General features: G+C 44.1%; 2 protein-coding genes across 2 annotated transcripts; both read left to right on the plus strand.

The window, feature by feature from the left end:
- Positions 1-23,888: 23,888 nt before the first annotated feature.
- Positions 23,889-25,698, plus strand: ANKRD34C (ankyrin repeat domain 34C; the record flags this gene model as incomplete). The annotated part of the gene is made up of 1 exon (XM_081227306.1): positions 23,889-25,698. The coding sequence occupies one exon, from the start codon at positions 23,889-23,891 to the stop codon at positions 25,494-25,496; it is 1,608 nt and encodes a 535-aa protein (XP_081083432.1). The 3' UTR covers positions 25,497-25,698.
- A 12,733-nt stretch (positions 25,699-38,431) lies between these two features.
- On the plus strand, positions 38,432-50,521 carry TMED3 (transmembrane p24 trafficking protein 3). Its single transcript, XM_081227321.1, has 3 exons — positions 38,432-38,756; positions 41,096-41,344; positions 49,661-50,521. The coding sequence occupies exons 1-3, from the start codon at positions 38,586-38,588 to the stop codon at positions 49,895-49,897; spliced, it is 657 nt and encodes a 218-aa protein (XP_081083447.1). The 5' UTR covers positions 38,432-38,585; the 3' UTR covers positions 49,898-50,521.
- Positions 50,522-72,089: the final 21,568 nt, after the last annotated feature.

The raw sequence follows: 72,089 nt of genomic DNA on the forward strand, positions 1-72,089 counted from the left end.
TGAGAGATGATCCCTGGTCCCTGTGCTCCTGCTGCTGAGATAGTTCTCCTAGCCCAGCTTCAGCCACTTTGCCCCCATCCTTACTGAGCCTGCTTCCAGAAAATGGGCCTCACTGACCAAGCCCAGTACCTCCCACTGCCACTGAATTTCTGTTTGATATGTGGTAGAGTTTCCCAAAGTGGTTTTCCAGAACCCCTGCATCAGAGTAACCTTGGATACTGCTGGTTAAAAAGTTAATTCCTAGGGCTTCCCTGGTGGCGCAGTCGTTGAGAGTCCGCCTGCCGATGCAGGGGATGCGGGTTCGTGCCCCGGTCCGGGAGGATCCCACATGCCGCGGAGCAGCTGGGCCCGTGAGCCATGGCTGCTGAGCCTGTGTGTCCGGAGCCTGTGCTCTGCAACGGGATAGGCCACAACAGGGAGAGGCCCACGCAAAAAAAAAAAAAAAAAAAAAAAGTTAATTCCCGAGCCCTGCACAGGATATATAGAGTCAGAATATTTGGGCGCAGAGATGGACATTTTCAATCAGCTCTCCAGGTTGTCCCTGTGTACACCAAAGTCTGAATGTCACTTTTCTAGGGTAGTGGTTCTCATCCAGGGAACTTGTTAGAAATGCAAGTTCTCTGCCCTTGTCCATGCCACCTGCATCGGGAACTCTGAGAGTGGGCTGGGCAGGCTGTGTTTTGACAAGCCTCGGGGTGATTCTGATGCATGCTCAAGCGTGAGAACCACTGGATTAAGGCAAGGGTCCTCCACAAAGGCTGCATGTTAGAATCACATTAGAGAAGTCCCAAGGAGCATCTAAAATTCCTGCTGCTCAGGCCCCAGCTCCCAGGGATCCTGGTTTAGGTGACCTGAGGTGGAGTCTGAGCATTTGTAAGCTCCTCAGGTGAGTTGAATGTGCAGCCAGCAATGAGAACTACTGGTCCAGGACAGTGGTTCTCTGGGCACAGTTTTGCATATCACGGTATGCTTGGCAAAATCTGGAGACATTATTGGTTGTCACAGCATGGGCATGCCACAGGCATCTAGCGGGAAGAGATCAGGGATGCTGCTAAACATCCTACAATGCACAGGATAGCTCCCACAACACCTGGACTAAAACGTCAGTAAGGCCAAAGTTGAGGCATCCTGTTCTAGGAAAACAGTCATACCCAAGAATCTTAGCTCCTAGACTTAGTCCCACCCCTCCCCGCAATAAGATATATATTTGCAGAGTATTTTTTAATTCTCAGAAACAAAAGACACTCCGTAGAGCTTAATTCTCACCTACATGACAACTAATACAGATATGCTTATACACACTAACATTCGTAAAAAGGCATCCCCGATACGCATGTAGATGCATGCAGAAAGATACATGTACGTGTCTGTCTGCATAGATGCCCACACTCATATTTACTGAACCACACACATGGAGCCATACCCCCTACGGTAAGTCACAGTCCTTAAAGTACACACACACATATACACACTGACAACCCCATTCGTTAAGTGCAAGGGCCCTAGTGTCACCCAGAGTTCTCGTGTTCTCCCCATCCCCATTCTTGCTCTGCTTTGCCTAAATGGCCTAGGTATTGACACGGTGGAGACTCCACATGCCAAGGTCATGGTTGCATGTCCTTGGGGTGGCAGATAATCAGGCGGGGTGGAAGGAGAGCCTGTAGCGAGCATGGTGCTTGGGTGTAGCATGAGGGGACAGTGAGACGGGACTTGGGGTCCCAGCCGCTCCAGGAACCTGAGAGAGATGAGGGCAGGGAGAGGAAAGGAGTCAAGACTGATGCTCAGGGAACTCCAGGGGGAGAAAGGGAGGAAGGGAGGACGAGGGGGAGGGTGGACCTGAGCCAAGGTGCCCGATGGAGCACACTGCCATCGCTGTCTGCTTCTGCTGTCTCCTCAGCGCCTACTCAGATTCAGGCAGAAATATTTGCTAAGGGTCCACTCAATGTTTCTTTAGACACTCATGCATACCTTAAAGGATGGTAGTGGAAAGCACGTGGGTCTTTGAAGACAGGTAAAGCAGATCTGAATCCCAGGCCTGCCACTTGCATGGGTAAGTTTCCCAAACTCTCTAATCCTTTTTATGTATTTATTTATTTATTTTTGGCTGCGTTGGGTCTTCGTTGTGGGCTTTCTCTAGTTGCGGAGAGCGGGGGCTACTCTTCGTTGCGGTGCGTGGGCTTCTCTTGTTGCGGAGCACGGGCTCTAGGCACGTGGGCTCAGTAGTTGTTGCTCGCGGGCTCTAGAGCGCATGCTCAGTAGTTGTGGCGCACGGGCTTAGTTGCTCTGCCGCACGTGGGATCTTCCTGGACCAGGGATCGAACCCATGTCCCCTGCATTGGCAGGCGGATTCTTAACCATTGCGCCACCAGAGAAGCCCTAAATTTTTTTTTTATTGAAGTATATTTGATTTACAATGTTGTGTCAAACTCTCTGATCCTTGGGTTTCTTAGGCGAAAAGTGGGGATGACAATACCTACTCCAAATGGCTTTGTAAAGATTAAATTGCATGATACGTATACATTTCTTACAAAGTGCCTAGCATAGGGTAAGCCCTTAAGAGTACTAGATCCTTTCTCTTACCCTCCATCTCCTCCAGGTATTTTTTGTTTTTTATTGAAGTATAGTTGATTTACAATGTTGTGTTAATTTCTGCTGTACAGCAAAGTGACTCAGTTATACACATATATACATTTAAAAATATTCTTTTCCATTATGATTTATCCAGGATAGTGGATATAGTTCCCTGTGCTACACAGTAGGACCTTGTTGTTTATTCATGCTATATGTAATAATTTGCATCTACTAACCCCAAACTTCCAGTCCATCCCTCCCTATACCCCACCGCTTTGGCAACCACAAGTCTGTTCTCTATGTCTGTGAGCCTGTTTCTGTTCCTCCAGCTACTTTGGACTCATTCATATATGTCTGTTTCCTAGAATAAAAGCCTCATCATGCCTTATTGAACTGGAAAGCATTTCCAGAAACATGATAAGTGAGTTAAAGGATATGATCATTTTGATGACCTTTCAGATTACTGTCAATTGCTTTTCAAATACTATTTCTGGATTTTTTTTTCCAACGGACGTCTCTCAAAGAGATGAAAAACTTATGTATGAAGGTGTTCATTTCGGTGCTATTTATAAGAACATCATTATACAACAGAAGGATAATAACTGACTTAATCCTGTTAGGAATAAGGCAGAATGTAGTCAAATAAGCAATTAATGGTTAAACCACTTGTGAATGGTACTACTTCTTGATAGATTATTGATCAGCTGTTGAAATAATAAAAACAATCACTAAATAGTAAAATTAAAAACTCTACCTGACAAAATGAAAAGAGAAAGCTTGAAATAGATTATCAATAGATTCTCAACAATTGTTACACTGTTTTAATACACACACATTCAAATACAACTTTAGATAATACTTTAAAATGAAGCTTGGCAAACTTTTTCTGTAAAGGGCCAGATAGGAAATATTTTAGGCTTTACAGGCCAGATGGTCTCTATCACAATTACTCAGTACTGCCCCTGTAGTGTGAAAGCAGCCATAGACAGACAGTATGTGAATGAATGAGCATGGCTGCGTTCTAATAAAACTTTATTTACAAAAACAGGTTGCAGGCTGGATTTGGCCCACGGGTCAGTTTGCAAACCCCTGTGTTAAAGGGAAAAGAGGGACTTACTTGGCGGTACAGTGGTTAAGACTTTGCCTTCCAGTGAAGGGGGTGCATGTTCTATCCCTGGTCGGGGAGCTAAGATCCCACATGCCTTGTGGCCAAAAAACCAAAAACATAAAACAGAAGCAGTATTGTAACCAATTCAATAAAGACTTAAAAAAAATGGTTCACATGGAAAAAAATCTTAAAAAAAAATAAAGGGAAAAGAACTGTGTTGTGAATATATGAGAATATTTTTCTTTCTAAATTTCCCTTTATAACCTTACTATATGACCATCTTTTAAAAGTTTAAGAAAAAGGTGGACATATAATATAAAAATGGGCAAAAGTCCTGACCTGATGATTCACAGAAGGAATACCAGAGTACCATAAACACAGGAAAAATTAAGTATTCACCACTTTTGAAATATGAAATGGAACTTTTAAGAACCCCAAAATACTTAGTGCTCACAGAAGTGTAGAGAGCTAGCCATGCTATTACAGTACCAGTTGGAAAGTCAAATGGCAACCCTTCTCTAGTCAGAAAGGCAGTAATATGCCAAGAGTCTGCCACCGTTCAAAGCCAAAACTTCAGAAAATATAAGTAATGAGGGGCAATTCATCCAACCAACTATGAAAACAAAACGTAAAGTTTGAATAATGAAATTAATGTGGAACATAGGAGAGAGAGAGAACAATGGAAAAGGAGAAAATGTTCAGAAATAAACACCAAAGTATGTGGGAATTTATTATATCTTATAGGTGGCATTTCTGATCAGAGAGAAAAATATTAGGACAACTGGACAGCCATTTGGAAAGAAAAACTGGATCCCTACCTCACACCTTCCCCCCAATTAATTCTATATGAAAGATTTAAAGGAAAAAAAAACTATAAATGTACCTTTAAAAATTGGGCAGTTTTTTTAAAAGAGCAAACTCAGAGAGAGGAAGGCCTTTTAAAGTATGCTGCAGAAACCATAAACAATATGACTGTGGGATAATATTTTTCTTAAAATTTTTTTTCAGACTTAGGGCTTCACTGGTGGCGCAGTGGTTGACAGTCCGCCTGCCGATGCAGGGCACACGGGTTCGTGCCCCGGTCCGGGAAGATCCCACATGCCGCGGAGCGGCTGGGCCTGTGAGCCATGGCCGCTGAGCTTGCACGTCCGGAGCCTGTGTTCCGCAATGGGAGAGGCCACAACAGTGAGAGGCCCGCATATCACAAAAAAAAAAAAAAAAAAAAAAAAAGAAATTTTTTTCAGACTTACTGAATCAGAAAATTATAAAAAATTTGATAACACACTGTGTTGGGGAGGGTGTGGGAAAACATGTCCTCTTATGCTCTGCTGTATTGAAATGTAGTGATATCTAGCTAAATAAAAAAAGCACATACCCTCTGACTCAGCAATAATTTCACTCCTAAATATTTACTTTATAAATATAATTACACATTTAAATGAAATATATAAAAGGTCATTATGTCTTTCAATACTTCTTGTAACAGCAAAAGATTGGAAACAAAAGCTTAAATGTCTATCAACAAGGGAGTTAAAAATAATATTGTATACGTTACATGTATTCATACAAGTGAAAACTGTGAAAATTATGTCATGAAGAATGACAATGCTCTTTCCTTACTGATATGGAAATATTGCAAGACATTTGGTTAAGTGAAAAAGGCATGGTGGAAAATTGTGTTCATATCATGCTAAAATTTTATGGGAGAGAAAAGGAAAACGTATACTTATAAAAGTGTAGACGGTTTCTGGAAGGATATATGAATAACTTGTAAAAGAGGATGTATCTGGGGAGAAGAGACAGGTGGCTAGGTGGATGAAAGGGAAATAAACTTAGTTTTCATTGTATACCCTTTTTAAAGTTCTTTAAATTTATAATAAAACATTACCTATTTAAAATTTAGATTTTCTAATAATATTTAAAGACTCAGGGAAATATTTTTCTCAACAGCACCCCCTATTTTTCCACTTGGATGGCTAAGAACCATCTAAAACGCAACATGTCCAAATCTGCACTCCAGATTCCGCCCAGAATCTGCTCCATCCGCCATTCGCCTCACATCAGTTAATGGCAACTCTATTCTTGTAGTCATTCAGGCTGAAAATCACGGAACTATCAACGACTTCGCTCTCTCACATCCTACATCCAAACTCTGGCCACACTCGGTTTCTTGTTATTCCTAGAAAATGCCAAGCACCATCCAGTCTTTGGGCCGTTGTACTGGCTGTGCTGTCCCCGCTGGAGGGCTCCTCCTCGCAACGTGCATGCTTCACGCCCTCTCTTCGCTCAAGGCTGTGTCCATAAATCACCTCACTGAACTGAGAAGGAACCAGCCCTCTACCCAGCACTCCTGACCCACTTTACTTAAAAAAGTTACAGGGTATCCATGACCTTATGGCATAATGTACAACTTCCTTTTATATTTGTTGTCTATCTCTTACTAATTGACTAAGCTTCATGAGCGCATGAATTTTTGCCTATTTTGTTCATTGATGTATCCTTCGTAAGCCCACAAAACTATTCAGTAAGCCCACAAAACTATTCGCTGAATGAACGAATTCATTAATGTAAAATTTACAGAGCACAATATAAAATTGCACCTACAGTATAATGAGTTTTGTAGAAAAATGTATTTAAAATATTTAAAGATTTTTTTAAAAAGATGTTACATTATGGGCCTTTGCATATTTTGCAATATTTTTTCCTCCTGTTGCTCATGAAAGAGTATTCTGTCATTGATTGCTTGGCTTCTTCTCCTCCGATTTCTGGGGGAAGGAATGTATCTGCTTAGCTCAGATTCTTCCAGGTAGAATTGGGGAAATGGGCAGAAAGAAAAGATGAACTGCAAGAAGTGAAACAAGTTTAATTAATTTAATATTGGGAATGGAAGCAGAGTCTCTGAGAGGAAAAAGAGAAATTTGAAAAAGGTGAGGAAGGGAAAAAGGGAAGAGAAACCCCTTGATGTTGGGCTTTATGAGAGATTTTTGCTGGTCGGTGAGAGTGAGGGCTAAGGAGTTTTGGGGAAGCTGCAGGGTGTGGGAGGTGACAAGAGGATGGAAATGGGAAAGAAAATTTTAAGAAGTGTTTCTATTGATTATAAATGAGATTCCCTTTGATTTTCTTTAAGAATCTCTGGTGAAGATCTCAATGGCTTTTTAAAAAAAATAAATTTATTTATTTATTTTTGGCTGTGTTGGGTCTTCGTTGCTGTGTACAAGCTTTCTTTAGTTGTGGTGAGTGGGGGCTACCCTTCGTTGCGGTGCGCGGGCTTCTCATTGTCGTGGCTTCTCGTTGTGGAGCACGGGCTCTAGGCGCGCAGGCTTCAGTAGTTGTGGCTTGCGGGCTCTAGAGCTCAGGCTCAGTAGTTGTGGCGCACGGGCTTAGTTGCTCCGTGGCATGTTGGATCTTCTCAGGCCAGGGCTTGAACCCATGTACCTTGCATTGGTAGGCAGATTTTTTTTTTTTTTTTTTTTTTTTTTGCTGTACGCGGGCCTCTCACTGTTGTGGCCTCTCCCGTTGCGGAGCACAGGCTCTGACGCACAGGCTCAGCGGCCATGGCTCACGGGCCCAGCAGCTCCGCGGCATGTGGGATCTTCCCGGACCGGGGCACGAACCCGTGTGCCCTGCATCGGCAGGCGGACTCTCAACCACTGCGCCACCAGGGAAGCCCCTGGCAGGCAGATTCTTAACCACTGCGCCACCAGGGAAGCCCTCAATGGCTTTTGATTACTTGCTGGCACTGGACCACATAAATTCTTGGCTTTTTTAGGGAGAAAGACATATATGGCAATATCGTAAAAAGGAATGAAATTGTGTCATTTGCAGAAACGTGGATGGACCTAGAGAATATCATACAGAGTGAAGTAAGTCAAAAAGAGAAAAACAAATATCGCATGTTAATGAATATATGTGGAATCTAGAAAAATGGTACAGATGAACTTACTTGCAAAGCAGAAATAGAGACACAGATGTAGAGAACAAACGTATGCATACCAAGGGGGAAGGGAGTGGGGTGGGATGACCTGGGAGATTGGGATTGACATATATACACTACTATGTTTAATAGCTACTGTATAGCACAGGGAACTACTTGGTGCCCTGTGGTGACCTAAATGGGAAGGAAATCCAAAAATGAGTGGATATGTGTATATGTATAGCTGATTCACTTTGCTGTACAGAAGAAACTGACACAGCAGTGTAAAGCAACTATACTCCAATAAAATATATATATATATATATATATACATATATATATATATATATATATATATATATGGCAACGTTATAAATGGTTTGTTCAGGGTGGTGGCTTTCTGTATTATTTTAATTTTCTTCTTTATATTTGTACCTTTCACATTTTCCTCCACTATAAATGTATTCCTTTTATAGTATAGAAGGACATGATTTAACATTTTTCTTTACCCTTCATCCTTCAAAGAGTCTCTGTAGCAGTCAGTAGCTGCCTGAGGCATCTGTCCTTTGCCTGCCTATTTTTAGGCAGGCTCCTGGACCAGGAAAGTGAGCCTGCTGTGCTGCAGCCAGAGTCTTCTCCTGACCATGGCTCTGGCCCTCTTCCCTCTGACTCTCACATGACTCACATCCTGGCTGGCTCTGTTCTGTGCTTGCCTCAGCTCCCCAGTACCCTCCGCAGCTGGCTGCTTTGGGTGGGGTCCTTTGTCTTAGCTCTGGCCCTTTGGACTGGAAACTGAAGCCGATCTACCTTCATCTCTCCCGAATATGGGGGTTTGGTTAATAGCTGTACCCATCTGACTCCTGTACATGAAATCTTTGGTTTTTTAATTTTAAATTTTATAACATTTCATCATGATACTCAGCAGGGGCTACTCTTCCACATCATAAGAGTGGTGGCGTTGGGCTGCCACCTAGGGTCCCAGTTGTTCTGCTTTGCCCAGGACTGAGAGGGTTCTTGGGACAATGGCCTTTTCAGTGCTGAAACTGTGAAAGTCCCAGGCAAATCAGGATGAGTTGGTCACTGCTGTCATCACAGGCACCAATAGGCTTTATTGCCACTGTCTTAGTTGACTTCTGAGGTTAGCCGTGAGGACCCTCTCCTCACTCTGATACAAGTATGTTCTCTCCACAACAGGTGAAGACCATGCCCACTTCTCTCCCCAATCATGGCAGGAATCAGATTAAAATGCAGGAACTTTCCTCCACATCTGTTGCTCTAAAGGGACTGACAAAAGTGTCAAAGCAGGAGAAGGGGCTCCACACCTGCCCATGCCACCAGCGGAGAAACACAACCCAAAGGAAACATAGTTGAGGGGGCTCCAAAGGGTCTTCTACTCAGATACTGTTCCTGGTACAAACAATACAGCTCTTCCTTGGGGTTCTGCAGACAAGAGCTGTACCTCTACAAACAGGTCAGCTCAGTGCTCCCAGTTCCTGGAAATTTGCATATCATGAATCTCCTTTGAGAGATGAGAAGGGTTTTCAGACAAAATTATTTTAAAAACACAAGGCTCTCACAGGACCCAAAAGCACAAACTCACAGCTTCTAACTAGGTTAGCTAAACAAGGACACTCCTTGGAGGCAACCGCCAGCACAGACTCTATTTTAGGCATTTCAGGGGAACACTGGTGATCATGACTTACGCTGGATAGAGTGGCTATTTAGGGACATTTATTTTTGCTGAAATATTTGCTGAGTATTTTTATAAAATACTTCAAATCTGAAAAGATAAAAACAATTTCTGTAGGAGACTTTAGAAGAGGGTGGGAAGGAAGATGCTGATCATAACACTGTAGCATTTATGCTGTGACACTTTCTGATACATGCAATACCATTTCTTTAGAGTGAAGCTAAAGAACCAGAACAGAGGTGGCAGCATAAACTTGGCATGAAACAAATGTTGTGAGCTTGGTGCCTCTGTTGGTTTTTCCACAGCTGTCATCTTTCCAAAGGGAGAGGATAATAACTGAAGTTCCAAGGAGGCAATGACTCCTTCCGTTGGGAGGAAATGGGCGGTTGGGAATTGTGGATGCATTCAGATTTTGGGATCTGGTTTTCAGGCAACTTGCCGGGGATGGGTTCCAGCCACCCAGACCATTGTCATTGTGCCTCCTCCAGGTGCACTTTCACCCCTGCTTCTCAGAAAGAGTTAGGGAGTCTTGGAGGAATGGGTATATCTGAGAGCCTTAGTCCTGCTTCCATATTAACATCATCTGGAGATCTTTTAAAACCATTCACGGGCTTCCCTGGTGGAGCAGTGGTTGGGAGTCCGCCTGCCAATGCAGGGGACACGGGTTCGTGCCCCGGTCCGGGAAGATCCCTACATGCCGCGGAGCGGCTGGGCCCGTGAGCCATGGCCGCTAAGCCTGCGCGTCCGGAGCCTGTGCTCCGCAATGGGAGAGGCCACAGCAGTGAGAGGCCCGTGTATCGCAAAAAAAAAATTCATGCTTGTGTTCTCCTCCATTCAAGTAAACAACTTGTGAGGGTGGGACCCAGGTATGGATACTTTTTTTTTTTTTAATACTCCAGGTAAATTCTAATGGACAGCCTGCATGAGAACCACTGCTGAAATTCAATGCTGTTCAAACTTTAATGAAATAATCACAAGCTGGGTAGGTGGATAGATAGATTGAATGATAAATAGTTGGATAGACGGGAGATGCGAGAGGGAGAGAGAGAAACAAATATATAACCCATATGAATAATAGACGAATAATAGTGATTATCTGTGGATAGGGAAATTATGAACAATTTTATTTACTTTATGTCTATTTTCTAATCAACTGTGAATCACCAACACCAACAGAAAAATGATTAGAAGATATAATGAGTAATTTTACAGAAAGACAATAAGCATTAAAAAAATCAACGTGACTAGTAATAAAAAAATACAAATTAAAACAATGAACTGATACATTTTAAAATGATCCTACTGGCACATTTCTTTAATAATGAGATCCAGAAGGGCACCCAGGATCTCTGTGTGTTCTTTCTTACGACTGCATGTGAATCTACAATTACCTCAAAATTAAAATTTTAATTAAAAAAAATGATACAAAAAAGAACAGATGCATACTAGAAAGACTGATTCAAAATCTTGGAAAGAGAAAATATAGCTGTGGGGAAAAGCCCGATAGGTGTGACAACTTCCACTGGACAGAGTTAAGAGAATAAGTGAACTTGAACCATCAGGGACTAGGAAGATTACCTAGTCCAGGATGTGAAGACTCAGGCGTCTGCAGGAGTAGCCAGTCTCAGAAGGAGTGAAGTGGGATGACCAGGGACTACAGTGAACAGAGAGGACACATCCTTTCTAAAGAAGTATCCATTAGTCACCTCCAAGACGTTTTTGCCAAGCGAGGAAGCAAACCCAGTGTCAGATTTTCCAAATTTTTTTAGAAAAAGTAAAATCTGAAGTTTAATAAGAAATTTTCCCATTTTTAAATGTTGGCAACTAATTGAAAAATTCCAAAATGCTACGCAGGTCAAATAAAATTAACTGTGACTTGTATTCACACTTAAAAAAAACAAAAATGAGATCCAGTGTGGTTGATGATGCATTTAAAAATGAGCAAGGGTAATGAAAATTGGTACAATCTTTCTGGGGGACACATTTGCAATCTGTATGAAAAATATTAAGATTTTGCATACCTTTTTGTGTAAAGTCTAAATATTTTGCTCTAAGGAAATAATTCTAAAATCTGAAAAAGATTAACTAAAAGATCTTCAGTGCAACGTTATTTACAAAAAAGAGAGACTACGTGAAACCTTCACATCTTTAGCAGAATTGAATAAAGAAATTATGGTTCAAGCATACATCAAAATATAATGTAGCCATTAACAATGAAGTAGAAGAACAGCATGAAATCATGTGGAAATAAGTTCTCAGAGTGAAAATATATATAATTTAAATTGATAGCTTTATAGCTGATGTTTTGAGGAAGGAAAGGATGCAGGATAAATAGAGTATACTCTGTTTAATTCTAGCTTTGTAAAATTATACTTATATTACATATTATAAATATTGTATATAGTCTGTTTTAATTGCCCATCTGCATTTTCCAAGTTTTCAGTAACCAACACTGCTATGGTCACATTATCCATTTCCTATTTATTTTCTGGCTAACAGAATTCTATTTTCATTGGGGTGGCATTAGACCATATCAAAGAAAGGCGACATTTCTTGGTCTAAGCCAACCATAGCAATCTTGCTTTCTGTTTCCCCAACATCTCTTGCATATGACTGATTTCTAACAAAGATTCAAGGAGATGTTGGCTGTGAGATGTATTGGGGAAGGTGTGCTCATCTGATAAAAGGGACAGATGTGTCTGGCTCTACTCTTGGCAGTTTTCCTGTCTGGAATGTGGATGTTATGGCTGGAGCCATAGTCGGCGGCCTTCTAGCACACTTAATGGAAAGGCCACCAGCATCACTGCTGGTCCTGAAAGTTTTGAGCCTCTGAACCATCAGTAGCAACTGCCCACCTTCAGGCATTTTGTTATGTAAGAAAACAAGTCCCTCTGTTTAGATGGAGCTTTCTGTTACTTGCAGCAAAAAGCATTTCTAACTGATTTAAATGTGCCATAAAAACACTTGAAAGAAACTATTTTTTTTTTTTAATTAAGAGGTGGAGGGCTTCCCTGGTGGCACAGTGGTTGAGAATCTGCCTGCCAATGCAGGGGACACAGGTTCGAACCCTGGTCTGGGAGGATCCCACATGCCGCGGAGCAGCTAGGCCCGTGAGCCACAACTGCTGAGCCTGCGCGTCTGGAGCCTGTGGTCCGCAACAAGAGAGGCCGCGATAGCGAGAGGCCTGTGCACCGCGATGAAGAGTGGCCCCCGCTTGCCACAACTAGAGAAAGCCCTTGCACAGAAATGAAGACCCAACACAGCCAAAACTAAATAAATTAATTAATAAAAAATTTAAAATAAAAATAATAACTTTCTGATAAAAACGATGATTTAAAAAAAATTAAGAGGTGGAAAAAAAGGACTGGAAGAATAAGTCTGTATCTTATCTGTATTTTCTAGAATATACCTGTAACGCATTCGTAATAACAATCCAGTAAAAGTTATTTCAAATTTTATAGTAGTCTGGAACACATCCAATCCCGGCAATGCTGGTCTCCCAAGACCTGGCAGTCCTGGTATTGATTTGCTGTGTGATCTTGGGAAAGCACCTCATCATTCTAGAACTCAGCCTCCCAAACTGTGTAGTGACAAGGAATCAAATGATTCTTAAGGCTCCTTGTTAGCAGCTCCAGCGAAAGAGCTCAGTGCTCATCTCTGAGTCTGTCATTCTCTTCCCTATGGACAATGACTGATTGAACAGATACTCTATGCAGGGAAACTGCTCAAGAATGGGAAATAAACACTATACTTCCTTGTCTTAAAAACAGGGAGCAGGGACTTCCCTAGTGGCACAGTGGTTAAGAATCCACTTGCCAATGCAGGGCACACGGGTTCGAGCCCTGGTCCGAGAAGATCCCACATGCCACTGAGCAACTAAGCCCATGCGCCACAACTACTGAGTCTGTGCTCTAGAGCCCATGAGCCACAACTACTGAAGCCTGCGCACCTAGAGTCCATGCTGCGCAACAAGAGAAGCCACCGCAATGAGAAGCTTGAGCACTGCAACGAAGAGTAGTCCCTGCTTGCTGCAACTAGAGAAAGCCCGCGCTCACCAATGCAGCCAAAAATAAATAAATAAAATATAAATAAATTTAAGAAAACAAAAACAAAAAGAGAGGGCATACTCATGGATACAGAGACCAGATTGGTGGTTACCAGAAGTGGGGAGGGCATGGGGGTGTGGGTGAAATGGGAGAAGGGGGTTAAAAAATACCAACTCCCAGCTATAAAATAAATAAGTCATGGAGATGTAATGTACAGCATGGGGACTATAGTTAATAACACTATATTGTATAATTGAAAGTTGCTGAGACAGTCGATCTCAAAAGTTTTCACCACATACACAGAAAATCTTGTAACTATGTATGGTGACGATGTTAACCAGACATTTATTTTGCAATATATACAAGTATAGAATCATTATGTTATACACTTGAAACTAACATAATGCTACAACATAATGATATAATTATATCAATAAAAAACAAACAACAACAAACCCAGAGTGCACAGGGAACTAAGGCACCAGAGATCACTTTATAATTTTCTTTGTGGTATCAGAATACCATCTAATGTGATTCTCTTCTGTTAAGAGTGGAGGGAACTCTCCCCAAATCTCCCAACCAAAGCCCAAATTCTATAACACGTTCTTTCTAACACCTTCTTACTGAGATTCTCCATGCTTTTCCATGGTGTGCTTTCCCCCTGGCTGCAACAGGTAATAAATCCAACTTGTTCAACTACAGGTGTGTTCCTGGAGGTCTTTGATTAGAGGGCATTGACAATATTAAGCATACAAAACCATTTACTGCTATTATTAGCAATTGCTATTTTATAAATTTATTTATTTGGCTGCGTTGGGTCTTCGTTGCTGCACACGGGCTTTCTCTAGTTGCAGTGAGCAGGGCTTTTGTTGCGGAGCATGGGCTCTAGGCTTGCAGGCTCAGTAGTTGTGGCGCACAGGCTTAGTTGCTCTGTGGCATGTGGAATCTTCTCGGACCAGGGCTCGAACCCGTGCCCCCTGCATTGGCAGGTGGATTCTTAACCACTGCGCCACCAGGGAAGTCCCAGCAATTATTATTTTAAAAAATAATTATTACAGTAAGTCCCCTACATACGAACCTTCAAGTTGCGAACTTTAAAAGATGTGAACGTGTGTTCTCATGTCCAATCACGTAAGTTAATTCACGAGTCTGGAGTACATTGTCATGTGTGTGCATCCTCTACAAGTGGTTGTGCTTTTGTGTACTTTACTGTACAGTGCTGTATAGAGTACAGTGGATGTCCAGCAGCAAAAATAAAAGCAGCGGTATATAGCTGATTGTATTAGTTGGGTACCTAGGCTAACTTTGTTGTACGTACGAACAAGTTGGACTTACGAATGCGCTCTCAGAATGGAGCTCGTTTGTATGTAGGGGACTTGTTGTATTGTTATTAATCATGTGAGTCTAGCATATAAGGTGCATCTCTGGGGATGTGGCTGAGATACCACCAGAAGGCAGACTTGGAATAGGTTGCAAAAGGCCTTTGTTTCATATTGTCTTGTATGAAATGGATGGCAGAGCCCTGATACACACCACACACACACACACACACAGATGCTGACAAATCTCAATCTTTAGAAGGTTCCTCCACAAAGGGAGAAAACTTGTCTTTCCTGTTCACAGCTGACTCTCCAGCATGCAAAGGAAAGCAGGTCACATCATATAGCCTCAACTCAGTAAATTTTTCCTGAATGAATGAATTCAAGCATCCTGGGAGACTTTCACAGTTTAATTTAAACGTTAATAGATCAGGTAGACAAACATAGCTAAGATATATATAGTGCTTACTCCCTACCAGGAACTTCACTAAACATTGAACATGTATTAACTCAGCTGTCTCTGGTCCCCATCCTATGAAGTAGATACTATTATGAACTCAGTTTTATGGAAGTGAAAACTGAGGCACAGGGCGGTTTAGTGGTTCACCAGGGATCCCATGGCAGGTAGGTGGCTGAGTGAGGATTTAAATCCAGGTAGTCTGACTTCAGAGCCTGCGCTCTTAACCAACATGCTTTACTGCCTTGCAGTACAAAATAAAGATATAGAGAGTAATAATGTGCAATTAACTTTACAGGTGGATTTGTGTTGTTTGTATCCAAAAACACAGAAAGTACATTTTTTCTTCCTTGACTATGGGGGAAAAATGCTCTTTGAGTATTTTTAATTGGTCATTTCATAGGCCACAGAGTGGAAATTACGTAGATCATATAATTTGACCACAGCAAAATAACATTAGCTATAAACACCAAAAATAACAGGGGGAAAGCAGGAATGAAATATCAGGAATGAAAAAGGGGATATAAGAACAGATTCAGAGGAGATGAAAAATTATAAAGGAGTTCTATTTGTAACTTTATGCCAATAAATTTGAAAATGTAAATGAGATGGACTTCTTTTCTAAGCAAAGATAAATGACCCAAAATTGACTCAAGAAGAATCAGAAAATGAATACTCCATTACTTACCAATAACTTTGGAAAGAATAATTAAAGATCTAGCCTTCTAAAATCCATCAAGTCCAGATTGTTTTGTAGATGCATTCTTTAAATCATCAATGAGCAGATAGATATCTTGATAATTTAAAAATACCAGTGTGTAGGAAAAAACCAGGATGCTTTCAAAATCATCCTAGAAAGTTAGCATAACCTTGTATCAAATTTGAATGAGAACCTCACCATCCCCTAAAAAGGAAAAAAATAATTTTATTTGTTAATATAGATGCCCCCTAAAAGCCCTAAGATAAATAAATAATTCCAATCCAACAGTGTATTTTAATAAAAGAACATACATTGACCACATAAAGTTTTTTGGGGGAATATATATGGGGTATAATTAAGGGTGGCATCTTGAATCAGTAAGAGGATGGACTATTCAGATTTGGTGTTGGGACAGCTGACTTCTCGCCTTCATCAAATCCTTGCGCTACCCTATGCATGAATCTAATTTCCAGATGAATTGATAATCTAACCAACAATATCATCATCAACAACAACAATAACAAAAAAGTTCTAAGTTACTAGAACATTTAAGCAATTATTCTTGCGATTCTGGGTCTCCTTAAGCAAGGTAGGAAATCTAGAAGCCATGAAAGATAAAACTTACAGATTTGAGTACACAAAATCTTGTAACTGCTTTACAGAGAAAGACCCCCCCAATATTATTCAGTACTTAACAAATAATGGGTGCCACATGAAAGCACTTCCATAGGTAACACTATGGAAACATTAAGTGGCAAAGGCAAATTACAGAACAATATTTATATTTTTAAGATCGATAAAATCGATAACCCTCTGGCAAATTTGGTAAGAAAAAAAATTGGCATGGGGAGGGAGAAAATACAAATCAACAATATTAAGAATGAAAAGGGGGTATAATTTTAGAGAAAAGCAAACACTATAAGGTAATACTAGTTGTAGCTTTGTGCCTTTGAACTTGAAATTGTGAGATGGACAATTTTCTAGGAAAATGTAAATGACTAAAATTGACTCAAGAAGTAGGACCTTTTTTGTAAAGGAAAAATAGAACTTTGTGTGTGTGTATAGATAGACAGATACAGATATAGATAGATAATATATATCAGTGGGTTTGTGGTTTGAAAATGCAGGTTACCTTGGGGGAATGGGACTAATAATGGAAGGAGGTGACCAGCTAGGCGGAGGGGGGGCAGCTGCTTTCTAAATATAATGCCACGTGCTTTGAATTCTATACAAGCCACGAATTACTTCTGTTAGAAAGGGAGCAAATATTGTTGGTGAATGGCTCCCCGGGAAGTCCTAGGAACAAGCAGGAGGTGGGCTAAAGGATGGAGTTGGAATGGAATCCAAAGATTTGTCTGTGATAATCAGATTCCTCCCAGGTCTTACAGTCTCACTCGCCCCCTTTTCTCTCCCTCTCCTTCCCACACTGCGGACAGACATCCTGAGATCCGAGGGCGTTTTATGAAGGAAGGCAGAGCCGCGGAAAGAGCAAAGGAGACAGAAGTTCAAATCCCTACCCCGGTCTGGGATCTGCAGTGTCAGACTTTGGGAGCGTCCCCTCACTTCGCCTGATCCAAGCGTCGCCATGTCCCATCTGCACCCACCCTCTGGGGCTCCTAGAGGCTCAAGTTAAGTTGTTAAGCGAGTCTAATCCCTCAAGAGCTGGAGATGAGGGGGCGGGGTGGCCGGCGCCTCTGCCCGCAGCTGCAGGTAGGCACATCCCCACCCCCGCTGCCCCCTCCTTCCTCCTTCCGCCCCAGCACACACACCCACACAAACCGCTCGCGTCGCGGCTGGAGAGATGCTCTCAGGCGCCAGCGGGCAGCAGAGCCTCAGCAGCCAGCTGAGCGGAAGAAAGAGCTGGAGGACCGGGGTTGCGCAGATCTGCAAACCACAACGGGGGACAATTCTTATCTTTCTTTCATGCTTCTTTCTTCCTCTTAAAAAAAAACCTCCCTTGTTCCCACTGAAACTTGGAGGAACAAGGAGTGGTTTGAAGGAACTGACGCAGAAGTTTTATTTATAAACCTTAAAGAAGTTCTGGGCAAGTCACTCAACAGGACCTGCGAGGCCCCAGGTAACCCCAGCTCCCGGCGCTGGTTCAGCCTGGCAAGCCAACCCACAGCCTCAAGCAAGGGTGCGGGGCGCCCTCTGACTTTGCTTTTGGAGTAATGACAGGACCCGTGACCTGGACCCAGGTGGCCTCGCTTGGTGAGCGTCCCCACCAGGTAAGCGCCCTCCCGGGGTTTCCACTGGTCACCTGGGTGGGACCTTCAGCTCCTAAGAAGTAAGTCTGCACAGTTTAGCCACATGCATGAGTGGGAGGTTGGTAGGAGAGAGTCTGCTTTTATCACAGGAAATTGTGGGAGATAGGAGTGAAAGATGGTTAAAAAAATTCCTTAAAAAATTTTTTTTGCATTGACGCGCGGGGATGAGATGCATAGGGGGATGAATTTTTGTAGGAAATGGTTGTGGATCGGGGCTGGAGATAGGCGTCTGAATTTCTGCAGGGACTGAAGGGGGAGCAAAGTCCACATTATTGCAGAAACCTATGATGAACGGGAGGTGAGAGGTTATGAGCCGGAAAATGTGCAAGAAATGGTAAAGAGTATGAATCTAAGCATTTTAGAGAAATGATGGGAGAAGCACTTACCGTCCTGGTTTCACCTGACCCCTGTGCTCTGCCTTCTCCACGAAGATGCTCACAGACACTGGCAACAGTGGACTCCCTCACGCACTGCCCGCGCGCCCGGAGCCCGCGGCGTTCAGCACCTCGGACAGAGCCCAAAAGGGCTGCGCGCGGCGCCCGGTGAGCACAGGGCATCCTGTCTCCTTCGCCCCAGGCCACCGCGGCTTGCCTCTGAGGGCGACTACCTAACCCCGCCCCTAGAGCTGGGAGAAAGGATTTTCGAATCGCAAGAGCAAACGTGGAACTCAGTTTCTGATCCGCTTCTAACTGCTTCCCGTGGCTGCAGAAGGAAGAGGCGGAGTATAAAGATAGCCCCCGAGCTTCCGCAAATACTACAGCTGAACGGGGTGGCCTCCTGGATTTGGAAAGGTGTACCCAAACTTCTTCAAATTTTAACATTTATTGAGCGTTTTCCATGTGCCAAGGCCCTGTGCTAGGAGCTCTACCTGAGTTATTTTATTGTTAGAGCACACCACAAATGTGTCTGTGATTATCCCCATTTTACAGATGAGAAAACTGAGGCAAGAGAGGCTGAGTAACTTGGCCCAGTTTATACAACCACCCAATGGTAGAGCTGTGTTCTTAAACTCCACTCCCGGCTGCAGTAGTCAGGAGATGTGTCCGAGCAGACTTCTCACTGTGAAAGAGCTCTGAACTTGGGCTCAAAGGAACAGAGTTTGAATCAAAGCTGTACCACTTACAAACGTGTGCTCTTGGGCAAAATTACTTAACATGTCTGAACTTCAGACTCTGTATCTGTAAAATTAGGATAATAAAGCTTCCCTTGTAGAAGTGTGAGGGGAGGGTGGTCAAAGGGATCATGAATGTGGAAAGACTCAGCAAACTTTGAATTGTGGTTGGGTGGTGGAGGCAAGAAAGGAGGCAGCAGGTGATTGGAAGAGAAAGAGGACTGGTAATGACATTAGTGGCACTCTACAGGGTGCTGGGAGGGCTTAGAGGTAGGATTCTGGATGGGCTTAATTCAACATAATAACCCCTTGGCTCTTCAGAGGCCTTTGTAGATAGTGTTCACGTATAGCCTGCCCTTTGATCCTTATAACAATCTTGTAAGGCAGAATTGGAGTTCTATTCATTTGAAAAGACAATGCTTGCCCTCAATTACTCAGCTACCTAGTAGCAGAGCTGAGGTTAGAATCCAGATCTCCTGCTTCTCTATCCTGTAATCCTTCCATCATGACTGGTGCATCCTCCAGAGCTTGGATTATGGAGCAATTACAGCACTAAAATATATTTGGATAAACACTGTAAATATCAGGTTGGACCATGTGAAACTGATGATGGTTTGACCATTTTTTACCTACAGAAACAGTAACGTCATATGGATCAATCTAATAAGCCATCATTTTCCAATCTAATAAATGTTCATTGATTATATTCTATATTCTATTTTGTTCCACAAAGAATTTAAAACAACTTATAAAGATCCACAACATGCCAGGTTTATATATATTAGAAGCAGTCAAGAAAATAGAGGAGAAACAAGATGAAGGCTGTAGCCTCCATCCTGCTCTCTCCTTAGGGGCCAGGGCAGTGCTGACTGGGGACAAGCCTGGGCTCAGCGGAGGAGGTGGCCACTGATTCCAAGTGAAGGGAGAGAAGCATCTCCCAGATATTCCATCTTCTTCCCTGCTTTCCTTTTCTCTTTTGTTCCTTACCTGCCTCCCCTACTCCCTGCACCCCCTCCCCAGACTTCGAGGTAGTCCAGAGCTATGTGATTTGTGCCACACACAACATAGAGAGATAACCCAATGATCCACCCACGTCTCCTTCCCATCTTCCTTTCCTGTTTCTCTTCCTCCCTTCCTCCATCTTTTCCTTTATCTTACTTTCGAATTATCACACAGCTGATGGGGGAGAAAAGATAGTTTTCGTGCCTCGAGGGGCTCAGAGATTTGGGGAGGAGGTGGACCCAGATGATTAACCAGATCAATACTTCAATTGAGAAAGTTGAACCCAGGGGGTGCAGTATCCATTTTTTTCTTTTGGTATGTTGTGTGTGTGAGTGTGTGTGCGTGTATGTGTGTTTGTGTGTGTGTGAGAGAGAGAGAGAGCACACACACAAGAGAGAGCGAGAGAGAATGTAAAGATGATGTATAATATTCCAGTGTATGAATACGAATATATTACAATTTCTTTATTTTCTTCTTGATGGGTTGTTTCTAGTTTTCACTGCCAGGATCACTTTTTTTTTTTTTTTTTGCGGTACGCAGGCCTCTCACTGCTGTGGCCCGTCCCGTTGCGGAGCACAGGCTCTGGACGCACAGGCTCAGTGGCCATGGCTCAGGGGCCTAGCCGCTCCGCGGCATGTGGGATCTTCCCGGACCGGGGCACGAACCCGTGTCCCCTGCATTGGCAGGCAGACTCTCAACCACTGCGCCACAAGGGAAGCCCCAGGATCATTTTTGCACACCTTTTGCTATGCATATTTATCAGTAATCTATTCCTGAGAACAAAGCATCCCAAAATGAGTGGCTTAAAACAACAATCATTTATTTGCTCATATTTCTGTGATTTGGACCAGCCTCTGGGAACTTCTGCTGGCCTCACCTGGGTTCCCTCACGCAGTTGCAATCATCTGGGGCTTTGGCTGGCCTGAGATGGCCTCGTGCACACTCTGATGTTCGCTGGGGCTGTCAGCTGAAGCGCCCTGTGTCCTTTCTGGTTAGGGATACCCCAGACTTCTGCACATGGCAGTTGGATTCCAGGAGAGCAAATCTTGAAGCTGCAAGGTTCACTGGGGCTGCAAGGTTCACTGGGGCCATGCCTTGAATGTCACATTCATTTTATTGGTCAAAGCAAATCACATGTTGACACCTACTCTCCATGGGAGGAGAGGCAAGACCTCATTGCAAGTGGTGTGCACACTGGGATGGCAGGACTTTGTGGCCATGCTTTTCAGTCTATCACACACCTAAACCCAGGCATGGAATTACTGGGTCAGAGTGTAGGCATTAATTGAGCAGAGCCAATTCATGTTCCCACCAATGTGTTCCTGAATCTTCCCCTCCATCCTTGGTACTGTCGGTCTAATTTTAGCTGTGCTGGAGGGTGTAGTGGTATCTCATTGTGCTGTAATTTGATTTTCCTTGATTACTAACAAGACTGAGCACCTTTTTCGGTGCTTTTTGGCCATTTGTGTATCCTCTTTTGGAGGAAGTGATTTGTAGGAGTTCTTTATATAGTCTGGATATGAGTCAGTTGTCATTTTATTCCTCTTTCTCCCGTCCATCCTGAGTGATTTTTCTCTTGATTAAAAAGGAAGTAACATTTGAGCTGAGATTTGAGGGATGATGAATAATTAAAGAAGAGCAGGGAGGTCTTAGAGTTAGAAACATGAACAGGGTTAGAAGGAAGAAAAATAAAAAGTGGGGCATTTGAGAAATGACCAGATTTCAAGATAGATGGAGTATAAAGAGAACAGGAGTAGCAGGGCAGATGCTGAAGAGGTGTGGCCAGGAGGTGAAGGGCCCCTTGGATGGAATGGAAAACAGCATGTTTTCACTGCACATTGCCTTTTCTTTATTTAGCCCTTGAAAATTCTGCTTTAGATGTCCAGAGTTTGGGGACCAACAAGCTTATAGACACATAGAACTGTAATAAAATGATCATATGACCGCAGAAGGGTTAAAATGACAGAAACAGAAGAGAAAGAATGGCCACATTTGGGGGGCACAGGCGGGTGGAGAGAGAGAGGGAGAGAGGAAGAAGGACTCAGTAGGAGATTGAAGAAAGAAGCACAGAGTTGAAGAGACAGAAACGAACTTCTTGTGAATACATTTAATAATATACAGTGTCTTTGGATGGTAGGGATTTTACAGAAAATCTTATAGGAACACACAAACACAACAGCAACAAGATCAGACTGAGATGGCATTATTAGAATAATGCAATTGGAAGAAGCAGAAAATGATCTGAAGCAGAAAGATACAACCTAGACTGTTAACCACAGTTAATTCTGAAGAGATGAGTGGCTGCAAGGTGGGCTGGGGGCGTGTAAAGGGTACTCTTCTTCTTTATATACTTAAGTGTGATTTGGGCTTTTTTTTAAAAAAAAAAACAAAGTATCTATTCATGGATTAAAAGTTTTAAAAGGCAATATACCCATCTCTCAACTTTAGCCAAGAAAAGCTGTTGACTTCCTATTTAATAGAGGAATAGAAATTGATCAATAACTGCTCAGGGTAGTGGGGTAAGAGGAAGGATGACTGCATCAGAGAAGGAAAACTCAGGCGTTGTGACACCTGCTCAGCGGAACCTGAGGGACAAAAAGCCCACATGGAGGGGCCGTGCTGGCAGAGCATGGCCAGTGAGGAACCCGGGGCTGGCAGGGCATCAATTCTGGGAGACCATTTCTCCTCATCCATGGGAGACCTCGTGACCAACACCCATTTTGGAGGCTCTGAGTCCAGGAATTAGGTAATGGACACGAGGAGAACCAAAGCAGAAAACTCAGGTTTGACAGACCTCAGCGGGGGGAGCTCTGGAACGAGCTTTATTTCCTCACATTCGTGAGCAAAAAGGCAATCCCCTTGTCCATCCTCTGCCTCAGATCTGTTCAACCAGAGAGGAGGATGTAGCATTGCATTATCTGAGCTATTCTGAGAGTCTGAATGAGGAGGATGAGAACTCTGACATCTGCTTGAATAGTGGGGACGACAACCTGGAAATGGACAGCTGGATTGCTTTTGTTTTACAAGATTTCCCCCCTACGACAATGGTGATACATGTTTCGTTTAGGAAGTACAGCAAAAAAGGAAAACTCTTCATAATCCTATCACCATTTTGGTGTATTTCCTACCGGTCTTTCTGATACACACCTAGAACTACACTGCATTAAACCATTATTTATGAGGTAACCTATTAAGTGTGACTCATTGCTAAATGCTGAGGCTACAACAGTGAACAAGATAGACTCAGACCTTTCCTTACGGAAACTTAGACTTTAATGATGCCGACAGAGAAAACAAAGTTTCTGTTATCACAGAACTGCATTTGTGATAAGTCTCATGCAGTGAACGCAGTAAGAGCTTGCACGTTTTATTGCTTGCTTTCTCCCAGGCGTCATGCCAACCGCCTTACGTGTGTTTACGTGTTTTATATACACTGTCTCATTTAATCTTCACAAAGTCAGGTAGTTTGCCACTATCACTACAGTCACCCCTGCCATGTTACAGATGAAGAAATAAACCCAGAGAAGTTAAATAACCAAGCAAGGTGGCATAACTTGGGATCAACCTGGGACACGACTGTATCCAGACTCTGTAACAGCCTTGCTGCTCAGATCAGCTCTATAGAATACATGACCCTTTTCTCTCTTCTTCCCTTGCTAGGTCTGATCGCCACTGTGGCTCAGAGACTCTAAGCTGTAGCCAGTATGATGGATGACGACACCGAATTAAGGACTGATGGAAACTCACTTTTAAAGGCCGTGTGGCTGGGGAGGCTCAGGCTGACCAGAATCCTCCTGGAAGGGGGTGCTTATATCAACGAAAGCAACAACAAAGGTGAAACGGCTCTCATGGTGGCATGTATCACCAAACATGTGGACCAGCAAAGCATCAGCAAGTCCAAGATGGTGAAGTATCTGCTGGATAACAGGGCAGACCCCAATATTCAGGATAAGTCTGGCAAGACCGCCCTCATCCATGCTTGCATCAGAAGAGCTGGGGGAGAAGTGGTCTCCTTGCTACTGGAGAATGGAGCAGATCCCAGCCTCGAGGATCGCACAGGGGCTTCAGCTCTGGTTTACGCAATAAATGCAGATGACCAGGATGCATTGAAACATCTCCTGGATGCCTGCAAAGCCAAAGGCAAGGAGGTGATTATTATAACAACGCATAAATCATCTTCAGGCACCAAAACCACCAAACAGTATCTTCATGTCCCTCCTTCACCCAAAGAGGAAGATAGACAGTCACCTCCACTGTGTGCATCTCCCTCGGATATTGAACTGAAGGTTCCAGGCCTGGGATCTCCACCCAGTGAGAAGGAAGATGACTTCTTTAGCCTCCAATCAGGGCATCCAGGTGGTTGCAACACCTCCAAGGCTCCTAATGAACCGGGGTCACTCACTAGGAAAGTCAGGAACCTCAAAAGGGCCCGTTTGCCTCAACTGAAGAGGCTTCAATCTGAGCCCTGGGGCCTGACCGCGCCCTCTGTGTTGGCTGCCTCTATGCGCCAGGATGAGACCCATGGTGCAGGTGCAGACAGCGAGGTCATCAAGAGCATCAGTGACATGTCCTTCCCCAAAAGAGGCCCCCTTTCCAGAACCAACAGTATTGATGGCAAAGACCCCCGCCTCTTCCTCACGGTCACGGAGCAGGTTCTGAAGATTCCAGCCTCTTCGGAACTGGCCTCGTGGAAGGCAGCCTACGAGAAAAGTCAGCCTCCCCACTCACGTCTGGCCAGAAGAGGAACTCTCCCTATTGACCAAGAGAAGGGTGGCATTGGCCCATCAGGCCCCTCTGCTCTCAAAGATGCAGTGTCCCTCAAACGGCTGGAAAATGACCTCTATGATTTAGATTTACAGCCAGGGGCCGATCCGCCCAACTCCATTTCCCTTGAATCAGGCAAAGGACCCTTAGATCGGAAGAAGCTCAACAACTCCCACTTGTCTCTTTTCCAGGGCTCCAGGGAGGCCCTGGATACTGTGCCCTGCACATGTCCCAGCTCAGTGTGCCACAGGCCACCCCATCTTCTAGAAAGATGGGGTTCCGGAACTCTGCTACTAGACCGAATTTCCCAGACCAGACCTGGCTCCTTTCCACCTTTAAATGTAAATCTGAACCCACCTATCCCGGATATTAGATCGAGCAGCAAACCTTCCTCTCCACTTGCTAGTGGCTTAAAATCCATGGTACCTGTTGCTCCAAGTTCACCAAAGAGAGTTGACTTGAGAAGTAAAAAGAAGCTCCTCAGGAGGCATTCTATGCAAGTTGAACAGATGAAGCAGCTGTCTGACTTTGAAGAAATCATGACCTAGAAGCTTTTTCAGTGAGGTTTTTTTTTTTTTTTAATCTATGTAGTTTATGAAAAGTACCATAATCTAGACCAACATGGTCATGCAGAGTCTCTGCATCTTGATCACTCCTTAATGTTGGTGTGTGGCTGCTTCAGAAGAGATGGAAACGGTGCTGCTTCCCTTCTGAAAGAACATCTGGGTTTTTATAGGCCTACTTGAAAAGAGCCCAGTATAATTGGGTTTTGGACATGAAATTGCCAAAAAAAAAAAATCTCCAAAGGAAGAAAACCTTGGAGTTTGAAAGTCACACAGCAGGTACAATGATCTAAGCTGCTGACACCCATTATTTTCTATCAGACAAACAATTTAAATCACAAGATGGTATTTGGAGGATGTCATGTGTAATAAAGCTATCAAGTGCCTACAAAGAAAACGAGGCTTTTTTGAATGTGCAAAAGTTCAAAACCAATCTTTGGGCTGTTAAATATGGGTATCTGTGTTACATCTGGAGGAACAGAAGTAGAATTCTCCCATCAGAGAGGTTCTGGTATTTGGGTCCTGCCTCTTACCATGTCATGGGGCACTGGCTAGTGTAGCATAGTTGGGATCTTTCAGAACTCCGGTAACAGGCTTTATCCACGTACTAATTCGGGTGTGTTTTGAGTTCCCAAATATTAGATCTAAGTGTCCCCCAAATTCTGTTGTGTCACAGTAGCTGGTGCCTCAGAGATGAATCTTGCCCAGACATGAAACTGGCCTTGGCCTCCTGCCCTGACACAGGTTCTGTGTTGAAATCTTGTGAAAAACAGTCAGGGGCTATTAGCTAATTTGGAGTTTTGTATCATACAACTCATAGAATGGACCCATAAGAAGCGTTTCCTGATTATTCTTAAAAAAAAAAAAAAACTTGGTAAGATCTCCCCAAACTAGAATGATACATGGTGTTGGGAGATGCACATATTACAAGGTAGAGTAGATGGTTCTCAGGCCAGAGGCAGTGGGGACCACTTGTAGCCCGAAAATTTTAAGGGATGCAAATTGTCACTTCCCCTTCACTTTTCTGGGAAATTCAGGAACATCTGGTTTCTTCTTTGCCTGAATTATCTACGTGATGGGAGATTTGTAGAAATAACCTGTACAACCTTTTCCAGCCACTTTGTACGAACCCAAGAATGGAAGCAGACATTTAGCACGTTTGGTGTAATGTAGTCACATTCTAGATGAAGATATTTCTTGTTATTTTCCCATTTATTGTTTTCTTTCATGCTGCTTAGATATGTTTGCTCTACGGTTAAAAAAATTCAGTAGTCCTTGGGGATAGCATCACATAGAGGAAAGAGGAAAGGCTGAGATTTGGGTTTGTATCTCTATTTCATCATCTACCAGCTGCGTGACCTTGAGGAAGTGGCTTAACTTCTCTAAGCCTCCACTCCCTCATCTGTAAAATGGGGTTAGTAATGCTTCACCTGACAAGTTTGTGGTGAGAATTAAATGAGATAATGTATGAAAGTGCCTGTAACTGTGCCTGGCACAGGTAGAAGTAATTGGAAAAGAGGCAGCTGATTTTCATACTCCTTTAGACCTCCGAAGCCTCAAAATCTCAAATAATACCTAATACCCTACACAAAGTGAAGCGAAGTCTAGCTGAAATATTCAAAGGGCCCCTTGAGAGTCTCAGGGGTTCTGGAAATACTGAGCCTCAAACTCATTTGTAGAGTAAAAGAGATTCTGCCACAGAAGCTCTGCATATCAGACCATTGCTACAATGACATTTGCTAGAAATGTATCTGTATATCCCAATCAAAAGTGCTAATGATGGTTATAAATACACCGAGTGTTTGTTTTTTAGTAATTCCTTTAGGGCAGGCACATGCTCAGCCTCTGCACTATGGATCTTTCGGGCTGGATAATTCTTTCCTGTGGGAGACTGTCCTGTACATTGTAAGTTGTTTAGCAGCATTCCTGGTCTCTACCCATTAGATATCAGTAGCATCCTCATCCTAAATTGTGACAACCAAAAACGCTTTCAGACATGGCCAGACATCTCCTGGAGGTGACGTCACCTTAGCTGATCACCACTGCTCTAGGAGAATGATTGTGTACATGGTAGAAATATGTCAAGAGCAACCAAACCGCATGAAGGTGTAGGTCTGGCTGGCTGGCTTGGCTGGCTGGCTGGCTAGGCTGTCCCACTAACTTAAAGGCAATTCAAACTGTAATTTAGTAAGATGACTCATATACAACGTGGCCCTTCAGGATTCTTGACCTGAGTGCTAATGGCCTCTTGTACTTGGCAGGAAGGGGAGAAAATGAGAAGAATAATACATAAGCTGGTGAAAATCTAGGGCTCATGACCTTGGTTGAGTGTCACAACCCATATGCCTTTCAGGACCATTTAGATGGTAATGGTTCTCACCAAGTGGACATGATTACAGGCAAAGCAACAATTCTGATGTATTAAAGAGAGAACCAGACAACCACTGTTCTCAGCAGCTCACTAAAGGAACACACACACACTACACATTTTAAGTACTTTTCCAATGGTCGTTAGTGTCAGTTAAAACTAACCTCTGCCAGTATTTATAGTATCTAACTGTGGCGGTAGCAAGACACTGCATAAGAGAATTTTTCTAAACCTTTAGCTAAGATTTGAAAGCCTAATTTATCCTAAGTAGTGAATGTGGTACATTCATAGCAATTAGCTTAGGTGAAACACTAAACATGATGAGTTGCCCATTTGGAATAGCCTGTCCATCCATCAAACAGATGGGTAACAGCAGGTATGCTCATGCCACTTGCTGCGTGCATCCATCAGTTGTGACCTTTCCATTGGCCTTTCTGTAGATGGTCATCAGGATAGTACCTTGTTTCATCACTATCTGATGATGCATTAGTTGAATTAGACTGTTCCAAACTAGTACAACCACTGCAATACTTAATTACGGTTAATGCATACATGGGCAATTTTCTGAGAAAATTGCCCTCAGAGAAATGCTTCGAGAAATGCTTTTTAAAAGCATATTTAGATTGAATCACGCTTCCTAGATCCGAGATTTGGAGGAGCCTAGGGTCACTACAGAAAATAGCCACAAACTAGTTTCAATAACCCATCTACTTAAGACTCTCTGGAATGTTTATCAAAATATATTATAGAATGTGAGTCTAAAGTTTCAAATCTGGAATTTGGGTTCAATTTCTAGACATTCTAAAGCCTTTGTTTGTTTGCTTAAGTCCATTGTCGAGTCTCTTAGAATTTCATCAAGTAAACGCAGGTTTTGTCTGACCTTCCTCCTTTGTGTGTGTTGGTACTTCAGACGTATCATGTGTTGCTTGAACTGGTTCTCTACAGTGTTCTGTCCTAGTCTCGAGCTGACAATGTGCTCAAGGATGTATCAAAATCCATGTAATGGAACTATTTAGATATTTCTAATATGTCAATAAAAGATATATTACAATCCTTCAATAGTAAGTATTTCCCATTTTTCTTAGTGAAATCTCAATTATAAATATTACCTTTTCCTTAAGATGGGTTTGGCATGACTGCCTGGTAACATCGACCTGAGCAAACATTTACTATTTTATGTACACGTGATTTAAAAAATGAATTTTTAACTACACAGGTATTATCGTTTCTTTTTTGGTTAAAAATAAAAGGCTAAGAATGAGAAGGTGCATTGCCGCAATGGGGGTGAATTCTTTTCCTCTGGCCCTGCTGCTCGGTTCCCTCCAGGGTTGCACCTGCCATCAGCTACTGGTAGGGTCCCTGGATATCCCTCCTTGGGCCCTATTTCTAATGTCGATGAATGTTAATATAAGCTGATTTCTCTTAGCTCTTACTCCAGGGCAGGCTGGTAAGTATCAAATAAACCAGGTGGATGGTCTCTCTTAAACTCTAGAATTCTGTGATTCAGACTTCATCCAGACTTCCTGATTCCCTGGAAAGTTCCAAACCTTACCCCTAGGTTCCTTCCTAGACGGTTGAAATAAATTATATTGTTTTGTGCCCGTCTCAGCTTGTTGATAACCAGTGTTATGGCTGGACCAGCCCTTGTGGTTCTTACTGTGGTTGCAAGAAGCCCTCAGCAATAATCATCAGGAAACTTTGAAAAAAAAAAAAGGTTTGTTACTTACAGGTCCTGGAAATTACGTGGCACACCTGGGGTCACTCAGTGAGGCTGCGGGTAGACAGAGGGCCCAGGCCTGGGGTTCTGCTTTTATTGGGGTCCAAGCTGAGGACCTAGGGTTTCATGGGCTCGCTCTTTATTAATGAATTTAAAACATAAGAGAAGGAATTTAAAGTGTGAGAAGAGAAAAAACAAGGGGCCCAAATGGTCAGTCACTGAAATCAACCAAGATCTCTAAAACAAAGTTGGGGAGCTGGGGGGGCGGGCATGACCTGGCTCTTTATTTAGTCCTTTGTGGCTGGCAATGTGTATTTATTGAGATAGCCATCTCTGAGGTGGAGGCCACCTTTGAAGTGGATGCCTCAGCCATCAAAATTAAGTCAGGCACTTGCATGACAAAAAGAAAAGCCAGCTGTCAGGCTTACACTACAGTTAACAAGGGGGAGAAAAGGGAAGCAAACTAAGTGTCCATCAACAGACAAATGGATAAAGAAGATGTGGTATTTACATATATACAATGGACTATCACTCAGCCATAAAAAGAAACGAAATAGTGCCATTTGCAGAGACCTGGATGGACCTAGAGACTGACATAGAGAGTGAAGTAAGTCAGAAAGAGAAAAACAAATATCGTATAATATCGCTTATATTTGGAATCTAGAAAAATGGTACAGATGAACTTATTTGCAAAAGTGAAACAGAGACACAGATGTAGAGAACAAACTTATGCATACCAAGGGGGAAGCGGGGGTGGGATGAATTGGGAGATTGGGATCGACATATATATACTACTCTGTATAAAATAACTAATGAGAACCTACTGTACAGCACAGGGATTTCTACTCAGTCCTCTGTGGTGACCTGAATGGGAAGGAAATCCAAAAAACAGGGGATATATGTATACGTATAGCTGATTCACTTTGCTGTACAGCAGAAACTAACGCAACGTTGTAAAGCAACTATACTCCATTAAAAATTTTTTTAAAAGCGGGGGAGGGGAAAGGACTAGTTTCAGCTTGTCTTTTCCTCACTTCTTTCTGCAGGAAAGGGAGGTCAATGTTGTTTCCAGCTCCTCTGAGGAGAGATTAGGAGGGACCCCCTGGGAGGAGAAGAAAGTGCTGGGGGAGGGGGAGGTGTGATGAGGGACAAGGCCCCCCCCGTGAGTGAGGGAGTACATTCCCAAGATTATAGGAGGCTCAGAAGTTGGGGTCCCTTGTGTGGAACTTGCTCTTTTCCAGAGCAAAACCTTAGAGGGGAGTGGCTAGATGCGTGTTGACTTAAAAAAATGTACAACGTGAGAGTTGCGAGTTAAGTTTTATTTGGGGCAAAATGAGGACTGCAGCCTGGGAGACAGCATTTCACATAGCTCTGAGAAACTGCTCCAGAGAGGCAGGGGGGAAGGGGGGAAGGTCAGTATATATGTGATTTTGGTGAAGGGGGTGTACATACAATGAAGCACATATATACATTTTTTAACATACTTGGCAGTTTGCACTGGTTTTTTAAAAAATAAACATTTGTTTTCGGCTGAGTTGGGTCTTCATTGTTGCACACGGACTTTCTGTAGTTGCGGTGATCGGGGGCTACTCTTCGTTGCGGTGTGCGGGGGCTACTCTTCGTTGCGGTGTGCGGGTTTCTCATTTCGGTGGCTTCTCTTATTGCGGAGCATGGGCTCTAGCACACAGGCTTCAGTACTTGTGGCATGCGGACTCAGCAGTTGTGGCTCACGGGCTCTAGAGCACAGGCTCAGTAGTTGTGGTGCACAGGCTTAGTTGCTCCGCGGCATGTAGGATCTTCCTGGACCAGGGCTCAAACCCGTGTCCCCTGCATTGGCAGGCAGATTCTTCACTGCACCACCAGGGAAGTCCCTGCAGGCACTTTTATAGAAATTAACAAACTGATTCTAAAATTCATTTGGAGGGGCTGCCCTGGTTAAGACTGTGCTTAAGTGGTTAAGACTCCACGCTTCCACTGCAGGGGGCACGTATTTGATCCCTGGTCGGGGAACTAAGATCCTGCATGTAACTCGGCGCAGCCAAAAAAAAAAAAAAGTCAATGGATTAGTAACTGTAATTCCACTGACAAACTTAATTTATTCTTTGCCACATAACAAAATATAAAAAATAAAATAAAATGACATAAAATTCACTTGGAAATGCAAAGGATCTATAATAGCCAATACAGTGTTTTTTCTTAATATTTATTTATTTATTTATTTGTCTGCTTTGGGTCTTAGTTGCAGCACGCGGGATCTTCATTGAGGCATGCGGGATCTTCCATTGCGGCACGTGGGCTCTTCGTTGTGGTGCGTGGACTTCCCTCTAGTTGTGGCATGCCGGCTTCTCTACAGCTGTGGCATGTGGGTTTTCTCTCTCCAGTTGTGGCACGTGGGATCCAGGGAGCGCAGGCTCTGTAGTTTGTGGTATGCAGTCTCTCTCACTGAGGTGCAAGAGCTCAGTAGTTGTGGCGCACGGGCTTAGCTGCCCTGCAGCATGTGGGATCTTAGTTCCCTGACCAGGGATCGAACATGCGTCCCCCGCATTGGAAGGTTGATTCTTCACCACTGGACCACCAGGGAAGTCCCACCAATACAACTCTGAAAAAGAATAACAGAGTTGGAGGACTGGCATGACATGATTTCAAGATTTTTTCTAAAGTCACAGCTATCAAGAGAGCATGATATTGGCACAAATAAGGACAAACAAATCAATGGAACCAGTTAGAGAGATCAGAAATAAACCCATGCTTATGTGGACTAGAATACTGCTCAGCAATAAAAAGGAATGAACTATTGATATACACTTCAGCATGAATGCATCCTAAAATAATTGTGTTGAGTTTAAGAAGCTATACTACAAAGAGTGCTTTTGTATGATTTCACTTATATAAAATTCTAGAAAATGCTAATGAATGTATTGTGATAGAAAGCAAATCAGTGGTTATGGGGATGAATGGGGAGGTTAGGGAGGTATGAGAGGGATGGATTACAAAGGGCACGAGAAAACTTTTGGGGGAGATGGATATGTTCACTACCATGATTACGGCGATGGTTTCACAGGTGTATACATATGTGACAACTTATCAAACTGTACCCTTTAAATAGATGCAGGCTGTTGCATGTCAGTTATACCTCAATTTTTAGCAAAGTTCCATATGGAGCTCTCCTGATATAGAGGAATAAAAGAATGATTATATAAAGTGAGAAGGTAAGACAACACAGGCTGTAAGAGGAGTGTATTAGTCAGGTTCTCCAGAGATGCAGAACCAATAGGATATTGTACATACACACAAACACACACATATGGAATTATATATTATATATATCAATAGTGTATATACATACACATGGAATGTATAGGATATATGATATACATGAGGCATATATATGAGATATCTATCTATCTAAAGATTTATTATAAGGAATTGAATTATGGAGGCTGGCAAGTCCACAATCTGCAGGGTGGGCTGGCAGGCTGGAGAACCAGCAGAGCATCCAGTTCAGGTCTGAAAGCTGTCTGCTGGAAAATTCCTCTCCTTCAGGGGAAGGTCGACTATTTGGTCTATTCAGGGCTTCAACTGATTGAACGAGGCCCACTCACATCCTGGAGGGCAATTGGCTCTATTTAAACTGCACTGATCCCAATGTTAATTTCATGCAAACGCACGTTACAGGAACACCCAGAATAATGTCTGACCAAATATCTGGGTGCCCCATGGCCCAGCCACATTGACTCTTCTTTTTTTTTTTTTTTTGCGGTACACGGGCCTCTCCCTGCTGTGGCCTCTCCCGTGCGGAGCACAGGCTCCGGACGCGCAGGCTCAGCGGCCATGGCTCACGGGCCCAGCCGCTCCGCGGCATTTGGGATCTTCCCGGACTGGGACACGAACCCATGTCCCCTGCATCGGCAGGCAGACTCTCAACCACTGCGCCACCAGGGAAGCCCCACATTGACTCTTTACAAGTAGGTAGAGGTTTTGTGGATGGTGTGGGGGACAGGGTCTCCAGATGGAGCTGGCAGACCTTTCCAGGCGTACAAACAACACAGGCAAATCACGGAGTTGGAAATGACTGTCACAGGACATGGGCTCCAAACAGAGACTAGCACAGAGGGGAAGGTCTGAACCGACTGGTATAATTAGGATCGGGGGGACTGTGATGTTTCTGTGAAGTCAGTTGCACGTGGTCGGTGTGGGTGATGCGTGGCAGCTTCTGAGAAAGAAAGTGGTATCATGCGCCCCCAACACCCCTCTTCAGGCTCTGTTTTCTGCCCACTCTCCCTGTGTGACTGTAAACATTCAAATTAAATATTTTCAGAATTGGCAAATGCCCTCGTGGGAAAAGTAGCATTTGGGAACGCCTCTGTCTCCAGGTGACTGTTTTCCCTTCAATTTTGGCTTGATAATTCTTTACAATCTTGTCAGCTCTTTGATGCTTTCTAGAAAACATTTAAAGTTGTATTTTTAGTTGTTTTCAGGGGGAACTTAGGTTCAAATGATCTAACCTGCCTTTACCAGACACTGAGTCTTTGTTATGTTTTTTATTATTTTTTACTGTAATGCAATAGATATAGATAGTATTCACTCATATTCAGTCCTCCTCTCCTTCTGGACACATGGGAGACAAATCTTCCCATTCACCTTGTCATTGAGCAAGGCCGTGAGATAACTGAGGAAAATAGGCTGTGAGTGGGATTAGTGTATGTGTCTCTTCTGTGCTACAAACACCAAAAAATTTGAGAAAATCTATTTCAGAGCATCCTCCTGATCCTATGCTTCCACAACACACAATTATACAGCCAGTTTATTGATAATCATAAAAAGATTATTTTATTCTAAGCATTGCCTTCAAAAGCACTTCATGGAATTTCCCTTTCCCATTCCTTCTTGACATTTTAGGCAAATCCTATAGCTTTCTAGCTGCGTTGGGGTAATGAAAAATCCAGGCCCATTCTACTTCAGTTGAAAAAATCTCAAACTTTATAGAGCCAATGAGAAGAATGGAAATTGACTCATAAAAGGGGCAAGACTTAAGAAAAGCTAAGTGGCCAGGCCAAGTTCACTGCCAAAATCATGTCATAGGAAGCTTCCGCTCAGGATGAACTTCTGCTCCTGGGCACTTGCTCTCACACCCTGGAGTCTCCATCCTACCACTGCCATCAATACTCTTTGACGTCTCCATGTCTTTGGATACCCTCTCAAGATTCAGATGCAAGAGCCTCTGGTTGGTGGAGCCTGGCTCACATACCCACGTGTCTTGGGACCTACAAGCAGGGAGAGAGGGAATATCTGGCCCTCTCGGTGCTGTGACGCGAGGTGGTGTGTGTCATCTTTCTCTGGTTTGTTTGGGGAAAGCCTGGTATTGGCTATAGCTCAGTGGCAACATATGTAGTTTACTAACTTTCTATTTGTCTCAGTCAGTCCACAGTGACTACATTGCTTTCTTTCCTCACCATCAATTACATGTAGAAGGCGTGGATAAAAATGGATTTTCGGGCTTCCCCGGTGGCGCAGTGGCTGAGAGTCTGCCTGCCGATGCAGGGGACACGGGTTCGTGCCCCGGTCTGGGAAGATCCCACATGCCGCGGAGCGGCTGGGCCTGTGAGCCATGGCCGCTGAGCCTGCGCGTCCGGAGCCTGTGCTCCGCAACGGGAGAGGCCACGACAGTGAGAGGCCCGCGTACTGCGAAAAAAAAAAAAAAAAAGGATTTTCTTTCAAAATCCTAAAAGCATGCTGGGCAGTGCTCCTGTTGTATGCAACCATGAAAAATCCTGCTTCAGGGGACAGATGGGTCCACCTTACAATGCCTATGTCATTATAAGACACTCTCTTTTTAAACTTTTTAAATTGTGAAAGAAAACACACATACAGAATATAAGTGTGCAATTCAACAAAGAGTCACAATGGGAACATTTCTGAGTCCGTCCCTTGGGTGCCCCTCATATTCTGACTTTCATATTTCCTATTCTTATCCTTGTATTTTTTTTCTTACCTTATTTTACTGCTTAGAATTTCTGGAACAATGTTAAATAGCAGTTGTGATAGCAGGCTTTCATGTCATATTTCCAATTTCAAAGGGAAGGATTTTAATGTTTAGTCATTAACCATGAGGTTGGCTCTTATTTTTTAATAGATATTTTTATAGACACTGAAGGAAGTTATCTATTATTTCTGGTTTGCTAAGAGTTTTTTACTGTGAGTGGATGTCATGCTTTTTTTATGATGCTTTTTCTGAATCTATTAAGATACTCATTTTTAATTTACTGTTTTAAAAGGCCTTTACAAAAGGCAGCCATGGAAGTGGACAGGTAATGGTTTTGCTTTTGTTTTCCAAGTTTCCTTACTTTTGGAAGTTTCTACCATATATCATGGAAAACAAAGCTTGGAAGGAAGCTTAAAGGTCATCAACCATTACACTCCATCGCTCAGTTCACAAATCTTCTCTACAACATCCCAAGAGGTTGGCTGTTTATACAGTCGCTGCTTAAATATTTTAAGGGATAAAAGAAAATCATTATCTCTGCTCATCAATTTTTGGAAAGCTCTGGTTGCCATAAAGTAATTTCTTACCTTAGTTGAAATGTACCTCAGTGTCAGATTCATCCCAAGTCTGGCAGACGGAACATGCAGGACAGATGTACCCCGAGGAATGGGTAGCGCAGTGTGTGTGGTGAAAAGCACGTGGCCTTTAGAATTAGGAAGACCTGGGTTCAATTGCTGGCTTAGCCATTAACAAGCTGAGCAAATTTGGGCACTATGGCAAATTGTGTAATGATCACAGATTCCACCACCCTAGTATGCTCCTCCTTTGAATGTGACTTTGCAGCTCCTCCAATCCAGAGACGGATGGAGTCTATTTCTTCACCTCGAATCCGGACTGGCCTGGGGACGTGCTTTGACCAACAGAATGTGGCAAAAGTGATATTGGGCAAATTCTGGAAAGCAGTGAGCGGGGGGCGCGGGGAGGACACGGGGAGAAGGGCCAGGCTGTTTCAGGCTCTCTTGAGATGCTGCCCTGAGCCTGCCATATAAGGAAATCATCTAGCCTACAGGAGGTGAGAGGATGCATGGAGAATTAAGGTGCCCCAGTCAACAGACTATACCAGCTGCCAGACATGTAGGTGGGACCATCTTGGATTTCCCAGCCCTGAAGCCCAAGCAAAACCAGCTAAAGAACTGAGCAGCCGACCTACAAAATCATGAGAAATTATGTCATTGTTCGTTTAAGCCACTGAGGCGTTACACGGCAAAGGCTTACTGAAACAAATGTTATTCAAACAGCCAGAGCTTCTGTTTCTTCGTTGTTATAAGGGAAAACAATACTAATTCCATGGTTGTGAGTGAGGTTTAATTAGTGTAAAATATGTAAAAGTGTATCAGTAGCAAGCACTGTGCTGGTTCATTGCAACTGCTAAATTAGGGTAGCTGCTACGACTGCTGTTACGCAAACTTTTAAAGCGAACACTCCCTTCCTTCTTAGTCTCTCCTCTTCCCGGTTAAATCCTGTTTCCTTTGACTTTACCTTGTGAGTACTCCACCTGGCCATGGTAATCTCGGTCTTACATCTGTCATTTGTTTCTCCACTTGCTGCATCAAGATTAGATGATTACTACTTACATGTTTTCTACTAGTTACTGAAACATAATGTTTAACAGGACAGAGCCACGGAAAGAGCCTCAAAACACACTATATACCTTGCCAAGTCTGGTTCAGAGCCAGTAAATATGAATAATTACATTATGTGCGCATGTTATTTAACAGCCAACAGACTGCTTTCATATCATTTACCGCCTCAATCCAACGTCAAGTATGCCCAGTGACAGGACACTTCGGTCTTATCCACGTGGAGACCTATATAGGCAGTAAAATTCTTCGCTAAAATCAAGATACACCTCATCTAATGATGTTCTGAAAAAAATTCTTTACTGAGTAGCGAGACTACAGTCGGTTTTTTTTCTCTTTGTCTTTACCTGATCATAGTGAATATAAAACGCTATAGTAATGATTATACAAGATATCTTCTTAGGTCAATGGTAATAGCTAAGACAGTAAATTAATTTATCTGCCTTCAGCGCTTTTGAGAAGTCAAAGGGAAAAAAAAAAAAAGATCGTTTTGTCCCAGAAGAACCTTCAACTTATCCAGACAACCAAGAGATACCTGCAATCCCTGAGAGACCTGTATTCGTATCTTCAGGAAGCTTCAGGAAGCTTTGTGTGTGAGCACGCCTGCCAGTTTTCCCCAGAACAGATGTAGCTGTGGGGTTTTACTTACTCTCACCAATCAACCCCCCTGCCCCGTGGCATACTTTTTCACCTTGGGAAGGGGATGGGAATGAGAAAGGGGGTGTTAATTGGGTCCCCAGAGTTTGCATATCTTTCCTCTAGCCTTCCTTGCTATTGTGGATAGTAGGTTTGGGCACACCCAGTTCTAGACCAGGAGACTGATTTTCCAGAGAAGAGTGAGACAAGTTACAGAGCCAGTCAGAAGCAGAGCCTGTACCTTGTAAAACCCCATGGGCTTCGTGCTGCTGCAGCCAGAGAGGATGGACTGCGTGGACCTGGGCCAATTCCGGGTAATACTCAAGCCTGCGGGTCCCAGAAGATGCAGAAAACGTCTGTCGGGGATGTTGGCAGAAGGCCCTTCCGAGGAGGTGCCCGCTTCGAGTGGGCGTCCCGCCTCACCTTCGGCGAGACGCCCCAGTAGAACAGCGCGGGGCGGGGGAGGGGGCGTGTCCCCTTCGCCAGCCCAGACAGCGCGCAGGCGCAGCGGGCAGAAGGGGCGGGGGGAGGCCGCGGTGCTCTCTGGCCTCGGTCCCGGGACCACCCCCGAGCTCGCGGCTGCGCGCTGAGCCTCCCGCCCTCCCGGAAGCGCAGCGCCCCGCGAGCGCCACGTCTGTCCCTGCGCCTTATCCCTGGTCCCCCAGCCACCGTCCCACCCGCGAGGAGCGCACGCCCGAGCCGCGGCCCACGGGACTGGACCGGGATCATCATGGGCAGCGTGGCCTCGCGCTCCGCCTGCGCGCTGCCCCTTCTGCTGCTGCTCCTGCTGCAGGCGGAGCGGCCGGAGGGCGCGGAGCTCACCTTCGAGTTACCTGACAACGCCAAGCAGTGCTTCCACGAGGACGTGGAGCAGGGCGTGAAGTTCTCCCTGGATTACCAGGTGAGGCCCTGGCGCCCGGCAGCGCCTCTTCTCCCCCTTCCAGGTCTCCACTGGTCACTCGTGCGCCCCAGGCTGGAGTGGCTGGAATTAGCCAAAGAGGCTGAAGGGGGCGGGAATGACCAGAGACCAGCTGACTTCCCCGCGAGGAAGTCAGAGCCCACTCGAGACAGGCCCGACTAACCAGGGAGGGAGGTAGCGCCGCAGGTGCACTCCCTGGATGCGGATGCCCGGGGGTGGGTCCTGCATCCTGGTGAGTTGTCCTCAGTGACCTGCAGGCCCCTTGACTCTAAGGAATGCCATGTCTGATTAGCTGGACACAGGCTCTCTGTCCCAAGTTTTTTGGACCAGTTTGTCCTCGCCTGTACTGAAAAATGGCAGCGAGAGGAAATGGGTTCTTGGGTTTATTTTTCCCTCTCTCCAGTGTTTGAAGTCAAGTTGGGGTGAGAGCGGCAAGTGATGGGAAATGGCGCTTGGGAAAGGAGGTGTCAGCGCAGGCTTTGAGCCCTGGCAGTGTTTCCAAGGAGTGGTGTTGTGGCTGCTGCCATATGGCTCAGAAAAGCTCCTAGCTCCTGCAGTCCTGGCTCCTTTGAGACATCTCATGGCTCACAGTTCAGGGGAGCAGGTCTTTTTTTTAAATTCTATTTTTAATTTATTTTATTTTATTTTATTTATTTATTTATTTATTTTACATCTTTATTGGAGTATAATTGCTTTACAATGGTGTGTTAGTTTCTGCTTTATAACAAAGTGAATCAGTTATACATATACGTATGTTCCCATATCTCTTCCCTCTTGCTAAATGAATGCTCCCCCTTAGAGATTACATTGTTTTTGGCGGGGGGTTACGCGGGCCTCTCACTGTTGTGGCCTCTCCCATTGCGGAGCACAGGCTCCGGACGCGCAGGCTCAGTGGTCATGGCTCACGGGCCCAGCCGCTCCGCGGCATGTGGGATCTTCCCGGACCGGGGCACGAACCCGTGTCCCCTGCATCGGCAGGCGGACTCTCAACCACTGTGCCACCAGGGAAGCCCGGGGAGCAGGTCTTGAGCGAGAGATCTGCCCCTAAGGTTTAGTCAGCAGATCTAAGAGTAGGGAGCTGAGTGGGAATTATACCCAGACCCGTGTCTGCTTGTGGACACCTACTGACAGGCATTACAGAGATGAGTTGGCACGGGAAGCAGGAGTAGGGGCAGGCCACATGGTGGGCCCTCTCTGACCAAAGCCACTAAAGGAGGCATGTGCTTGGGGACAGCACTATGTGTGATGACCTCCGAGTCACTGATGTGGCCACTTTCACATGTCCGTGGACAGTGTGGAAATTGTAGCTGGGTTAACAGGGGTAACCTAGATACCGTCACCAAAACATGATCGTTGTGAGGATGGAGGGGCCTGAGAGGTCATCTGGTCCCTGCCAGGTCAGGAACCCCTGCTAGAGCAGGTTCAGCATAAGTTTACACACCTCCAGCATTAGGAAGCTCACTCATCACAAAGCAAATTCTTCCATCTGGACAAAAGGAAATTTTAACATTTGGAAGCAGATGGAGGCCATTGACTGTGTTCTTTTTTTTTTTTTTTTTTTTTTTTTGCGGTACGTGGGCCTCTCACTGCCGCGGCCTCCCCCACCGCGGAGCACAGGCTCTGGACGCTGAGGCTCAGCGGCCATGGCTCACGGGCCCAGCCGCTCCGCGCATGTGGGATCCTCCCGGACCGGGGCACGAACCCGTGTCCCCCGCACCGGCAGGCGGACTCCCAACCACTGCGCCACCAGGGAAGCCCGACTGTGTTCTTTGATAGACCTTAGCTGTAGTCATTGACCACCTCTGTGATTTCTGCCCTTTGCAGGTCTTATCTTTCCTGTGTTGACAAAGAGAGTTTGAACTAATGATTCCCGAGGACTCTCCCACCTCTGGTAGTCACTGATTCTGTGAAGGCTTCGGTCTATATTTGCTTTCCCCTTGCATTCCATCAGCAGTAATATTAACGTTTACCAGACACGTTCAGCAGTTTACTTAACCTCGGAGCCTCAGTGACCTCTTCTGTAAAATGGGGAGGATTAGGCTATTTGCACTCTTGCAGAGCAAAACTTTGGGAGTCGGGCGACATGGATTTGAGTCTTAGCTCTGTCACTTTCAAGCGGCATGACCATGGCCAGTTAACTTCAACTCTCTCAGCCTCAGTGTCATCCTCTGTAAATTGGGGAGTGTCAGCCTTTAGAAGGCTGTGAAGATTAAATGAAAAAAATGTTTGTGACATGTCATCACAGTGCCTGGTCGGCCTTTGGGAAGTGGTGTTTGCCTCTCTGGTAACAGCAGACTGTGGGTGTCTTTTGTGGTTATCAGGTCATCACTGGAGGCCACTACGACGTTGACTGCTATGTGGAGGACCCCCTGGGGAACACCATCTACAGGGAAACCAAGAAGCAGTATGACAGCTTCACACACCAGGCTGAGGTCAAGGGCGTTTATCAGTTTTGCTTCAGTAATGAGTTTTCCACCTTCTCTCACAAGACCGTCTACTTTGACTTTCAAGTGGGCGACGAGCCCCCCATTCTCCCAGACATGGGGAACAGAGTCACGGCCCTCACCCAGGTGAGTGGACACTAACAGGCTGAGATGAACCCCCTCCCCCCAAGCCTGCTCCTCCTCGTCTGTGCCCGTCTTGGCTGATGAGCGACTAGTCACCGGCTATCCAGCTCCAATCTGAAGTCTCAGTATTGACTCTGCCCCTCTGTTCACATCCAGTCCTACAAGACCCTATGTTCTCCTTTTGGTCTTCCTCTCCATTCTTTAACTGGATCCCTGCAGTGCTTTCCTCTGGTATTCCTGCGTTCCCATTTAGTCTTTGACACAGCACCACTTTCAAAGTACACATAGTAGCATATGCCTCTCTGCTGATATGGTGTATCTACATGAGAAAGACCAGTCCTACTCTGTGTGGTATATATTAGTTAAGGTAACAACGTCTGGCTGTTATAACAAATAAACCCCAAATATCAATGGCTTAGCACAATGAAAGGTTTTTTTTTCCTCACTCAAATAATAATCCAGAGAGTGGGGATATGGGTGGAGGACTTTCCTCCATGGAGTGACTCAGGAAGCCAGGCTCCTTTCTTGTCATCTTTCTGATGTCCCTTAGGGCTTCAGAGTCCTCTGTTTCTAGCCACCAAAAGAAGGAGAGAATGATAAAGTCCCATCTGCTTCTTAAAAGCCCTGGCCCAGAAGTGACGCCATCACACCCACTCATATCTCATTGTTGAGAAATAGTCCTGTGGATGAAACGAAGGCGGCAAATACAGTTCAGTTGGGCAGTCAACTCCTAGCAACAAACTTCACAATCTGGAAGAGAAACGGTGACACTTTTGGAGGACAGATCGTCATCTCTGTCACCCATGGCCGTCACAGTTAACGATAATCCGACCCCAGCCTCCTCCATCAGTCTTCCCTCCTGCTATTTAAGCTTCTCCCTCCCTCCCATATGCAGGCTCTGAGGCTAGGACTCTGTATTACCCCTGAATACCCAGCTCCCCAGTGCCTGGGGTGTGGCATAGAATAAGAGCTCACCAAATAGTTGTCAGATGACTGAGTGGCAGGACCCAGGGAAACCTGTGAGACAGGAATGACCCTCTGTGGCCGCACCTGTTCCAGGCCCAAAGCCAGAGCATCTGAGTCTCCAGCAATGCCAGATTACCTTCTGGGTTGCCCTCCAAGGTGACCACAGGCTCCATTCCTCTGTGGCTTTGACCATGGGCTCATTCTCTGAGCAGTTGGAGGTTAGCACTGCACTGTCCAGTCAGTAACAGCTATCTACATATGGCTGTGACATTTAATTAAAATTAAATAAAAAATTCCCTTCCGGGCTTCCCTGGTGGCACAGTGGTTGAGAGTCCGCCTGCCGACGCAGGGGACACGAGTTCGTGCCCCAGTCCGGGAAGATCCCACGTGCCGCGGAGCGGCTGGGCCCGTGAGCCATGGCCGGTGATCCTGCGCGTCCGGAGCCTGTGCTCCGCAACGGGAGAGGCCACAGCAGTGAGAGGCCCGCGTACCGCAAAAAAAAAAAAAAAAAAAAATTCCCTTCCTTGTTTGCTCTATACCAACATTTCTAGTGCTCAGTAGTCACAAGTGGGCTGGTGCCCACGCATGGAGCGTTCCACTGGACAGCAGTGCGTTTGAGCTTAGCGGCGTGACTGCTGATAGTAGTTCCAGCCCAGGGTGTGTCTTAAGTGTAGGATCTTTCATAACCTATCCTCTCAGGAGGTCTGTTGGTCATTGATGAAATAGCTTCTGTTTTGAAGACTTTGTGAGTCTCCAGAAACTGAGCTGAAGGACTTCTCTCTCTAAACAGTGGAAAAGAAACCAGTAGAGAAAAGGCTTTGTGGATTAGTGCACTAGAGGCGTTCTTTCCTGGAGCCTTAGAATTAGAGTTTGGTTTTGTTGCAGGAAGGAGTGATTGCACTTCCCCCCTTCTACATCTGGGAACCTCATCCTTCCTCCTGCCCAGCCGCAAAAGAGCTGTTTCGTTCTCCTTCTGTGCCTCTGACCCCCCTGCCTGATCTGTGCCTGTCTCAGACAGCTCCCGCTCGCCTGTGGTGGGCCCGTGCTCAGTCTGTACCCTGTACCCGGTGGTGGGAGTATGAGGTCAGAGGGTGCTGTCCCAGCTGTCAGCCCTGCGTGGAATGCGACCCTGTAACCCACGGAGCTCCAGGATGCTCTGATCAGAGCTGAGATTTAAGGGTGAGGGTTGTCAGGGGATGGACCAATTGACTCTTCCAGGAGGGTCAGGGAAGTCTTCACAGGGAGACTTTTAGCTTAAAGCGACACTCTGGGTGCTTGCCTAGGAGTGTGTCTGGCACAGGAGGAGGAAAGGCCTCCTGGGTGGGGAGAACAGCAGGTGCCGGTATTCAGGGCATCACTTTACTTTCCTCACTGGCCCTGATCTTATTTTGCTTGGCATGGATCCCCTTTCTACCTGAAGCTGTCTTCTCCCTTCCCCTGAAGCTTCGTCCGGCTCAGTGCTGGGCCAGAGGCTGTGTGTTCTGGCACCAGTAGCAGTCCTCGGGTGAAAGAATAGGATCCAGAGTGACCGCATCCCAGGACAGGGCTCCAGGCGAGAGGGACTTGTCTTCGGCCTGAGTTCCAGCACGACCAGGCTCCTGGCAGAGGACATGGGCTAGGGATGCTGCTGAGGGAGGCCAACCTTGAGGTGCCCTGGGCATCCTGAGAGTCTGGGAAGATCCTAGCGGAGGCTGAAAGTTCCTGACAGAGGTCCAAGGTCCGGGGCTGCCTCAGTGGTAGTCGAGGGAAGATTAAAGGTTTTCCTAACTCTACTCTGAGGCCAGCTCCTGCGACGCTGCCTTTGAGCTCTTGAAGAATTTAAAGAGCCAAGCGCGGACTTCCCTGGCAGTCCAGTGGTTAAGACTCTGCGCTTCCATTGCAGGGGGTGTGAGTTCGATCCCTGGTTCGGGGAACTAAGATCCCATGTGCTGCGCGGCCAAAAAATAAAATAAAATAAAGAGCCAAGTGCTTCTATCCGTGGAGGTCCTGATGAGGTGAGGCTGCAGGGATTTGCTGCTGGTTACACAGTGAAGACCTGGGCATCAGCAGGTGGTAGAGACGGGATGGGATGTGGGCATGGGATGGAGGGAAGGGATGGTCCTGGGAGGGAGACAGGTCAGGGTGTCTCCAGAGACTACCTGTCATGATGGAGCGGTGCCCACAGTCCCCGTGAGGCGCCCGGACACTGGGAACCAGCCAGGGCTGGAGGTCTCAGCGGGGTGAAGTTCGCACTGCAGGAGAGCTGGGGACCCATGGCCCTGGTAAAACAGGGCTCTTTGCAACAGAAGGGCCTCTGCTGGCTTCCTGCTGGGTAGGAAGCAGGCTGGCTGGGTTGCCTAACTGAAATTTTGTGGGAACAAGCTGAAGCGGTATCTTAGACTAACGCCAACGGCAGATCCCAGTGGACGGGGAAGTAGCGTGTTTTTACGGTAAGGGGATGCTTCCAGGTGTCTGTGAATCTTGGTGATGTGTGGCCCTGGGGTCTCCTGTGAGGCCCGTGCTAGGTTCTAAAGGTGTCTGCTGTTTTTAGACGCCAGGAAAGCCGTAGAATACCACCTCCTGCTCTGTTACCTCCTGAGAACTGGCTTCCTTCCCTGTCACTGATCGGATCTGAGGTTGTTCCTGTAGAGACCTCAGGTTCTCTTCATAGAAGTGCAGTGCTTTATTCTGGCTGGTGACATCTGGTCCACATCTTTGAAGTGATGCCTTACGTGGCATATCTGATGTGTCCTCTGCCCGGGGTGTCGGCACCCGTGGTTTCTGTGTCCTCCTCCGTTTCTCTTCCCCTCCACCTCCCCACTCCCACCCCTTCTCCAGTGATTCTGGACCCTGGGAGGAGGCTGGAGGCACCAGCCTATACTGCTGAACACCTGGGCTAGGGCTCAGGGGTCCCAGGAGCTCCCAGTTGAAGTGAGTGTAATGTACATCTTCAGTTTCTGAATGAGCTTGTGATGGAAATAAACAGAGGGTGGAATTCTAGCCTGGAAAACCAGTGAGCCCGTCCCTAGTGTTTAAAAACAAAGCCTCTGGGCTTCCCTGGTGGCGCAGTGGTTGAGAGTCCGCCTGCCGATGCGGGGGACACGGGTTCGTGCCCCGGTCTGGGAAGATCCCACATGCCGCGGAGCGGCTGGGCCCGTGAACCATGGCCGCTGAGCCTGCGCGTCTGGAGCCTGTGCTCCGCAACGGGAGAGACCACAGCAGTGAGAGGCCCGCGTACCGCAAAAAAAACCCAAACAAAACAAAGCCTCTGTGTATTTATACATTCTAAACGTGTGTATGTATGTCTGTGTGTACACATGCATATGCATGCATATACATAAGGGCATGCATGTGCATGTATACACATGTATATGTGTATCTCTGTTCATCCCACTAATTTCAAGAATGATCTTCTCTACTTTGTTACCGAGTCCCCTAAATCGCTCCCAGATCCGCTCTTCTTCCCCCACTTGGTGACCTTCTTAATTGAGGGCCTCGTCTTTTCTTCCCAGCAGAATTGCAGCCACCAAAGTGGTTTCCCCACCACCAATCCCCCGCTGCATCATGGCTGGCAGGGAAGTTCTCTTAAAGTGGGATCCTTGCCTTGCCATTCTTCTGCTCACAGAGCTTCGTGTTAAAGTCTTGACTCTCAAGGCCTTTACCGTGAGCTTCCACCTACCCATGACTTCCTTCCCACATATCCCCAGTGGGATGCACATACTGGGCCCTGAATATGGTCTTTGCCATGCTTTTCTTTCCTTTTTTAAAAAAATAAATTTATTTTATTTATTTATTTTTGGCTACGTTGGGTCTTCGTTGCTGCGCGTGGGCTTTCTCTAGTTGCGGTGAGCGGGGGCTACTCTTCCTTGTGGTGCGCGGGCTTCTCATTACAGGGGCTTCTCTTGTTGCGGAGCACGGGCTCTAGGCACGCAGGCTTCAGTAGTTGTGGCACGCAGGCTCAGTAGTTGTGGCTCACGGGCTGTAGAGCACAGGCTCAGTAGTTGTGGTGCACGGGCCTAGTTGCTCCGCAGCATGTGGGATCTTCCCCGACCAGGGCTCGATCCTGTGTCCGCTGCATTGGCAGGAGATACTTAACCATTGCGCCACCAGGGAAGCCCTGCCATGCTTTTCCTGCGTGGAATGCCTTCCCCTCATCCTCTGCCTGGTGACATGCTGCCCATCTGTCAAGGTTCAGTTTATCTCTTCCCTGTGTCAGGTACGCCTCCATCTCTGGCAGGATTAGCAGCTTTCTCTGAGGTGTTCCCATAGCTCCGCTCACCCCTCTGTTGTTAGCTCTTTTGGCATTGCAGGAAGCTGATTACATTCTCTAAATCATGACCTTCTTGAGACCCAGGACTGTGTCTGACTCTGATTTCATCTCTCAGTTCCCAGGGCCCAGCACAATGTCTGGAAGGCGAGTAGGCACTTAATAAATAAACATTTGAAAGAATGAATTAGTGTAGTTTGGGCCATCAAAGAAAACCGAGTATGATTTGGAATTCCTGTAGTGTCATTTTGAGAGGTGTCTCTCCTGAGTTCCCCAGCCCTACCTTCAATAACCGTGGTCTTCTGAAGATCACCAGGGTGCTATAAATATAGAACTAATTGGCCTTACCAAATCTTCCTGTGTCATGGTCATAGGGAGTGACTGGAAGGGCATAGTAGGGAAGCGTCTACAAATGACATACTTTGGTTCCACTTTGACACAGGTTTGCATAGGTTAAGCCTGACTCCACTCTGTGACCTCTTTCCTGGCTCCTTCACAGTTTAGTCCTCTTCCTTCCTCTGTGACAGTTGACATGCCTTCATCAACTCTGGAAGCATTACCAGGAGAGCGAGGAGGAGCAAGCCTACAAATGCCACCATTGTCTCCAATGCAGAGGTCTTTACCCTGAGAGGTCTCCTCTGGTGGTTGGCATCTGAAGTCAGTTGTCACTTAGGAGTCCCCTTTGGAATCAACTTCTTGATGTCAGGAACCCTTCTCAGGATCATTTGTCCATTTCTTAACATCACACATCTGTAGGTACAGACGCACCTTGTTCTACTGCACTTCACAGGTGCTGTATTTTTTACAATTGAAGGTTTTGGGCAACACTGTGTTGTCAGATGATGGTTAGCATTTTTTCAGCAATAAAGTATTTTCTAATTAAGGTATGTACATTGATTTTTTTTTTTAGACATAATGCTATTACAGTCTTAATACACAACAGTATAGTGTAAATGTAACTTTTATAGGCACTGGGAAACCAAAAAAATCCCCGTGACTCACTTTATTGTGACATTTGCTTTGTTGTGGTGGTCTGGAACCACACCCGCAGTATCTCTGAGGTATACCTCTACACCCTACCTACCAAATGTGGGGAAGGTGAAGAAGCCCCATGCTAACTGCAGTCGCAAGAGAAGACCATAATATAGCCCAAATAATAGGGCACGCAGGCATCACTGAGAAAGCAGGATCAAGGTTCCCCTTGGAGAAAGTGAAGCACAAACGACCTTGTTCTTTGCAGTGGATTCTGCCCCTTGACCTGATGCCTAGTCGAGATCCACTAATTCCATCTCATACACAGTGACCTTGTCAGTTTTCGCTCCACATGACATTTCACCACCTCTTCCCTATAGATCAGAATGAGGGGGTCAGCCAACATGTGCAGAGGAAACCCACACCCCTAGGAGGTAGACCAGTTGTCAGACAGAAGATGCTGCCTTGTCAACACAGAGGCTAAAGGGGAGCTTTTCTCTTTCCTCATGTAGTCTGGTTCAGCTCCTAGAATGGCCCAGCGTTAAGAATATCTATGAAGCAAGTAAGGGCAACCTGTTTTTTTTGGTCATGGTCTCCCCTTTGCCGTCCAGAAACTGTTCAATTTGTGAGGGAAATGAGGGTTTCACAGGGGTCCACCAAGGTGGTGACACAATGGTTTGGTCCCTTCTAGCTTACGTTGAGCTTTATAAGTAGTTCACCTTTGGAATTTGGGAAACACACGTCTGTTGGATGCTTAAGAACTTCCGTAGCACAAGAACTTATTGTTGGGCTAGAATTTGCCGGGTTTTGGATAAAACGATTGCTTTAGAGGTTGCCCGTGAGTAAGAACACATGTTCTTTCACAGGCATGATGTCTTGGTTTTCTTTTGCCGAGTCAATAATTACTCCTGAGGGCTGAAGACAACGGCCGTTCATTGTCTCACAGTTCTGTAGGCTCTAAGCCTGGGCCAGCTCGGCTGGGTTCTCTGCTCAGGGTCTCAAGGCTGAACTCAGGTTGGGCTGGCCTCTTCTCTGGAGGCTCTGGGGAGGAGTCTACTCTCACCGTCGTCCCGGTGGTTGGCAGAGTTTTGCTCCTTTTGCAGCTGTAGGACTGAGGCTCCCGTTTCCGTGCTGTCCACTCCTAGAGGCCTTTTTCTGGTCCTTGCACGTGACCTTCTCTATCTTGAGGGCCAGCAACGGTGCACGAATTCATTTGAATCCAGCCTGTCTGCCGTCTCCTTCAGCCACCAGCTGGAGAAAGCTCCCTGCTCTGAAGGGCTCCTGTGATTTGGTCAGGCCCACTGGATGGTCTCCCTCTCTTAAGGTCAACTGTGACATACAGCGTAATCACAGGAGGGGCAGCTCATCGTCTGCACAGCCTCCTGGGATTGGAGCAGGGGACCTTGGTAGTGGGGGTGGGGCGTCTTCAGAATTCGGCCTGCTGCACGTAATGGTTTAGCAGGTAAAGGAAGTTGTGAAGTAGTATGTGTTATGTGTGAGTATATGCATGTGTGTGTGCACATTCATGTGCACGTGTCTATGTCTTTGCACATGTTTGTATGTGGGTATGGGTCTATGTACATGAGAAATGTATGTCTTCATATGTTTCTGTGTATACACAGAAGTGTAGGCAGCAAATTTAATAGAATGAACAGTAGATTCAGAGTCAAACACAATTGTGGTTTACTGCACACCCTGCCGTTCATTAGCTGTGTGACCTCGGGAAAGTCATGTAGCCTCTTTGAGCCTCAATTTCCTCATCACTATGTGCAGTAAGCAATCAGGCAATCCTCCTTAACATTGGGAGTAATGATCCCTGCCTGTCAGGGGTATGGTGAGTATTAAATAAGAACACAGGACAGTATTTGAAAGCATAGGTTCAGGACTCAGACAGTTGAGTTTAAATCCTGACTCTGCCATCTACTAACTATGTGACTCTGAACAAGTTACTTAACCTCTCTGAGCCTCAGTTAGGCTTATTATGAATACAACCGTGTCAGATCCTTAGCACAGACACACAGTTAGCATCCAGTAGAAATTACCTAGGATGTTGAAGATCACATTTGCTGTGTGTGTGTGCTGGATCCTGTTCTTTTCTGAGGGTTCACAATGACTGCTTTTCTCTTCCTGCCTAGATGGAGTCCGCCTGTGTGACCATCCACGAGGCTCTAAAGACGGTGATTGACTCTCAGACGCATTACCGGCTCCGGGAGGCCCAGGACAGGGCCCGGGCCGAAGACCTGAATAGCCGAGTCTCTTACTGGTCTGTTGGTGAGACGATTGCGCTGTTTGTGGTCAGCTTCAGCCAGGTGCTGCTGCTGAAAAGCTTCTTCACAGAAAAACGACCCGTCAGCAGGATGGTCCACTCCTAGTTGGGGCACTCTGCTCCCAGGCCCCTCACACCCCAGGACGGAGCAGCTCCCTTTGGTCACAGGCTCCTGGGGCTGGTGGGTGTGACCCAGGAGCTGCCTGGAGAAGAGCACAGGGTAACATGTTCTCACCTTGCCTTCTATTCAGATGCTTGGTCCTTGTACTCCAGCAGCCAAAGCTCATAGAGCCCAGTAAGTGGAAGGCATCCAGCTGCATTATGTGTGCAACACTGAATGCAGAAAGGGTACAATCAGGCTAGGGATTGGCCAGTGTGGGAGGGCAGGCAGGCAGCTATCCAATGGCCTGGCCCGTAGGAGGAACCCCAAGGGCCCAGGCCCCCAGGGAGCAGCTCAGGGCTCTCTTTTTGCTCCATGACGCATGGCCCATTTGGCTTGTGTGTCCTATCCCGTGTGGAGGAGACAGGGCCCTGTCTGGCCTTTCCTCACATGGAGCTCTCTGTACCTGTGGAAACCAGGCCTTGAAGCAGCTTTGCAGAAATCCCCATCCCAGGTGAGCCATGGAGTCAGCCATGCAAGCAAGAACAAAATGGTAGCTGGGTGCCTTGGTTGGCTGTGTATCTCCTAGAAGGCAAGACTCTGGCTAATAAAAACTGTCTGTGAGCACCATGGACACTTGTGCCATTATTTCTTTGCTCTAGAGGAGCTCATGGCTTAATGGGGAGCATTGGTGTACATATAAATAATTACAGCATAATAGAGCAAGTGATGCCTCAGAGATGTGTATGTGTAGGCATTTGTGGAGGGAGTAGTAAATAACTCTCAGTTGAATGAAAACAGTGAAATAGGGAGTTGGTTATTTTGTGTTCTCAGACCCTAGTGCTTACTGTCAACAACTGAGTCATCATTTAATCCAAATAGAGGGGCTAAGAACAGAAAAAGAAAAGACTGAGCGATGATGAGTGGCTCTCCCAAGGCCATTTCCACAGCAGCTACAGTGGTCTCTTTAAAACTTAGTCAGACCCTGTCACTCCTGCTCAAAACCTTCCCAAGGCTCTGCATGTCATTCACAGTTCATGAAAGTCCTCACCGTGGTCTCTGAAATCCTGCATCTGGCACCCCAGCCTCTGGCCCTGGACATCCCCTACCCTACTCCCTCCACTCTCTTCTCCCATGTCTTCCAGGTCCTGCTGTTCCTATCACACCAGGCCATGCTTCTGCCCCAGGGCCTTTGCACAGGTTGTTTCCTCTGTTAGAACACCCTCTCCCTGATAGCTGCATGACCTGCTCCATCATTTCCTCCTAACCAATGTCACCTTGTCAGTGAGGTCTCTCCTAACCACTCTATTTAAGATGGCATCATCTCACCTGTCCCTGGCCCTCTGTGTCTCTGTCTCTGCTTTACTTCTCTGTATGTCATTTATTACCATTGACAGATATGTTTACTTGTTTGTTTATTGTCTAGATGTAAACTCCATGAAGGTAGGGACTTTGTTCACTGCTGTATTCTTAGTGTATAGAATAATGCCTGATATATACTAAGCTCTTAATAGATATTAGTTATTAGATGAACAGCCTTGCCCATTAGTAAGAAATCAATGCATACAGATCAAGTGTCTGTATAGTAGGTCTTGAGGGAAGATGATATGATGTCTGTCCTAAAAAAAACCTACCAAGAAACCTGAAATCCTGAGCTGTCTAGCAAGCGTTAATAGTGCATTGTAGGGAACAAAATAAACAGTCCCGTGAGAAAGAAACTCCATGAGCCTTACTTAGCTTGATTGAAAGATAAATCCTACTTATACCTGTTCATAGAGTTTTGATGGTATTTCTTCTCTAAGTACCAAGTATATATAAAAGATTTTTTATGAAATATGTTTGCAGTATAGTGAAAAACAGTACAGCACATCCTTATGTGCCACTACCTGGATTAAGCAATATAATGTAACTGTTTCCTCTTAGAAGCTGACATTCTGTGCCTGCCTCTCCTGCATTTTGCCTTGGGGCTACCATGGCCCCCCTCCTTTGCCATGATTTGAGTGGCAGCAGCCAGGCCACAGGTGCCTGTGTAGGGCACGACCAGGGCAGAGCAAAGGCCCTGTCCCTGGGTGGTGAGCAGTGGTTGACCAGCTGCCCCAGGGCATCTACTCTTCCCTGTCCTCCCCTCCCTAAGATCCATGGCTGGTGGATTAAAACCTAAGGCCGCTCTCTCATCCCAAGGCTGTTCTTTCTGAGTGTTTAAAGTGAACATTAAGGGACTTCCCTGGTGGTCCAGTGGTAAAGAATCCACCTTCCAATGCAGGGGATGTCAGTTCAATCCCTGGTCGGGGAACTAAGATCCCACATGCCGTGGGGCAACTGAGCCCGCGCGCCACAACTTCTGAACTCACACCTCTCAATGAGAGAGCCCACATGTGCAAACTACAGAGCCCACGTGCTCTGGAGCCCGTGCACCACAGCTAGAGAGAGAAAAAACCCCATACGCCACAACTTGAGAGGAGCCCACGCACCACAACGAAGAGCCTGTGAGCCACAACTAAGACCCACTGGAGCCAAAAATAAAATAAAAATTAATTAATTAAAAATTATAAAAAAATAAAGTGAACATTGAACAACAAGGCTGGCAAGTATTAGCAAATGAGGGTCACCCATTGTGATTCTCCATCCTGGGGCTCCCTCCCCCACCACCTCATTAAATCCTCTGCAGAGACACCAGCTAGGTCCTAGACTTTAGCCCTTGTCAATACACATTCCCAGACCCCAGGGGAACATGAATACCCAGGCAGAAACAACCAGACCCCCAAGGATACCAAAAAGATAAAACACCTTGACCACCATTCAAACATGTCATTTGAAGCAAAGTTGTTGGAACGTGTGGACCCCAATTTTTAAGTAACAAAATAAATATACTCTAAATGAGAAAATATTAATAATATTTAGCTGTAGCAAGAAGTTGTAATAAAGAACCAAGTGAAAATGTTACGGATGAGGAATATAAAAGTAGAAATGAAGACTACTCCAGAGGAAATAAAAGCATGAGATAGAGCTGATCTGTATGAAAAACCATCCTAGATGGCAGCAGGAAAAAAGGAGAAAATATTAAAAGAAAAAAAAAAAAAGCTAAGAGATAGGAAAGGTGAAAATAGAAGAGATAAGAGATGGATAACAGGTGAACCTGAAGTAGAAAAAATATATTTGAAGAAATAATAAAAATACATTTATTGGAATGAAAGAAAGGAAAGATCTCAGAGCAAAAGCCCCACAGTGACAAAAAGGGTTGAGGATTGACCAGGTGAATCCCCATATGGACACATAATGACATTTAAGAATACCAAAGGCAAAGAGAGAATTCCAAATGCCTCCGGAGAGAAAAACAAATCCTCTGTCAATCAGACTTAAGTTAGATTTTGCAATAGCAACATTGCATGCAAGAAGAAAATGAGGGCACATTTTTTAAATAGAAAAGGCAAGAATAAAATAACCCCGGAGTTTAGCCAAATTGTAAACATGAAAACCCACTGAGAAATCTCAGGCATGTGGGACCACAGCAGAGGAGAAGAGAACTAAACCTCAGAGGCAACTGTAAAACATATGAGAACTGATATTTATTGTCTAAAACTCTTGGGCCAGAGTGAAGGAGGAAAGAAAATACATGCCAACCAAATACTGCCATTCTGAACAAGGTCCAGAGAGTTTAAGATGCAGGCAGAGAGACTAAAGAGAATGAGGGTATACTAAAAGTTCTTGTCTCGTTTGGGAAAAGAAACTGATATTGATGATTTTAAGAAATCAATAGAGGGCTTCCCTGGTGGTGCAGTGGTTAAGAATCTGCCTGCCAATGCAGGGGACACGGGTTCGAGCCCTGGTCTGGGAAGGACCCACATGCTGCGGAGCAACTAAGCCCGTGTACCACAACTACTGAGCCTGCACTCTAGAGCCCGTGAGCCACAACTACCGAGCCCACCCGCCGCAACGACTGAAGCCCGTGCACCTAGAACCTGTTCTCCGCAACAAGAGAAGCCACCGCAATGAGAAGCCCGCGCACCACAACGAAGAGTAGCCCCCGCTCGCCACAACTAGAGAAAGCCCGCGTGCAGTGATGAAGACCCAACACAGCCAAAAATAAAATACGTAAAAAATAAATTGAAAAAAGATAAAATGGAAAAAAACCAAAGAGCTGGAAGTTATCAGGGAAAAACCGAGAGATCTGTATAACAAAGGATATCTGTCATGCAGATAATTGGCATCCTTAAAGAAGAAAGTAGAACCACCACAACAAATCTAAAGACATAAAAAAAGAAAGCTTTAATAAAAATAAAGGAAGACCCCAATCCTTGGTTTAAAAGGGTACCTTGCATTTTAGGAAAAATTGAAGCAGAATGATCAACACAGACATATCCTAGTGAAGTTACTGAGCTTCAAAAAAAAGATAAGGAAACTATCAACATCTATGTTACATTAAAAACAAAGACAAAAAGCGCAAGCAATTGACAAGAGGAAATCATGTGCTTTCCAACTTTTCTGACATTTACTGTGAGACAGATGGAAAAGTAGCGTCTACAAGGAATTTAGGTAAAGAGAGTGTAGACCAAAGAAGGTTATAAACTACTAGCTTGTCATTCACGTACAAAGGCAGCAGGTGACCATTCTAAAGCTGGAAGGAACTCGGGACAGAGCCCTCGTGAACCATTATTGAACAAGCTGCCCTCCTGGGAAGCTCTAGAGAACCAGGAAGTAAAGAAGCCATCATAGAAAGGGCAGATGGTCAGGAAGTGTTTCATCCATTAAAATAGACCCCTGAGATGAGACAACTATGGACAATCTAGTTAGAATAAATTTTATAAACTCTAATGATTTAAAAATAACAATACAGGCAATGGGGAAGATAGGAGAAAGTGTAAATGCTAATCTTCTTATTTTTAAGGTTTAAGAGAGAATACTAATTATAACAACTACAAAAGAAATTCTATTGAGCTCTTGCTATGTGCACATTTCTAAGTGCTCTCTGTATATCATTTCAGTTGATTCTCACAACAGCTCTATGACATAAGGATTATTAATATTCCCATTTTATAGATGAAGAAACTGAGGCACAGAGAATTTATTCAACTTGTCCCAAGGCCATACAGCTAGGAAGTGTCAAGTGAAAAAAGCTATTTGATCATCTCAAGAGGCCTTGAAAAATAAGTTAATAAGATTAGGAAAATCCATTCCTGATGGAAACTTCTGATCAAGGAATAATTGGTCAGGGGTGTGTAAGGGTGGCAACTGGAGTGTGGCTGCAGGCTGGAGCTGATTCTGTCCTTTGTGATTCTGGGACCCCTGAGGTGGGACATTTCTTCTAGACTGGAGTATTAGTCACAGTTCTCCAAGGAAAAAGAACCAATAAAACCAAAGAATTTTATTTTAGGAATTGGCTCACGTGGTTATGGAGGCTGAGAAGTTCACCATCGGCTGTCTGCAAGTTGGAGACCCGGGAAAGCTGGTGGCATAACTCAGTCTGAGTCCAATGGCCTGAGAACCAGGGTATCAATGGTGAAAGTCCTGGTCTGGGTATGAAAGCCCAAGAACAAGTGCTGACAGAAATCTCTTGCATTCCTATACACTAATGATGAAAAATCTGAAAGTGAAATTAAGAAAACACTCCCATTTATCATTGCAACAAAAAGAATAAAATATCTAGGAAGAAACCTACCTAAGGAGACAAAAGACCTGTATGAAGAAAATTATAAGACACTGATGAAAGAAATTAAAGATGATACAAATAGAGAGATATACCATGATCTTGGATTGGAAGAATCAACATTGTGAAAATGACTATACTACCCAAAGCAATCTACAGATTCAGTGCATTCCCTATCAAACTACCACTGGCATTTTTCACAGAACTAGAACAAAAAAATTCACAATTTGTATGGAAACACAAAAGACCCCGAATAGCCAAAGCAATCTTGAGAAAGAAAAACAGAGCTGGAGGAATCAGGCTCCCTGACTTCAGACTATACTACAAAGCTACAGTAATCAGGACAGTATGGTACTGGCACAAAAACAGAAATATAGATCAATGGAACAGGATAGAAAGCCCAGAGATAAACCCACGCACATAGGGTCACCTTACCTTTGATAAAGGAGGCAAGAGTATACAATGGAGAAAAGACAGCCTCTTCAATAAGTGGTGCTGGGAAAACTGGACAGCTACATGTAAAAGAATGAAATTAGAATACTCCCTAACACCATACACAAAAATAAACTCAAAATGGATTGAAGACCTAAATGTAAGGCCAGACACTATAAAACTCTTAGAGGAAAACACAGGCAGAACACTCTATAACATAAATCACAGCAAGATCCTTTTTGACCCAGCTCCTAGAGAAATGGAAATAAAACCAAAAATAAACAAATGGGACCAATGAAACTTCAAAGCTTTTGCACAGCAAAGGAAACCATAAACAAGACGAAAAGACAACCCTCAGAATGGGAGAAAATATTTGCAAATGAAGCAACTGACAAAGGATTAATCTCCAAAATTTACAGGCAACTCATGCAGCTCAATATCAAAAAACCAAAGAATCCAATCCAAAAATGGGCAGACGACCTAAACAGACATTTCTCCAAAGAAGATATACAGATTACCAACAAACACATGAAAGAATGCTCAACATCATTAATCATTAGACAAATGCAAATCAAAACTACAATGAGGTATCACCTCACACCAGTCAGAATGGCCATCATCAAAAAATCTACAAACAGTAAATGCTGGAGAGGGTGTGGAGAAAAGGGAACCCTCTTGCACAGTTGGTGGGAATGTAAATTGATACAGCCACTATGGAGAACAGTATGGAGGTTCCTTAAGAAACTAAAAATAGAACTACCATACGACCCAGCAATCCTACTACTGGGCATATACCCTGAGAAAACCATAATTCAAAAAGAGTCATGTACCAAAATGTTCATTGTAGCACTATTTACAACAGCCAGGACATGGAAGCAACCTAAGTGTCCATCAACAGATGAATGGATAAAGAAGATGTGGCACATATATACAATGGAATATTACTCAGCCATAAAAAGAAACGAAATTGAGTTATTTGTAGTGAGGTGGATGGACCTAGAGTCTGTCATACAAAGTGAAGTAAGTCAGAAAGAGAAAAATAAATACCGTGTGCTAACACATATATATGGAATCTAAAAAAAAAAAAATGGTCATGAAGAACCTAGGGGCAAGACGCGAATAAAGACACAGACCTACTAGAGAATGGACTTGAGGATACGGGGAGGGGGAAGGGTAAGCTGGGACAAAGTGAGAGAGTGGCATGGACATATATACAGTACCAAACGTAAAATAGATAGCTAGTGGGAAGTAGCCGCATAGCACAGGGAGATCAGCTTGGTGCTTTGTGACCATCTAGAGGGGTGGGATGGGGAGGGTGGGAGGGAGGGAGATGCAAGAGGGAAGAAATATGGGGACATATATATGTATAACTGATTCACTTTGTTATAAAGCAGAAACTAACACACCATTGGAAAGCAATTATACTCCAATATAGATGTTAAAAAAAAAAAAAAAAAAAGAACATGTGCTGATGCCCTAGGTCAGAAGTGGGATGTCCCAGCTCCAGCAGAGAAAGCAAATTCCTCTGCCTTTTTCTATTCAGGCCTTCAATGGATTGGATGATACCCACCATATTGGTATACAATCTTCTTTACTCAGTCTACCTATTCAAATGCTAATCTCTTCCCGAGATATGCTTGCAGACACACCCACAAATAATATGTTACCTGCTCTCCGGGTATCTCTTAGCCCAGTCAAGCTGACATATTAAATTAACCATCACACCTGGGTTGGAAATATCCCCTTCCCTGAACTTCAGCTCTAGCAGGCAGATGTGAAAACCTCAAAAACAAAAGAAAAAAAAGAGCCCGCCCTAGGCTGGCTTGTCAGCTGGACTTTAGGCGCTTCCTACACTTTGAGCCATTGGCAAACCGCATGTTACTCTGGGTGGATCAGATCCTGAAAACTCTACCTACCAGAGTGGATTGATTGGTTTACAGAATCGAGGGACATGGACATTTCCACCAACTTCTGAGTATCGAAGCATGATTAGTGACTACCACAAGTTGCTTTGGGAGTCTGTCACCAAAGCAGAGGGCTGGCAAGCTCTGTTAGGTGTTCCATCCAGGCTGTGGTGGACCCTGGAGGACCACGCCTCACTATTACCAAGGCTGTATCTTGACTGACTGGAATCCAAAGTATCTACCCCCGTTAGCTGCTCTCTCTTGCAAGCTGTATTAGTTTGCTGGAGCTGCTGTAACAAACACCACAGACTAGGTGGTGTAAACAGCAGATTTATTTTCTCATGGCTTTGGAGGCTGGAGGTCTGAGATCAAGGTGTCAGCAGGGTTGGTTCTTTCTGAGGCCTCTCTCTCTGTCTTGTAAATGGCCATCTTTTCCTTGTGTCTTCACACAGTCTTTCTGTGCATGTCTGTGTCTAAATTTCCTCTTAAAAGGATGCCAATCATATTGGATTAGGGTCCACCTCAGTGATCTCATTTTAACTTAGTTACATCTTTAAAGGCCTTGTCTCCAAATAGAGTTTCATTCTGAAATATTGGAGGTTAGGACATAAATATGAATTTGGGAGAGATGCAATTTGGCTCATAACAGATGGAATTGGATAAATCCAACTCTTTTAATTTTTGCTACTTAAAAAATATTAAATTACGTTCTTTTCAGAACCTCTCTTTTGTCAAGATTAGATACATTTCATAGCTTGAATCAGGCACTCTTTTCCCAGCTTCTTTTATGAGATATTGGTCCTACTCCAGTCTCATCGGAACATGCACAGAAGATGCCTGGAGTGCAGAACAGTTTGGTAGCAATTGCGTCCTGACTGCCATCTGGGAGCTGTGCAAGGGTGAGCAAATCACATGGTCTCCCCACTCAGAGCCTCTGCGTTCTCATTTGTGATACAGTGTGATATTAAGGAACATGGATAATGATGTTCATTGCAGCATTTTGTGATGTTCATTGCAGCACTGTGTGTGGTGATAAAACATTGGGTATAAACTAAATGTCCATCAGCAGGAAAAGAGAGGAGCAAAATGTAGTATGTGAGAATACTTTACAATGGTTAGAAATAAATGGAATAGCTCCCTATACAGCAACATGGAATGGTATTGAAAACATACTGTTGAGTGAAAAAAAAAGTTGGAAAATTGTTCAGTGTGATACTACTTATGTATCACTAAAAACACACAGAAAATAGTATTCTGTATGGCTTATGGAAACATATGAATTTATGTCTATGTGTATTAAATATACTATAAATGTACATACTAAGATGATAAAGGCACCCAATGAATACAAAATTGTAAAACAAATGGTTACCTTTGGGAATGGAGGATGGGAAATGGGGATGGGGAGGGATGGAGTGGGATTTCTATTTTATCTTGGGGTATTCCTTTTTCCTTTTTTTAAATTAAAAAATCTCAAGTATATATGACAAAATATTAGCATTTGTTAATTCTGGGTGGCACATATGTGGGTGTTTGTGGTATTACCTTTTGTACTTTTCTGTATTAAAAATTTCAAAAGCAAAGTAAATACAAGGATGGTAATAGCACTTACTTCACCTCTTAAGGCTATCGCAAGGTTTCCGTAAGAGTATTTGTGAAAATTCTTTGCAAAATGAAAAGCTCTCTACAAATATTAGGTTTTATAGCTAATCTCTTCCATTTGCTGTTGATTCTGTTAACTTCCATTTCAAAAGTCTACATAGGGCTTCCCTGGTGGCGCAGTGGTTGAGAGTCCGCCTGCCGAGGCAGGGGACACGGGTTCGTGCCCCGGTCCGGGAAGATCCCACATGCCGCGGAGCTGCTGGGCCCGTGAGCCATGGCCGCTGGGCCTGCGCGTCCGGAGCCTGTGCTCCGCAACGGGAGAGAAGTCTGCATGGTCTGATAGCTTCAACCTTTAGGTGGTGTTGGCAGTGATTATGGTCGTGGTCATGGTGGAGGTGACAGTGGTGGTGGTGATGATGCTGATGGTGGTGGGGGTGGCGTGTGTAAGGTGTAAAGTCAGATCTGTGATCCAGTTCTGTGCCTCACCACGCACTGCCACAAAATATAATACACTTCTGGGCAGAGTGTCTTACTTCTACGGAAAGAGTAAAGTCTACAGAGGCAAACTGCATGAATGTGTATCTCCCACTACTCCTAGCAAACACTGCTCGATGTACTGTATGTATTTAGCACTGTATTTTTTTTTTCCTGTAAATACCAAATGAATTCCATCTTTTTCTTAGAACTGCAGCAATATGAGGAATGACCACAAGAGGGCAATAGAGAAACATCAATAAAGTTTACTTTTGCGTGAAGGGTTGGGCTGGTTAGTCCTTTCTTCGGAGCAGAGACAGGTGTGCTGCCGAGGAACTCAGTTTGTGGGAATTATTCAGGGCTATTCACTGCGTCACAGAATGCCACGGAATTTAAGAGTTGTTGAGAACTACCTAGTTCAACTTCCTCAGCCCCAGCCAACATCTTGACTGCAACTTTATGAGACTCATCCAAGGAGATGAGGAGCTGTAGGCTGGGGTATAAAGTTTTAAAGGAGTTTTGCTTTAAAGCTTTGCTGTGTTTGAGCTGTAGCCAGAAGGAGATGTGGGGTAGATTGTTTTTAAAGAGGGTGGGTAGTGCAACATATGGGAATCTCATGGAAATACTCAAGTAGAGAGAGAAAAGGGGGAATATTAAAGAGAGAGAGGGAGAGCTACAAATTGAGATGAAAAAGGCTACCAACTCAATGGAAAAAAATGGGTCAAGTGTCCAGAAAAAAAATCTTTAATTACTAGTGCTTCAAAATAGGTTCCTTCTCCTCTCTTTCCGAATAAAATACTTCATAAAATTAGATGGGGAAATCGGGTTTAAAAATCCTCTTTGACACACATTTATGTGGCACAGACCATTGGTTCCATTTTTGGACAATCAATAGACATTCCTGGGCTTCCCTGGTGGCGCAGTGGTTGGGAGTCCGCCTGCCAATGCGGGGGACACGGGTTCGTGCCCCGGTCCGGGAGGATCCCACATGCCGCGGAGCGGCTGGGCCCGTGAGCCATGGCCGCTGGGCCTGCGCGTCCGGAGCCTGTGCTCTGCAAAAGGAGAGGCCACAACAGTGAGAGGCCTGCGTACCGCAAAAAAAAAAAGACATTCCCTTGACCCGGCTTCACCCCCATTGCTGGCTCTCCAGAAAGCACAGGTCAGCATTCAAATTAGCTCTGGTACTTGGTGAACATTCAAGGCTCTCTACTCATCTGTCACAAGTCTATGGTTATTTTTTTGGAGACAAACTCTGTTCAGCCCCAGAATGTAGGGTGTCCTGTGGTCAACCCCAAACAGGGCTGTCAATACCATTTCAGATACAGCAAAGCAGGGGGATGCTTACAAGGTTTACTTATGTGCCATGTTCCTTTGAAAATTGATTTTTCTTTATGCACTTAAGCTTTCAAAATAAAATAAAATAAAAGTCATAATTTAAAAATAATCTTTATTTGTAGCCAAGACGATTCTATATGTGGAAACCCCAAGGTAATTAATTAAAAATCTATTAGAACTAACAAGAGTACAGTAAGGAGGCTGGTTAAAAATATATACAAAGTCAATATTTTCTTGCAAACCAAGAGCTGGTTAGAAAATTTAATGGAAAAAAAGATCCCATTTACTATAACAACACAATTATACATATTATACCACTAGAGGAAAGAGCTTTCTTAAATGTGCAGGAATATTATGAAGAAAATAAATTCCTTGAGTTATAAAGCATTAACCATAGTACGGTCCCATTTGGGGTTAAAATATGCAAACACACACACAACATACACACATGTTCTTGCATAGATAAAACACCCAGAAAGAATATCATAAAAATTTCACCATGTATTTTTTTTTTCTTGATGGCAGATCAAGTGTGATATGTAGGGTTTTTAAAAAAAATATATTTAAATTTTATTGGAGTATAGTTGATTTACAATGTTGTGTTAGTTTCAGGTGTACAGCAAAGTGATTCAGTTATACATATACATATATTCATTCTTTTTTAGATTCTTTTCTCATATAGGTTATTGCAGAATATTGGGTAGAGTTCCCTGTGCTATACAGTCCTTGTTGGTTATCTATTTTTTATATAGTGGGGTATGTATGTTAATCCCAAGCTCCGGATTTATCCCTCCCCCCAGGTTTCCCCTTTGGTAACCATAAATTTGTTTTCAATATCTATAAGTCTGCTTCTGTTTTGTAAATAAGTTCATTTGTATCTTTTTAAAATTAGATTCTACATATAAGTGATATCATATGATATGTGTCTTTCTCTGTCTGACTTACTTCACTTAGTATGATAATCTCTAGTTGCACCCATGTTGCTGCAAATGGCATTATTTCAATTTTTTATGGCTAATATTCCACTGAATATATGTACCACGTCTTCTTTATCCACTCATCTGTCGATGAACATTTAGTTGCTTCCATGTCTTGGCTTTTGTAAATAGTGCTGCAGTGTAATTTGCAGATTTTGTTTTGGGTTTTGCTTGTCTATGTTTTCTACTGAAAAAAAAAACTGAACACATATTCTATAATAAAACAAAATCTAAAAAAGAAAGAAGCCACACTACCTTCAGCAAAATGGTGCCACTCCTTCATTTTTATTGATTCTTCCCATTGTGCAACAGTTGACCTCTTTGGGAGGACTGAGTGACCCCAGCTTTCCCGTCACAAGCAGGGCTCCAGTCCTGGGAGTGGCTGGAGTTTCAAACCAGACCTCCATCATAACCAGTTACCTGACATGACTCGACCACTCCATGCACCCTTCCCTGGCTTGGTGCACACACTGTGACCCTCCCCAAAGGGACAGCAGATTAGAGAGTGGGAGAAGAACAAGTGCCCGTCTTTGCCCCTTGGTTCAGGTCTGGCTCAGCATCTGGGGTGGACATGCTGGCAGATGTGAGCCTTCAAGAAATCCAGCTTCAGGGCTTCCCTGGTGGAGCAGTGGTTGAGAGTCTGCCTGCCGATGCAGGGGACACGGGTTCGTGCCCCGGTCCGGGAAGATCCCACATGCCGCGGAGCGGCTGGGCCCGTGAGCCATGGCTGCTGAGCCTGCGCGTCCGGAGCCTGTGCTCCGCAACGGGAGAGGCCACAACAGTGAGAGGCCCGCGTACTGAAAAAAAAAAAAAAAAAGAAATCCAGCTTCAAGGAGTCAGCCTTGACCCTCACCTGCCTGGCTTGTCCTCCCTTTCTCTGAGACCGTCCTTTACCGTTTCCATCTGTGATTTTCTGGGAGTCAGCTGCTGCCAACTTTACAGCTAGTTTTTAATGGATTGACTGATCAAAAGTTCAAGAAAGTGCAATTTGATATTAAATTTTAAAGTGAGAGGTTTAATTTTAGATGTTTTGGCCCAATAAAACATCATTATTGTAAATTAAATGTCAGAGATGTCAGCAAAATAATAGTTTTCTCATCTAGCTCTTTGTCACTACTGGGAAAGCTGGCCTTAATGGAACATTCTGATGATCTGTTTGATCACCCCCCGGCACGTGTCTGGTGTGGCAAGTACACAGGAAGAGACCACCTCTAGACCTAGAATCAGTGTGGGTCTCTGTGATGCTTTCCCGCAGGGATGTGGCAATTCAACAGAATCTTGTTAGACTGGGGAGGAAAAACAGTCTGCTCTGAAGAGTTCAAAGTGTTCTCCAGCCCCAAATATTCCCCCACTAGAACGAGCCCTTCATTCACTGAATAACAAGGTGGGATTTTTGTACGCTTTCATTAGCGATGTATTTCCAGTGCTTTAGAACAGTGTTGACATGTAATAGGTGCTCAATATACACTTAGTGAATGAAGGAAGGAATAAATGAATGAAAAAATGTTTATTTAACACCTATTATGTGCTAGACACTGTTTAAGACCTGGATCACACCAGTGAACATCTGCAGTTGTGAACTGACAGTGAAAGCCCCTCCTGTCAGGAGTTTCCAGAAGGGAAGATGAATGATAAACAAATAAATGTATACCGTCTCAGATGGAGAACCAAAAAAAGCAGGATAAAGGGATGGAGAAGGTCAGCGGATGGTGGCGGGCTAGAAAAGGAGATCAGGAAAGCCCACTCTAAAAAATACAATTTAAAATGCTCATCTCCCTTACCTTGCATTTCCACTTTTAGAAATTTATCCTACAGAATCTCAGTAGCGCACAGAGATCTATATGGAGATTCTCACTGCAGCATTCTTTATAACTTCCTTAAACTAGAAACAAAGCAAATATCCATCAATAAGTTAAATAAGTTATGATATATCAACACTATGGATTACTAAGCAGACATTCAAAAAGAGGGGCATTTATATGTGTTGACATAGACAAAATGTACTGAATACATTAAGTAAAGCAGAAAAGCAAATCTCAGAATGGAGTGTATAATATGAGCTCTCTTTTGTGAAAAAAATATATGTATCTATATGCGCATTTGTAAATAAATATACAAACGTATACAAATATGTGTATGTTTATTTATGGATAAAAATGTTTGAAAGGATACACCAGCTTAATAGCGAATGCCTCTGGGGAAGGGAGATCTATTTTCCATGTTATACTCTTCTATATTTAAAAAAAAAGCATGCATTAGTTTTAGAATTTAAAAAGTTTTTTTTTTTTTTTTTAAACAAAACACACTCTTCTTGAACTAATGTTATACCTCCTTCTCCTTAGGGTCCTTCTGTCTGTGAATGTGTCTTCATACCCCTCCCCCACCCAGCTCCTGGGGCATTCAGAGCCCCCTCCGGTTTCAGTTGGTATCTGAGCCACTAAGAAAATCACTGGCCTGGAAATCAGGAACCATGGGCTCTACTTCTCCATAATGATGGAAAAGCATTGCAAAAGTCACTTCCCCTCCTGAGTCTCAGTTGCCCCATCTAGAAAACGGATGTGCTGGTCTATAGCATCACTGAAGTCCCTCCATGTTGTCATACCCTAAGATTCTTTGATCCTGTGATTGTAAGTCCAAATGTCATGAAAATTCTGTATCAACATCCTTCTTGGGAGATGAAACACTTTGTTAAGCTACTGGTCAGTCCCAGTTTCTACATGAGCACAGGTTGGTTTACCAGATAAAGCAGACTACAGACCCCTAAGGGAATGGGCATGTGAAGGGTGCCTGTTTATGTGAGGAAAACCAGAACATGGGGACAGACCTGGGGGAACAGCCCTGCCCATTGTCCTCCATCGGGGGCCCAGGGCACTGGAGAGTGGGCTGAGGGGTGCCAGGCTGGGAAAGGCTGTGCTGGAAGAAGGTGGCCCGTCTTGGAAACCCTGCCATCGGCTAGGAGGGTGGAGGCATTGAGGCGTGACGGACAGAGGTCAGGACTTGAAGCTAGGACACTTAGGTGTGACACCCATCTTGCCACTTCAAAGCAGAAAACTTTAGGTGACTCACTCTTTCTTTCTGGGGTTTCAGGTATCAGACCTACAGGGTATGTCTAGGCAAATGGTCCACCAGTGGGCCTGACTGAAGAAAGTTCCATTTTGTTGGCCATGAATTGCAGTTTAGACTGAGCAGGCTGAGAGTGACCAGTACCTGGCTGGGGTGGAAGGTGGCAGGGATGGAATGTGTCTTTTATGACAGCCACCTGAAGGAGCCAGCTTCAAGGTCAGGAGGTCAAGGACAAAGGCATCCCCTGGCCTGGCCCAGAAAAGGTCATGGGTCCACACCAGGCCCTCTGACCACTGCCTCCCCACTCCATCAGCGGGAGTTATATTCAGCTAAGAAGAATTACTTTCAAAGATCCCAACATTTCCTTATCTGTCAAAGCTAAGAAGGAAACTTCTCAGGAAGTAGGCCAGCTCTATGCAGCTTTCCCTGGGTGTAAGCTATTTGCATCTTGAAGGAGCAGTTTGCTGAAAACTTCTTAGGTAAGTGAGTAACAGATAGCGGGGCAGGAGGGCTGTGATCTGAACAGGTCTCTGAAGGTCAGTCTGGATAAATCGGGGGAGCAGAGAGAAGAGGGGATGTGGGGGGCTTTTCTTCCCACCTTGTCTGGACTGCACACCATCTCTGCACTTACTAGGGGTACAGGGGCTGGAACCCGAGAGTGAAAGCAGCAATCCCACTTGTGGCAGGAGATAAGCCATGGACGCCCCAGAGAGAGGTTCTCAGACAAATAGGATTTTGCCCAGGAGCGGGACACAACGTGGGGAAGGAGGCTTATGTAGCCAGAAGGAAAAAAAAGCAATTCAGAACCAAAGCACTGTATTTGCATCTGTACACTTAGAAGTGGCATAATTTATTTAAAGGTGATGGATCCTTATACAGAAAAATCACCTAATGGACCTCTGAGTTGAAGAGGAGGCTTCCCTTCCAGTGGGCATGAGGGGAAAGAAAAGAGGAATAAATGGCTCCCTAAATAAAGGATACAGAGTTTGGAAGCTGTTTTCTGGCAGCTGGAATGACTGAGGGGATTTCAAGCACAGAAAAGAGAGAGAAGGGGAAATGAGAAGACGAGTGTATCAAAAAGGTGACAGTCAGCTGATCATACCCAGCAAGAGAAATACATGCGTACATACATGTAAAGACCTTATTATAATACCTGGAAGGCCAGGAGCCTCAGGAGTGGCTGTTATTTCCCCTTAGGTGCACACAGAGCAGGTCTCTTCCTTACGATTCACGAAGGCCCATCAGAGGAATATTCGATACATTTTTAGGACATTAAAATCTAGTGTTAGATTTGATTAAATCTAAATTGTTGCCTGTACTTTGCTGTAATCTCCCTCCATTACTCCAAACCTTTAGCAAAATCTGGTAAAGCCAACCAGTGATGGTTAGTGAGACTGCACGAAAATGGAGTTAGGAGCTGGGGCTAGGGTAGGGGGCGGCGAGTGGGGAGAGATGAAGGTAGCCCCACGAAAATGGAGTTAGGAGCTGGGGCTAGGGTAGGGGGCGGCAAGTGGGGAGAGAAGAAGGTAGCCCCAGAATCTGAGAACAAGAGTCCAGAGAAAGCAACAGGCTGCAAGTAGGACCAACCGGAGTACTGAATCCACTTGGAAATGCCTGGGACTGTTGGGGTGGGGCCGCGCTGGGCGGGATCCACACAGAACACGGGATGGGATTTGAGGCATCTTATATGGATGCTTCAGTAGAGGGTCTAATATGGATGCTAAAGTAGAGGGTCCAACATGGATGCTAAAGTGGAGGGTCCAATATTTAAAGTGTACATCTTAATGAGTTGTGACATATGTATACATCCATAAAACTATCACCATAATCAAGCAAATGCACATAAAATCACCTCAAAATTTCTTCGTGTTCCTTTTGAATATTTCCCACCTCTTTTGCCCTCTTATCCCAGACAACCACTGTTCTGATTTTTACCACTAGAGATTAGGTTGCATTTTTAAGAATTTTATTAAAAAATTAGTATTCAGTATTTATTCTTTTTTATCTGGTTTCTTTCACACAGCATACTTATTTTGTGATATATCCATGTGGCTGTATGTGTCACTAGTTTACTCCTTTTCATTGCAGTAATTTTTCTGTTTTATGAATATACCATTATCTATTCCTTTAAGTGTTGATTGACATTTGGTTTGTTTCCAGTTTGGGGATATTACAAATAAACCTTCTATGAGCATTACAAAAAATAAATAAATAAAGTAGAGGGTCCAGGTTTGCATGGCATGTACTTGATCATGCTGTCTGAAGAACCAGTGCTGTTTAGGTGGGTAAACAGGATCTTCTGGTGCACAGAGTTACTTTTTTATTTTATTTTTTTGATAAAGGACGTTCCTGAAACATAAGAAAGAGGCCTGCTCTGTACAGACCTAAGGGCGGAAGAAAAGGGGCAATAACAGCTACTACTGAGGGCGTTTGATATTCCAGGCATCATAAATAAGGGCTTCACATGTTTTTATTCATTTATTCCTCACAGGGACATACTGTGGTGTAACACTGCAACATGGGTGTCTTTGCATGTCAGTAATTCAGAGCATCCCAAATGCAGTGCTTTAAATGGGTTATAGATGTCCTGAGACATAGGTGTCTAGAGGGCCAGAGCTGCAAGCTGGTTGTCCACTTAGCCCCATACAATATTATACAATATTTTCATTTTCTATGTGTGCTGTGAAGTGAAATACAGTACAGAAGCACTAAATTAGACAGTATTCTACAGAATCACGTACAATAAATGTATAATACTCCGTATAAATATATGTAATTGAGATTTTTAACCAATTCCCTGCGTTCAGTTTCCAATTCTGTCATTTGCCAGTGGTGTAGACTCAGCCTGCATTCCTTCATCTGTGAAATAAGGACACTAAATTTTATCTCATATAAGTTTTGTGAGAATTAAATGAGGTAATCCATGTGAAAGTATTTAATTTTAAATAATAAAACTATTTAAACTTTCAATTATAGTTATAATTTTTACATATTTTGCCTTAATAGCTATTAAATTGATGACCCCAAGTTACCTCAAGGGAATCAAGTGAAGCACTTAGAACTAAAAGGAGATTTCAAAATGTGTCCTGTTATAAAATAAATATACCAAACCTAATTATTTTCCTTTATAAGAGCATTAATAACTTGGATAATATAAAGAATAAAAGATCTCATTAATTATTGAAAAATAGATACCATAGGAATTAGACATTCTAGGGTCTATGAGAATAATAAAACATTCTAGGGTCTATGAGAAGGAAAACAAAGTCATGAACAATGACTTACAGCAGTAGAACGACATTATTTATGGTCCTGGATTGCAAAACCAGTCAATTTATCAGAATTAGTTAATACATTTACTATAATTCTAATTCCAATTTCAGTGGGATTTTTGGGAGGGAAATTTACCAAACTATTTAAAGTTGATATAAAATATTTATTTACGCATATAAATGGTTGTAAAAATTTAAAAGGGGGAAGGATATGGGACTTCCCTGGCAGTCCAGTGGTTAAGACACCGAGCTTCCAATGCAGGGGGAACGGGTTCGATCGCTGGTGGGGGAACTAAGATCCCACATGCCACTCCTCGCAGCCAAAAAAAAATTTTTTTAAGTAAATAAAAACACAACATTCTTTAAAAAAAAGGGGGGGGGGAGATAATGTGTATCACCAGACAATATAGTATTTCAAAATTATAGTATGAAAATTATGTGATCAGGTGCAGATTGATCAATGAAATAGAATATTCCAGATCCAGATCAAGTATATATAAAAATTCATTAGATGACAAAAGTAGCATTTTATGTTGAAGAGGAAGAACTTGTCAATAAACAGATTAGGAATAACCAGATAACTATTTGAAAAAATAGTTAGATTTTGTGATCTCCTCCCATACATTAACATAAATTTCAGGTGGATTTAAAATGTAAAAAACCCCTCAAACAAACCCTTAAAATCACTAGAAGGAAATATAATTACTTACATAACTTTTAATTTAGAAAGGACTTTTTACTCATAAAACAAAGGTAGAAATTATAAAAGAAAAGGTCGATAGACCCAGCTAATAACTCGTTCAAATTTTGTGTGTCAGATACCAAATATGACAAATAACAATCTAGGAAAAATGCTTGCAAGTTGTATCACAAAGAAATGGCCAATAACTTTAATATGTAAGGAATGCTTACAATTTCCTTTTTAAAACTCCAAGTGGAAAATGATAGCCAAAGTCAGGAAAAAAAATCATTCACAAACTACAAATGGCCAATAAATATATGAAAATGATTTCACCCTCTCTAACAATATATATTCATACTAAAAGAATAAGTTTACAAGTGGGCAGTAAAAACAGTAATTTAAAAAGAAAATTCTCAATTTTCTTCAGTTGTAATGTAAAGCAAAAGCATATTTGACTCTTTTTGTCCTGTGAGCACCTTTCCATCATGCATGTCTTTGGGAAGCCTGAGATCCCAAAGCTACTTGAATGTTAGGCACATAGCCTGGGGCTGACTTGCAAATCTAATTCTCCAGGGTGATGGTTAATGTCCCATTGGCCGTGTGACTTTGAGGAAGGAGTCACAGGACCCTTGGCACTGAGCAATCCAGCATCCCTTTGTGTACTTAACAGGATGTACTTTAAGGTGCGTTTTTTTCTTTCACTGATTGCCAAGTGACGGGGTTTGAACTCAGAGGGTGCTAACTTCCAAGTCAGTGGCAGAGATTAACGATGGCTGCATTATTGTTTTCAAAAGGCACAGAATAGTTTCAATTCCGCTTTCTATGCTCCCTGAAGATTAACGGATTCTTTAATACTTCCACTAAGAAAAAGTTGGAGATGAATCTGTGCCTTGTAAATTGTGGAGAGACAGGTAGAATTGTTCACTGATCACCCCCAGAGCCCTCCTCAGGTTGTCTGGAAGTGGGCTACCTGGGACTGAAGGTCACCTGCTGCCCGCTGAGAGAGGCTGGACATACACTTAGTTTCCAATGGAACTAGAGGCTCCTGTGCCCCTGAAGCTAGAACGTCACTTCTTACAAAGTCACCGAGTTGTAGCATCTGGTGTGTAAACTAGGACAGCATGGCACCCGTGCACTGGCGTTTCCTCTCTCCGCATGCCAGGCTGCTTTCGTGCTGGCACTGTGCAGATGAGGTAGCCAAGGCAGGGCCTACCCTTGGAGCGTACCATGGTTTGCCCGATATGCTCTGCCCCTTTGTACTTCTCCGTGGATGAGGACAGAGCAGGGGACTGTATGTCTCATCGTACTAGCTTGTATGTTTCCCCAATAAAACCCGTTCCTTACACCCATTCACGTATAAGGTGGCCTTTGGCCTCACCTGTCTCCACATGAATGGACCTTCTTTAAGTCAGTTTAATTCATTCCAAAGTAGGCCTCAGCACCCTGGGCATTCAGAATGGACTTAATACTTGGGTGATTTGCATCTTTTAGTTCACAGAGATAATGGTTGTTAAAAGCCATGATTAGCCCTCGGTCCTAGAGAAAGAAATAGGGAGTGTCTTCATGCATATTAATGATTTTTGGTAATGATCCAATGACTTATTATTGCTTTCATTCCTGTGTTTGTTGGGTAAGTGGATAAAAATAAAACCTTCCAGGTTGTCAAGTTCCTAAACGAGTCATTTGGTAGAGTCTCTTGGCTCCAATTACCCGGTCTGGAGAGCTGAGAGGGAATGTCAATATCGCAATATGTCTAGGAAAAAAAAAATCCCTCATTGGTCCTTAACTTTCCAGGGTTCTCCTGGAGTTCTGGAGTTCTTTACCTTATTCTGAATTATAAGCCCAAATACTAAACATTCAAAAATAAAATATATAAATATGTAGAACCAGACCCCATGTTACACTGGAGGGGCAAGTGTTGCACCAGCAGTTTTGAGAATTCTGTTAGCTCCAAAAACCATGAGGTGACCATGACAGACCTGGCTCAGACAGCTGCTGTTGGTGACAATGACAAGGAAAAAAAGTGGCATTGGAGCATTTTTCTCTGGTATGAGTAACTGGTATTAGGGAAGAAGCCCCAAAATGCACAGGTTTTCACTCAAAATAGGTAGGTGAACAACAGTAGCAGTTAAGGGTGCTGTAGTGGACATCCATTGTTTTTCCCTGCTCGGCTCCATTTTCCCTAATTCTGGTCAGAGCTTCTCTAGCTTTTCTTGGGAATCACCCTTTTCCTCTTCCCACTCTCTGTGTGGTTCAGCTAGAGCTGATTGCAGCCCAAGCTCCATTTTTAACTGACCCAGGCTGCTAGGTCCTGGATTAGTCATGCAAGATTACAACATAGAGCGTTCCATTCTTCCTTCTGGGTGGAGGATTTGGGTGGAGACCTAGAGCCATCTTTAACTGAATGTACCTCATCTGGTACCCGACATAGTCCAATATTATGCAAGTATGGTACGAGAATAGAGCTAGTCAGCAGTTGACTAGATACGATAGAAAATTGAATTAGTGAGGTGGACATGATTTCAGCACTCAAATGGAATGGATAAAGGAGATTAAAAACAAGAAAAACTGTTGAGAAATAAGAGGAGAGATAAGAGGACAGTTCCAGGTGATTTGAAACAAGCATTGTGTAATTCATCCCATTCATCTACCTCTTTTTTGTAGTGTAGTGGTAACACATCAATAAGCTATTAACCTTGGTTCTTAGCCAATGCTTGTTTAATTGCCTAGACTACCTGGTGACCACAAGGGAACTGGGGGTGTCTCAGTTGAGAGTGTAAGAAAGAGTCGATTATAGGGTTTGGGCTTGTGGT

The sequence above is a fragment of the Mesoplodon bidens genome (assembly GCF_964165515.1).
Source record: "Mesoplodon bidens genome assembly, chromosome: 3".
In the NCBI taxonomy this organism is placed as follows: Eukaryota; Metazoa; Chordata; class Mammalia; order Artiodactyla; family Ziphiidae; genus Mesoplodon; species Mesoplodon bidens.

Excerpts from the sequence above, each read along its gene's own strand:
- TMED3 (XM_081227321.1), top strand. The coding sequence starts at position 38,586 with ATGGGCAGCGTGGCCTCGCGCTCCGCCTGCGCGCTGCCCCTTCTGCTG. Across the intron at positions 38,757-41,095 it reads AGTTCTCCCTGGATTACCAG|GTCATCACTGGAGGCCACTA; the intron begins GTGAGGCCCTGG and ends TGTGGTTATCAG. Across the intron at positions 41,345-49,660 it reads GAGTCACGGCCCTCACCCAG|ATGGAGTCCGCCTGTGTGAC; the intron begins GTGAGTGGACAC and ends CTTCCTGCCTAG.